This window comes from Sorghum bicolor, unplaced genomic scaffold (assembly GCF_000003195.3).
Source record: "Sorghum bicolor cultivar BTx623 unplaced genomic scaffold, Sorghum_bicolor_NCBIv3 super_18, whole genome shotgun sequence".
Taxonomy (NCBI): Eukaryota; Viridiplantae; Streptophyta; class Magnoliopsida; order Poales; family Poaceae; genus Sorghum; species Sorghum bicolor.
Window position 1 is genome coordinate 243,310 of NW_018396398.1, and position 72,089 is coordinate 315,398.

Below are 72,089 nucleotides of genomic sequence, written 5' to 3' on the forward strand. Positions count from 1 at the left end.
AATGCACCAAAGTCTAAGAAACCATTTTGGAAGCACCTGTTGGTACTCCTAGGTGAAGAGGCTCAAGTGGAGGCTCGGTTCGGCCTGTTTAGAGATATTGCTAATCTTGATGCAAGATAGGTGCACGATTTGCATGGAACATACCATATGCTCTGAAATCAATTTGGACGCACTAGATGGAACTTCTAGATGACATGTGTCATATGGAATCTCACTTTAGTCCGTTTAGAGACAGTGTTAATTTCATTGCAAGATAGGTGCACGGTTTGCACCTAATGCACCATAGGATAAGAAACCAATTTGGACGCACCCGATGGTACTCCTAGGTAAATGGCTCAAGTAAAAGCTCAGTTTGGTCTATTTGGAGATAGTGCTAATCTTGATGCAAGATAGTTGCACAGTTTGCATAGAACGTATGTTAAGAAATCAATTTAGACGCACCCAATGGAACTCCTAGATGACTTGTGTCATATGGTATCTCGCTTCAGTTTGTTTGGAGACAATGTTAGTTTCAGTGAAAGATAGGTGCTTAGTTTGTGCCTAATGCATCATATTCTAAGAAACCAAATTTGACGCACCTGTTTGTACTCCTAGATGAAGAGGCTCAAGTGGAAGCTCGGTTCGGTCTGTTTAGAGATAGTGCTAATCTTGATGCAAGATAGGTGCACGGTTTGCATGGAACATACCATATGCTTGGAAATTAATTTGGATGCACCCGATGGAACTCCTTGATGACGTGTGTCATATAGAATCTTGCTTTAGTCTATTTAGAAATAGTGTTCGTTTCGGTGCAAGATATGTGCATGGTTTGCGCCTAATGCACCATACTCTAAGAAACCATTTTGGAAGCACGTGTTGGTACTTCGATGAAGAGGCTCAAGTGGAAGCTCGGTTTGATCTGTTTGGAGATAGTGCTAATCTTGATGCAAGATAGGTGCATGATTTGCAAGGAACATACCATATGCTTAGAAATCAATTTGGACGCACCCAATGGAACTCCTAGATTACGTGTGTCATATGGAATCTTGCTTCAGTCCGTTTGTAGAGACTGTAAGTTTTAGTGCAAGATAGGTGCACAGTTTGCGCCTAATGCACCATAGTCTAAGAAACCATTTTGGACACACTATTTGGTACTCCTGGGTGAAGAGGCTCAAGTGGAAGCTTGGTTCGGTTAGTTTGGAGACAGTGCTAATCCTTATGCAAGGTAGGTGCATGGTTTGCGTGGAACATACCATACGCTTGGAAATCAATTTGGATGCACCCGATGGAACTCCTTGATGATGTGTGTCATATGGAATCTCGCTTCGGTTCATTTGGAGAAATTGTTAGTTTCGGAGCAAGTTAGGTGCACAGTTTGCACCTAATGCACCATAGTCTAAGAAACCATTTTGGACGCACTATTTGGTACTCCTGGGTGAACAGGCTCAAGTGGAAGCTTGGTTCGGTCAGTTTGGAGATAGTGCTAAACTAAATGCAATATAGATGCATGGTCTGCGTGGAATGTACCATATGCTTAAAAATTAATTTAGACACACCCGACAGAACTCCTTGATGACGTGTGTCATATGGAATCTTGCTTTGGTGTGCTTAGAGATAGATTAGTTTCGGTGCAAGATATGTGCATGGTTTGCGCCTAATGCACCAAAGTCTAAGAAACCACTTCGGAAGCACCTGTTGGTACTCCTAGGAGAAGAGGCTCAAGTGGAGGCTCGGTTCGGCTTGTTTATAGATAGTGCTAATCTTGATGCAAGATAGGTGCGCGATTTGCATGGAACATACCAAATGCTTGGAAAACAATCTGGACGCAAATGATGGAACTCGTAGATGACGTGTGTCATACGAAATCTTGCTTCAGTCTATTTGGAGACAGTGTTAGTTCGATGCAAGATAGGTGCAAGGTTTGCACATAACGCAGCATAGGCTAAGAAACCATTTTCGACGCACCTGTTTGTACTCCTAGATGAAGAGGCTCAAGTGGAAGCTTGGTTCGGTTTGTTTGGGATAGTGCTAATCTTGATGCCAGATAGACGCACGGTCTGCATGGAACGTACCATATGCTTAGAAATTAATTTGGACACACCCGACAGAACTCTTTGATGACGTGTGTCATATGGAATCTTGCTTTGGTGTGCTTAGAGATAGATTAGTTTCGGTGCAAGATATGTGCACGGTTTGCGCCTAATGCACCAAAGTCTAAGAAACCATTTTGGAAGCACCTGTTTGTACTCCTAGGTGAAGAGGCTCAAGTGGAGGCTCGGTTCGGCCTGTTTAGAGATAGTGCAAATCTTGATGCAAGATAGGTGCACGATTTGCATGGAATATACCATATGCTCAGAAATCAATTTGGACGCACCAGATGGAACTCCTAGATGACGTGTGTCATATGGAATCTCACTTCGGTCCGTTTAGAGACAGTGTTAGTTTCGGTGCAAGATATGTAACCGGTTTGCACATAATCTTGATGTAAGATAGATACACGGTTTGCATGGAACATATGAGATGCTCAGAAATCAATTAGGACGCACCTAATATAACTCCTTGATGATGTGTGTCATATGGAATCTTGCTTCGATTCGTTTAGAGACAGTGTTAATTTTGTTAGAAGATATATGCACGGTTTACGCCTAATGCACCATAGGCTAAGGAACCATTTTAGACGCACCCGATGCTACTCGTAGTTGAAGAGGCTCAAGTGGAGGCTCGATTTCGTCTATTCGGATATAGTGCTAATCTTGATGCAAGATAGTTGCACAGTTTGCATGGAACGTACCATATGTTAAGAAATCAATTTGGACGCACCCTCCCAGATGACGTGTATCATATGGAATCTCGCTTCGGGCCGTTTGGAGACAATGTTAGTTTCGGTGGAAGATAGGTGCATAGTTTGTGCCTAATGCACCATAGTCTAAGAAACCATTTTTGACGCATCTATTTGTACTCCTAGATGAAGAGGCTCAAGTGGAAGCTCGGTTCGGTTTGTTTGGGAAAGTGCTAATCTTGATGCAATATAGGTGCACGGTTTGCATGGAACATACCATATGCTTGGAAATCAATTTGGATGCACCCGATGGAACTCCTTGATGATGTGTGTCATATGGAATCTCGCTTTGGTCTGTTTAGAAATAGTGTTTGTTTCGGTGCAAGATATGTGCATGGTTTGCGCCTAATGCACCATAGCCTAAGAATCCATTTTGGAAGCACCTGTTGGTACTTCGGTGAAGAGGCTCAACTGGAAGCTCGGTTTGATCTGTTTGGAGATAGTGCTAATCTTGATGCAAGATAGGTGCATGATTTGCAAGGAACATACCATATGCTTAGAAATCAATTTGGACGCACCCAATGGAACACATAGATCATGTGTGTTATATGGAATCTTGCTTCGGTCCATTTGTAGACATTGTAAGTTTTAATGCAAGATACGTGCAGAGTTTGCGCCTAATGCACCATAGTCTAAAAAACCATTTTGGACACACTATTTGGTACTCCTAGGTGAAGAGTCTCAAGTGGAAGTTTTATTTGGTCAGTTTGGAGATAGTGCTAATCCTTATGCAAGGTAGGTGCATGGTTTGCGTGGAACATACCATACACTTGGAAATCAATTTGGATGCACCCAATGGAACTCCTTGATGACGTGTGTCATATGGAATCTCGCTTTTGTCCATTTGGAGACATTGCTAGTTTCGGTCAAGATAGGTGCACAATTTGCACCTATTGCTCCATAGACTAAGAAACTATTTTGGACGCACTTGTTGGTACTCCTGGGTGAATGGGCTCAAGTGGATGCTCGGTTTGGTCTATTTGGAGATAGTGCTAATCTTGATGCAAGACAGGTGCGCGGTTTGCATGGAACATACCAAATGCTTGGAAATCAATCTGGACGCACATGATGGAACTCCTAGATGACGTGTGTCATACGAAATCTTGCTTCGGTCTATTTGGAGATAGTGTTAGTTTCGGTGCAAGATAGATGCACAGTTTGCACATAATGCACCATAGTCTAAGAAACCATTTTGGACGCACCCGATGGTACTCCTATGTAAAAGGCTTAAGTGAAAGCTCAGTTTGGTCTATTTGGAGATAGTGCTAATCTTGATGCAAGATAGATGCATGGTCTGCACGGAACGTACCATATGCTTAGAAATTAGTTTGGACACACCCGATAGAACTCCTTGATGACGTGTGTCATATGGAATCTCGATTTGGTGTGCTTAGAGACAGTATTAGTTTTGGTGCAAGATATGTGCATGGTTTGCGCCTAATGCACCATACTCTAAGAAACCATTTTGGAAGCACATGTTGGTACTTCGATGAAGAGGCTCAAGTGGAAGCTCGGTTTGATCTGTTTGGAGAGAGTGCTAATCTTGATGCAAGATAGGTGCATGATTTGCAAGGAACGTATCATATGCTTAGAAATCAATTTGGACGCACCCAATGGAACTCCTAGATTACGTGTGTCATATGGAATCTTGCTTCGGTCTGTTTGTAGACACTGTAAATTTTAGTGCAAGATAAGTGCACAGTTTGCGCCTAATGCACCATAGTCCAAGAAACAATTTTGGACACACTATTTGGTACTCCTGGGTGAAGAGGCTCAAGTGGAAGCTTGGTTCGGCCAGTTTGGTGATAGTGCTAATCCTTATGCAAGGTAGGTGCATGGTTTGCGTGGAACATACCATACGCTTGGAAATCAATTTGGATGCACCCGACGGAACTCCTTGATGATGTGTGTCATATGGAATCTCGCTTCGGTCCATTTGGAGAAATTGTTAGTTTCGGTGCAAGTTAGGTGCACAGTTTGCACCTAATGCACCATAGTCTAAGAAACCATTTTGGACGCACTTGTTGGTACTCCTAGGTGAAGGAGCTCATGTGGATGCTCGGTTCGGTCTGTTTGGAGATAGTGCTAATCTTGATTCAAGATAGGTGCACGGTTTGCATGGAACATACCAAATGCTTCGAAATCAATCTGGACGCACATGATGGAACTCCTAGATGACGTGTGTCATACGAAATCTTGCTTCGGTCTATTTGGAGATAGTGTTAGTTTCGGTGCAACATAGGTGCAAGGTTTGCACATAATGGAGCATAGGCTAAGAAACCATTTTGGACGCACCCGATGGTACTCCTAGGTAAAAGGCTCATGTGAAAGCTCAGTTTGGTCGATTTGGAGATAGTGCTAAACTTGATGCTAGATAGACGCACGGTCTGCATGGAACGTACCATATGCTTGGAAATTAATTTGGACACACCCGACAGAACTCCTTGATGACGTGTGTCATATGGAATCTTGCTTTGGTGTGCTTAGAGATAGAATAGTTTCGTTGCAAGATATGTGCACGGTTTGCGCCTAATGCACCAAAGTCTAAGAAACCATTTTGGAAGCACCTGTTGGTACTCCTAGGAGAAGAGGCTCAAGTGGAGGCTCGGTTCGGCCTGTTTAGAGATAGTGCTAATCTTGATGCAAGATAGGTGCACGATTTGCATGGAACATACCAAATGCTTGGAAAACAATCTGGACGCAAATGATGGAACTCGTAGATGACGTGTGTCATACGAAATCTTGCTTCAGTCTATTTGGAGACAGTGTTAGTTCGATGCAAGATAGGTGCAACGTTTGCACATAATGCAGCATAGGCAAAGAAACCATTTTGGACGCACCCGATGGTATTCCTAGGTAAAAGGCTCAAGTGAAAGCTCGGTTTGGTCTATTTGGAGATAGTGCTAATCTTGATGCAAGATAGATGCATGGTTTGCATAGAACATACCATATGCATAGAAATTTATTTGGACACACTCGATAGAACACCTTGATGACGTGTGTCATGTGGAATCTTGCTTTTGTGTGCTTAGAGATAGATTAGTTTCTGTCCAAGATATGTGCATGGTTTGCGCCTAATGCACCAAAGTCTAAGAAACCATTTTGGAAGCACCTGTTGGTACTCCTAGGTGAAGAGGCTCCAGTGGAGGCTCGGTTCGGCCTGTTTAGAGATAGTGCTAATCTTGATGCAAGATAGGTGCACGATTTGCATGGAATATACCATATGCTCAGAAATCAATTTGGACGCACCAGATGGAACTCCTAGATGACGTGTGTCACAAGGAATCTCACTTCGGTCCGTTTAGAGACAGTGTTAGTTTCGGTGCAAGATATGTAACCGGTTTGCACATAATCTTGATGTAAGATAGATACACGGTTTGCATGGAACATATGATATGCTCAGAAATCAATTAGGACGCACCTAATATAACTCCTTGATGATGTGTGTCATATGGAATCTTGGTTCAGTTCATTTAGAGACAGTGTTAGTTTTGGTAGAAGATATGTGCATGGTTTACGCCTAATGCACCATAGGCTAAGGAACCATTTTAGACGCACCCGATGGTACTCGTAGTTGAAGAGGCTCAAGTGGAGGCTCGATTTGGTCTATTCGGATATAGTGCTAATCTTGATGCAAGATAGTTGCATAGTTTGCATGGAACGTACCATATGTTAAGAAATCAATTTGGACGCACCCAATGGAACTCCTAGATGACATGTATCATATGGAATCTCACTTCGGTCCGTTTGGAGACAATGTTAGTTTCAGTGGAAGATAGGTGCATAGTTTGTGCCTAATGCACCATAGTCTAAGAAACCATTTTTGACGCACCTGTTTGTACTCCTAGATGAAGAGGCTCAAGTGGAAGCTCGGTTCGGTCTGTTTGGGATAGTGCTAATCTTGATGCAATATAGGTGCACGGTTTGCATGGAACATACCATATGCTTGGGAATCAATTTGGATGCACCCGATGGAACTCCTTGATGACGTGTGTCATATGGAATCTCGCTTTGGTCTGTTTAGAAATAGTGTTTGTGCCTAATGCACCATAGCCTATTAATCCACTTTGGAAGCACCTGTTGGTACTTCGGTGAAGAGGCTCAACTGGAAGCTAAGTTTGATCTGTTTGGAGATAGTGCTAATCTTGATGCAAGATAGGTGCATGATTTGCAAGGAACATACCATATGCTTAGAAATCAATTTGGACACACCCAATGGAACACATAGATGATGTGTGTTATATGGAATCTTGCTTCGGTCCGTTTGTAGACATTGTAAGTTTTAATGCAAGATACGTGGAGAGTTTGCGCCTAATGCACCATACTCTAGAAAACCATTTTGGACACACTATTTGGTAATCCAGGTTGAAGAGTCTCAAGTGGAAGTTTTATTTGGTCAGTTTGGAGATAGTGCTAATCCATATGCAATGTAGGTGCATGGTTTGCATGGAACATACCATATGCTTGGATATCAATTTGGATGCACCCGATGGAACTCCTCGATGACGTGTGTCATATGGAATCTCGCTTTGGTCTATTTGGAGACATTGTTAGTTTCGGTGCAAGATAGGTGCACAGTTTGCACCTATTGCTCCATAGTCAAAGAAACCATTTTGGACGCACTTGTTGGTACTCCTGGGTGAATGGGCTCAAGTGGATGCTCGGTTTGGTCTATTTGGAGATAGTGCTAATCTTGATGCAAGATAGGTGCACGGTTTGAATGGAACATACCAAATGCTTGGAAATCAATCTAGACGCACATGATGGAACTCCTAGATGACGTGTGTCATACGAAATCATGCTTCGGTCTGTTTGGAGACAGCGCTAGTTTTGGTGCAAGATAGGTGCAAGGTTTGCACATAATGCAGCATAGGCTAAGAAACCATTTTGGACGCACCCGATGGTACTCCTAGGTAAAAGGCTCAAGTGAAAGCTCGGTTTGGTCTATTTGGAGATACTGCTATATGTACCATATGCTTAGAAACTAATTTGGACACACCCGATAGAACTCCTTGATGATGTGCGTCATATGGAATCTCGCTTTGGTGTGCTTAGAGATAGTATTAGTTTCGGTGCAAGATATCTGCACAGTTTGCGCCTAATGCACCAAAGTCTAAGAAACCATTTTTTAGCACCTGTTGGTACTCCTAGGTGAAGAGGCTCAAGTGGAGGCTCGATTCGGTCTGTTTAGAGATAGTGCTAATCTTGATACAAGATAGGTGCACGATTTGCATGGAACATACCATATGCTCAGAAATCAATTTGGACGCACCAGATGTTAGAATATTTGGCAATTTCCATGTCATTTTAATTCCATAAATTAACAATATGATGATGACATATATGATGTTATTGATAAATATAAATATGACATGAATCATAATTATGACATGTAACCATGATCCATAAAGCAAATCAAATATCAAAGCATAGCATGGTATATAATTATCTGTAACAGCACCAAACATGATATAACTATCGAAACAGATAAACAGATATACTGAAACAGAAAAACAGATACTAGCGAAACAATAGAACTGTAGAACAGAGACATATACGCAGAACTTAAACATAATAGGAACAGACAACAGATATCTTCTGAAACAACTAAACAGACCTACTGAAACAGGTATGACACAACTATTGAACCAGCACGACAGAGCTACTGAAACAAACAGAGACAGAGCGACGTAAAACAGAGGGAAGATGAACAGATCATACCCTGAGACTCGCACATTCAGATTTCCAGAACTTTGTCCTTCCTCGATCGCCATGGAGTAGAGACGAAGGTGAAGACGACGAACCAATCACCGGGAAGGAGAAGACGGCGACCGGCAACACCAAGAGACCTCCGGGAAGAAGATGAACAGCAGCAATGGAGTTGGGCAGTCGCGTAGACGCTCCCCAAAAACCTAATTGCCGATCCCCCGTGCAAGGTCTCGAACGGCAAGGGCTCCGGAGGCACCTGCCCTCTCGCTCCTCCGTGCGCGCGAAGTTACGAGATGGGGATTCCTACTTTGCAACGGAACTGTGATCTGTATGTTCTCTCTCTTGTACCAAGGAGATGAGTCTTCTATTTATCCTTGTGGCTGGAGAGGAGAGGAGGGGAAGAGACTCCCCTGCTGGCGGCTGAGGAGACGGGCATCTGAAGGGTTTTCACGCGGAGTTGAAACTCCCTCAATTAATTATCGAAACACCCGCAGATAATGAGTTGAAACTCCCACATAATTGAGTTGAAACTCCCGTACCATCAGCCAGCCACTCCAACCCTTGGACTTGCTTCTATTTGGTACAATGTATATATTGTCCATAATTACACACCATAGAGTTTATTGATTTATTAAATCCAAATGGGTCTAACCCATAATAAATCCAACACCAGATCGAACTACTAGATGACATGTATTATATGGAATCTCACTTCGGTCCGTTTAGAGATAGTGTTAGTTTCCATGCAAGATAGGTGCACGGTTTGCACCTAATGCACCATAGGATAAGAAACCATTTTGGACGCACCCGATGGTACTCCTCGGTGAAGAGGCTCAAGTGGAAGCTCGATTTGATCTGTTTGGAGATAGTGCTAATCTTGATGCAAGATAGGTGCATCATTGGCTAGGAACATACCATATGCTTAGAAATCAATTTGGACGCACCCAACGGAACTCCTAGATGACGTGTGTCATATGAAATCTTGCTTCGGTCCGTTTGTAGACATTATAAGTTTTAGTGCTAGATAGGTGCATAGTTTGCGCCTAATGCACCATAGTCTAAGAAACTATTTGGACGCACTATTTGGTACTCTTGGGTGAAGAGGCTCAAGTGGAAGTTTGGTTTGGTCAGTTTGGAGATAGTGATAATCCTTATGCAAGGTAGGTGCATGGTTTGCATGGAACATACCATATGCTTGGAAATCAGTTTGGATGCCCCCGATGGAACTCCTTGATTACATGTGTCATGTGGAATCTCGATTCGGTCCATTTGGAGACATTGTTAGTTCCGGTGCAAGATAGGTGCACAGTTTGCACCTAATGCACCATAGTCTAAGAAACCATTTTGGTCACACTTGTTGGTACTCCTAGGTGAAGGGGCTCAAGTGGATGCTCGGTTCGGTCTGTTTGGAGATAGTGCTAATCTTGATGCAAGATAGGTGCACGGTTTGCATGGAACATACCAAATGCATGCAAATCAATCTAGACGCACATGATGGAACTCCTATATGACGTGTGTCATACGAAATCTTGCTTCGGTCTGTTTGGAGACTGTGTTAGTTTCGGTACAGGATAGGTGCAAGGTTTGCACATAATGCAGCATAGGCTAAGAAACCATTTTGGACGCACCTGATGGTACTCCTAGGTAAAACGCTAGAGTGAAAGCTCGGTTTGGTCTATTTGGAGACAGTGCTAATCTTGATGCAAGATAGATGCACGGTCTGCATGGACCGTACCATATGCTTAGAAATTAATTTGGACACACCCGATAGAACTCCTTCATGACGTGTGTCATATGGAATCTCGCTTTGGTGTGCTTAGAGACAGTATTAGTTTTGGTGCAAGATATGTGCACAGTTTGCGCCTAATGCACCAAAGTCTAAGAAACAATTTTGGAAGCACCTATTGGTACTCCTAGGTGAAGAGGCTCAAGTGGAGGCTCGGTTCGATCTGTTTAGAGATAGTGCTAATTTTGATGCAAGATAGGTGCACGATTTGCATGGAATATACCACATGCTTAGAAATCAATATGGACGCACCAGATGGAACTCCTAGATGACATGTGTAATATGGAATCTCACTTCGGTCCGTTTAGAGACTGCTAGTTTCGGAGCAAGATAAGAAACTATAGGATAAGAAACTAGTTTGGACGCACCCAATGGTACTCCTAGGTCAAAAGGGCTCAAGTGAAAGCTCGGTTTGGTTTGTTTGGAGATAGTGCTTATCTTGATGCAAGATAAATGCACCGTTTGCATAGAAATCAATTAGGACGCTTCTGATATAACTCCTTGATGATGTGTGTCATATGGAATCTTGCTTCGGTTCGTTTAGAGACAGTGTTAGTTTTGGTAGAAGATATGTGCACGGTTTACGCCTAATGCACCATAGTCTAAGAAACCATTTTTGACGCACCTCATGGTACTCGTAGTTGAAGAGGCTCAAGTGGAGGCTTGATTTGGTCTGTTTGGATATAGTGCTAATCTTGATGCAAGATAGTTGCACAGTTTGCATGAAACGTACCATATGTTAAGAAATCAATTTGGACGCACCCAATGGAACTCCTAGATGATGAGTGTCATATGGAATCTCGCTTCGGTCTGATTGGAGACAATGTTAGTTTTGGTGCAAGATAGCTGCATAGTTTGTGCCCAATGCACCATAGTCTAAGAAACCATTTTTGACACACCTATTTGTACTCCTAGATGAAGAGGCTCAAGTGAAAGATCGGTTTTGTCTATTTGGAGATAGTGCTAATCTTGATGCAAGATAGATGCACGGTCTTAGTTTGGACACACCCAATGAACTCCTTGATGACGTGTGTCATATGGAATCTCGCATTGGTGTGCTTAGAGACAGTATTAGTTTCAGTGCAAGATATATGCACGGTGTGTCATACGAAATCTTGCTTCGGTCTGTTTGGAGACAGTGTTAGTTTCGGTGCAAGATAAGTGCAAGGTTTGCACATAATGTAGCATAGGCTAAGAATACATTTTGGACACACCCGATGGTACTCCAAGGTAAAAGACTCAAGTGAAAGCTCAGTTTGGTCTATTTGGAGATAGTACTAATCTTGATGCAAGATAGATGCACGATCTGCATGGAACGTACCATATGCTGAGAAATTAATTTGGACACACCCGATAGAAGTCCTTGATGACGTGTGTCATATGGAATCTTGCTTTGGTGTGCTTAGAGACAGTATTAGTTTCGGTGCAAAATATGTGCACGGTTTGCACCTAATGCACCAAAGTCTAAGAAACCATTTTGGAAGCACCTGTTGGTACTCCTATGGGAAGAGGCTCAAGTGGAGGCTCGGTTCGGTCTGTTTAGAGATAGTGCTAATCTTGATGCAAGATAGGTGCACGATTTGCATGGAACATACTATATGCTCAAAAATCAATTTGGACACAGCAGATGGAACACCTAGATGACATGTGTCATACAAAATCTCACTTCGATCCGTTTAGAGATAGTGTTAGTTTCAGTGCAATATAGGTAACCGGTTTGCACCTAATGCACCATAGGATAAGAAACCATTTCGGACGCACCCGATGGTACTCCTAGGTCAAGGGGCTCAAGTGAAAGCTCGGTTTGGTCTGCTTGGAGATAGTGCTAATCTTGATGCAAGATAGATGCACAGTTTGCATGGAACATACGATATGCTCAGAAATCAATTAGGACGCACCTGATATAACTCCTTGATGATGTGTGTCATATGGAATCTTGTTTCGGTTCGTTTAGAGACAGTGTTAGTTTTGGTAGAAGATATATGCACGGTTTACGCCTAATGCACCATAGGCTAAGAAACCATTTTAGACGCACCCGATGGTACTCGTAGTTAAAGAGGCTCAAGTGGAGGCTCGATTTGGTCCGTTCTGATATAATGCTAATCTTGATGCAAGATAGTTTCACATTTTGTATAGAACGTACCATATATTAAGAAATCAATTTGGACGCACCCAATGGAACTCATAGATGATGTGTGTCATATGGAATCTCACTTCGGTCTATTTGGAGATAACGTTAGTTTCGGTACAAGATAGGTGCATGGTTTGTGCCTAATGCACCATAGTCTAAGAAACCATTTTTGACGCACCTGTTTGTACTCCTAGATGAAGAGGCTCAAATGGAAGCTTGGTTCGGTCTGTTTGGAGATAGTGCTAATCTTGATGCAAGATAGGTGCACGGTTTGCATGAAACATACCCTATGCTTGGAAATCAATTTGGATGCACCCGATGGAACTCCTCGATGACGTGTGTCATATTGAATCTTGCTCTGGTCTATTTAGAAGCAGTGTTAGTTTCGGTGCAAGATATGTGCATGGTTTCCACCTAATGCACCGTAGTCTAGGAAACCATTTTGGAAGCACTTGTTGGTACTTCGGTGAATAGGCTCAAGTGGAAGCTCGGTTTGATCTATTTGGAGATAGTGCTAATCTTGATGCAAGATAGGTGCATGATTTGCAAGGAACATACCATATGCATAGAAATCAATTTGGACGCACCCAATGGAACTCCTAGATGACGTGTGTCATATGGAATTTTCCTTCGGTCCGTTTGTAGACATTGTAAGTTTTAGTGCAAGATAGGTGCACAGTTTGCGCCTAATGCACCATAGTCTAAGAAACAATTTTGGATGCACTATTTGGTATACCTGGGTGAAGAGGCTCAAGTGGAAGCTTGGTTCGGTCAGTTTAGAGATAGTGCTAATCTTGATGCAAGATAGGTGCACGGTTTGAATGGAACAACCAAATGCTTGGAAAACAATCTGGACGCACATGATGGAACTCCTAGATGACGTGTGTCATACGAAATCTTGCTTCGGTCTGTTTGGAGACAGTGTTAGTTTTGGTGCAAGATAGGTGCAAGGTTTGCACAAAATGCAGCATAGGCTAAGAAACCTTTTTGGACGCACCCGATGGTACTCCTAGGTAAAAGGCTCAAGTGAAATCTCGATTTGGTCTATTTGGAGATAGTGCTAATCTTGATGCAAGATAGATGCACGGTCTGCATGGAACGTACCATATGCTTAGAAATTAATATGGACACACCCGATAGTACTCCTTGATGACGTGTGTCCTATGGAATTTCGCTTTGGTATGTTTAGAGACAGTATTAGTTTCGGTGCAAGATATGTGCATGGTTTGCGCCTAATGCATTAAAGTCTAAGAAACCATTTTGGAAGCACCTGTTGGTACTCGTAGGTGAAGAGGCTCAAGTGGTGGCTCGGTTCGGTCTGTTTAGAGATAGTGCTAATCTAGATGCAAGATAGGTGCACGATTTGCATGGAACCATATGCTCAGAAATCAATTTGGACGCACTAGATGGAACTGCGAGATGACATGTGTCATATGGAATCTCACTTTGGTCTGTTTAGAGACAGTGTTAGTTTCAGTGCAAGATAGGTGCACGGTTTGCACCTAATGCGCCATAGGATAAGAAACCATTTTGGACGCACCCGATGGTACTCCTAGGTCAAGGGGCTCAAGTGATACTCGGTTTGGTCTGTTTGGAGATAGTGCTAATCTTGATGCAAGATAGATGCACAATTTGCATGGAACATACGATATGCTCAGAAATCAATTAGGACGCACCTGATATAACTCCTTGATGTGTGTCATATGGAATCTTGCTTGGGTTCGTTTAGAGACAGTGTTAGTTTTGGTAGAAGATATGTGCACGGTTTACGCCTAATGCACCATAGGCTAAGAAACCATTTTAGATGCACTCGATGGTACTCATAGTTGAAGAGGCTCAAGTGGAGGCTCGATTTGGTCTGTTTGGATATAGTGCTAATCTTGATACAAGATAGTTGCATAGTTTGCATGGAACATACCATATGTTACGAAATCAATTTGGACGCACCCTATGGACCTCCTAGATGATGTGTGTTATATGGAATCTCGCTTCAGTCTGTTTGGAGACAATGTTAGTTTTGATGCAAGATAGGTGCATAGTTTGTGCCTACTGCACCATAGTCTAAGAAACCATTTTTTACACACCTGTTTATACTCCTAGATGAAGAGGCTCACGGGGAAGCTCGGTTCGGTTTGTTTGGAGATTGTGCTAATCTTGATGCAAGATTGGTGCACGGTTTGCATGAAACATACCATATGCTTGGAAATCAAATTGGATGCACCCGATGAAAATCCTTGATGATGTGTGTCATATGGAATCTCACTTTGGTCTGTTTAGAAAAAGTTTTAGTTTCGATGCAAGATATGCGCATGGTTTGCGCCTAATGGACCATAGTCTAAGAAACCATTTTGGAAGCACTTGTTGGTAGTTCGGTGAATAGGCTCAAGTGGAAGCTCGGTTTGATCTGTTTGGATATGCTGCTAATCTTGATGCAAGATAGGTGCATGATTTGCAAGAAACATACCATTTGCATAGAAATCAATTTGGACGCACCCGATGAAACTCCTAGATGACGTGTGTCATATGGAATCTTGCTTCGGTCCGTTCGTAGACATTGTAAGTTTTAGTGCAAGATAGGTGCAAGTTTGCGCGTAATGCACCATAGTCTAAGAAACAATTTTGGACGCACTATTTGGTACTCCTGGGTGAAGAGGCTCAAGTGGAAGCTTGGTTCGATCAGTTTGGAGATAGTGCTAATCCTTATGCAAGGTAGGTGCATGGTTTGCATGGAACATACCGTATGCTTGGAAATCAATTTGGATGCACCCGATGGAACTCCTTGATGACGTGTGTCATATGGAATCTTGCTTCGGTCCATTTGGAGACATTGTTAGTATCGGTGCAAGATAGGTGCACAGTTTGCACCTAATGCACCATAGTCTAAGAAACCGTTTTGGACGCACTTGTTGGTAATCCTAGGTGAAGGGGCTCAAGTGGATGTTCGGTTCGGTCTGTTTGGAGATAGTGCTAATCTTGATGCAAGATAGGTGCACGGTTTGGATGGAACAACCAAATGCTTGGAAAACAATCTGGACGCACATGATGGAACTCCTAGATGACGTGTGTCATACGAAATCTTGCTTTGGTATGTTTGGAGACAGTGTTAGTTTTGGTGCAAGATAGGTGCACGGTTTGCACCTAATGCGCCATAGGATAAGAAACCATTTTGGACGCACCCGACGGTACTCCTAGGTCAAGGGGCTCAAGTGAAAGCTCGATTTGGTCTGTTTGGAGATAGTGCTAATCTTGATGCAAGATCGATGCACAGTTTGCATGAAACATACGATATGCTCAGAAATCAATTAGGACGCACCTGATATAACTCCTTGATGATGTGTGTCATATGGAATCTTGCTTCGGTTTGTTTAGAGATAGTGTTAGTTTTGGTAGAAGATATGTGCACGGTTTACGCCTAATGCACCATAGGCTAAGAAACCATTTTAGATGCACCCGATGGTACTCGTAGTTGAAGAGGCTCAAGTGGAGGCTCGATTTGTTCTGTTCGGATATAATGCTAATCTTGATACAAGATAGTTTCACTGTTTGCATGGAACATACCATATGTTAAGAAATCAATTTGGACGCACACAATGGAACTCCTAGATGTCGTGTGTTACATGGAATCTCGCTTCAGTCTGTTTGGAGACAATGTTAGTTTCGATGCAAGATAGGTGCATAGTTTGTGCCTACAGCACCATAGTCTATGAAACCATTTTTGACACACCTGTTTCTACTCCTAGATGAAGAGGCTCAAGTAGAAGCCCGGTTCGGTTTGTTTGGAGATAGTGCTAATCTTGATGCAAGATTGGTGCACGTTTTGCATGGAACATACCATATGCTTGGAAATCAATTTGGATGCACCCGATGGAACTCCTTGATGACATGTGTCATAATGCACCATAGGCTAAGAAACCATTTTAGCCGCACCCGATGGTACTCGTAGTTGAAGAGGCTCAAGTGGAGGCTTGATTTGGTCTGTTTGGATATAGTGCTAATCTTGATGCAAGATACTTGCACAGTTTGCATAGAACGTACCATATGTTAAGAAATCAATTTGGACGCACCCAATGGAACTCCTAGATGACGTGTGTCATTTGGAATCTCGCTTCGGACTGTTTGGAGACAATGTTAGTTTCCGTGCAAGATAGGTGCATAGTTTGTGCCTAATGCACCATAGTCTAAGAAACCATTTTTGACGCACCTGTTTGTACTCCTAGATGAAGAGGCTCAAGTGGAAGCTCGGTCCGGTCTGTTTGGAGATAGTGCTAATCTTGATGCAAGATAAGTACACGGTTTGCATGGAAGATACCATATGCTTAGAAATCAATTAGGACGCACCTGATATAACTCCTTGATGATGTGTGTCATATGGAATCTTGCTTCGGTTCCTTTAGAAATAGTGTTAGTTTTGGTGCAAGATATGCACCATAGGCTAAGAAACCATTTTAGATGCATCCGATGGTACTCGTAGTTGAAGAGGCTCAAGTGGAGGCTCGATTTGGTCTATTCGGATATAGTGCTAATCTTGGTGCAAGATAGTTGCACAGTTTGCATGGAACGTACCATATGTTAAGAAATTAATTTGGACGCACCCAAAGGAACTCCTAGATGACGTGTGTCATATGGAATCTCGCTTCGGTCTGTTTGGAGACAATGTTAGTTTCGGTGCAAGATAGCTGCATAGTTTGTGCCTAATGCACCATAGTCTAAGAAACCATTTTGGAAGCACCTGATGGAACTCCTAGATGACGTGTGTCATTTGGAATCTCGCTTCGGTCTGTTTGGAGACAATGTTAGTTTCGGTGCAAGATAGGTGCATAGTTTGTGCCTAATACACCATAGTCTAATAAACCATTTTTGACGCAACTGTTTGTACTCCTAGATGAAGAGCTCAAGTGGACACTCGGTTCGGTCTGTTTGGAGATAATGCTAATCTTGATGCAAGATTGGTGCATGGATTGCATAGAACATACCATATGCTTGGAAATGAATTTGGATGCACCCGATGGAACTCCTAGATGACGTGTGTCATATGGAATCTCGCTTTGGTCTGTTTAGAAACAGAGTTAGTTTCGGTGCAAGATATGTGCATGGTTTGCTCCTAATGCACCATAGTCTAACAAACCATTTTGGAAGCTCGGTTTGATCTGTTTGGAGATAGTGCTAATCTTGATGCAAGATAGATGCACGGTCTGCATGAAACGTACCATACGCTTAGAAATTAATTTGGACACAACCGATAGAACTCCTTGATGACGTGTGTCATATGGAATCTCGCTTGGGTGTGCTTAGAGATAGTATTAGTTTCGATGCAAGATACGTGCACGGTTTGCGCCTAATGCACCATAGTCTAAGAAACCATTTTAGACGCACTTGTTGGTACTCCTAGGTGAAGGGGCTCAAGTGGATGCTCGGTTCGGTCTGTTTGGAGATAGTGCTAATCTTGATGCAAGATAGGTGCACGGTTTGCATGGAACATACCAAATTGCTTGGAAATCAATCTAGAGGCACATGATGGAACTCCTAGATGACGTGTGTCATACGAAATCTTGCTTCAGTTTGTTAGGAGACAGTGTTAGTTTCGGTGCAAGATAGGTGCAAGGTTTGCACATAATGCAGCATAGGCTAAGAAACCATTTCGGACGCACCCGATGGTACTCCTAGGTAAAAGGCTCAAGTGAAAGCTCGGTTTGGTCTATTTGGAGATAGTGCTAATCTTGATGCATGATAGATGCACGGTTTACATGGAACGTACCATATGCTTAGAAATTAATTTCGACACAGCCGATAGAACTCCTTGATGACGTGTGTCATATGGAATCTTGCTTTGGTGTGCTTAGAGACAATATTAGTTTCGGTGCAAGATATGTGCACAGTTTGCGCCTAATGCACCAAAGTCTAAGAAACCATTTTGGAAGCACCTGTTGGTACTCCTAGGTGAGGCTCAAGTGGAGGCTCGGTTCGGTCTGTTTAGAGATAGTGCTAATCTTGATGCAAGATAGGTGCACAATTTGCATGGAACATACCATATGCTCAGAAATCAATTTGAACGCACCAGAAGGAACTCCTAGATGACATGTGTCATATGGAATCTCATTTCGGTCCGTTTAGAAACAGTATTAGTTTCGGTGCAAGATTGGTAACCGGTTTGCACCTAATGCACCATAGGATAAGTAACCATTTTGGATACACCCGGTGGTACTCCTAGTTCAAGGGGCTCAATTGAAAGCTCGGTTCGGTCTGTTTGGAGATAGTGCTAATCTTGATGCAAGATAGATGTATGGTTTGCATGGAACATACGATATGCTCAGAAATCAATTAGGATGCACCTGATATAACTCCTTGATGTTGTGTGTCATATGGAATCTTGCTTCGGTTCGTTTAGTGACAGTGTTAGTTTTGGAAGAAGATATGTGCACGGTTTACACCTAATGCACCATAGGCTAAGAAACCATTTTACACGCACCTGATGGTACTCGTAGTTGAAGAGGCTCAAGTGGAGGCTCGATTTGGTTTGTTCGGATATAGTGCTAATCTTGATGCAAGATAGTTGCTCAGTTTGCATGCAACGTACCATATGTTAAGAAATCAATTTGGAAGCACCCAATGGAACTCCTAGATGAAGTGTGTCATAGAATCTCGCTTCGGTCTGTTTGGTGACAATGTTAGTTTCGGTGCAAGATAGGTGCATAGTTTGTGCCTAATGCACCATAGTCTAAGAAACCATTTTTGATGCACCTGTTTGTACTCCTAGATGAAGAGGCTCAAGTGGAAGCTCGGTTCGGTCCATTTGGAGATAGTGCTAATCTTGATGCAAGATAGGTGCACGGTTTGCATGGAACATACCACATATTTGGAAATCAATTTGGATGCACCTGATGGAATTCCTTGATGACGTGTGTCATATGGAATCTTGCTTTGGCCTGTTTAAAAATAGTGTTAGTTTCGGTGCAAGATATGCGCATGGTTTGCGCCTAATGCACCATAGTCTAAGAAACCATTTCGGAAGCACGTGTTGGTACTTCGGTGAAGAGGCTGAAGTAGAAGCTTGGTTTGATCTATTTGGAGATAGTGCTAATTTTGATGCAAGATAGGTGCATGATCTACAAGGAACATACCATATGCTTAGAAATCAATTTGGACGCACCCAATGGAACTCCTAGATGACGTGTGTCATATGGAATCTTGCTTCGGTCCGTTTGTAGACATTGTAAGTTTTAGTGCAAGATAGGTGCACAGTTTGCGCCTAATGCACCATAGTCTAAGAAACCATTATGGACGCACTATTTGGTACTCCTGGGTGAAGAGGCTCAAGTGGAAGCTTGGTTCGGTCAGTTTAGAGATAGTGTTAATCCTTATGCAAGTTAGGTGCATGGTTTGCATGGAACATACCATATACTTGGAAATCAATTTGGATGCACCCGATGGAACTCCTTGATGACGTGTGTCATATGGAATCTCGCTTTGGTCTGTTTAGAAATAGTGTTAGTTTCGGTGCAAGATATGTGCATGGTTTGCGCCTAATGCACCATAGTCTAAGAAACCATTTTGGAAGCACCTGTTGGTACTTCGGTGAAGAGGCTCAAATGGAAGCTTGGTTTGATCTATTTGGAGATAGTGCTAATCTTGATGCAAGATAGGTGCATGATCTACAAGGAACATACCATATGCTTAGAAATCAATTTTAATGCACCTAAATGAACTCCTAGATGACTTGTGTCATATGGAATCTTGCTTCGGTCTGTTTGTAGACATTGTAAGTTTTAGGGCAAGATAGGTGCACAGTTTGCGCCTAATGCACCATAGTCTAAGAAACCATTATGGACGCACTATTTGGTACTCCTCGGTGAAGAGGCTCAAGTGGAAGCTTGGTTCGGTCAGTTTAGAGATAGTGTTAATCGCTATGCAAGGTAGGTGCATGGTTTGCATGGAACATACCATATGCTCTGAAATCAATTTGGATGCACCCGATGGAACTCCTTGATGACATGTGTCATTTGGAATCTCTCTTCGATCCATTTGTCGACATTGTTAGTTTCGGTGTAAGATAGGTGCACAGTTTGCGCCTAATGCACCATAGTCTAAGAAACCATTTTGGATGCACTTGTTGGTACACTTCGGTGAAGAGGCTCAAGTGGATGCTCGGTTCGGTCTGTTTGGAGTTAGTGCTAATCTTGACGCAAGATAGGTGCATGATCTTCAAGGAATATACCATATGCTTATAAATCAATTTGGACGCACCCAATGGAACTCCTAGATGATGTGTGTCGAATGGAATCTTGCTTCGGTCCATTTGTAGACATTGTAAGTTTCAGTGCAAGATAGGTGCACAGTTTGCGCCTAATGCACCATAGTCTAAGAAACCATTATGGACGTAGTATTTGGTACTCCTAGGAGAAGAGGCTCAAGTGGAAGCTTGGTTCAGATAGTTTGGAGATAGTGCTAATCCTTATGCAAGGTAGGTGCATGGTTTGCATGGAACATACCATATGCTTTAAAATCAATTTGGATGCACCCAATGGAACTCCTTGATGACGTGTGTCATTTGGAATCTCGCTTCGATCCATTTGGAGACATTGTTAGTTTTGGTGCAAGATAGGTGCACAGTTTGCACCTAATGTACCATAGTCTAAGAAACCATTTTGGACGCACTTGTTGGTACTCCTAGGTGAAGGGGCTCAAGTGGATGCTCGGTTCGGTCTGTTTGGAGATAGTGCTAATCTTGATGCAAGATAGGTGCACGGTTTGCATGGAACATACCAAATTGCTTGGAAATCAATCTGGACGCACATGATGGAACTCCTAGATGGCGTGTGCATACGAAATCTTGCTTTGGTTTGTTTGGTGACAGTGTTAGTTTCGGTGCAAGATAGGTGCAAGGTTTGCACATAATGCAGCATAGGCTAAGAAACCATTTCAGACGAACCCGATGGTACTCCTAGTTAAAAGGCTCAAGTGAAAGCTCGGTTTGGTCTATTTGGAGATAGTGCTAATCTTGATGCAAGATAGATGCACGGTCTACATGGAACGTACCATATGCTTAGAAATTAATTTCGACACACCCGATAGAACTCCTTGATGACGTGTGTCATATGAAATCTCGCTTTGGTGTGCTTAGAGACAGTATTAGTTTCGGTGCAAGATATGTGCACGGTTTGCGCCTAATCCACCAAAGTCTAAGAAACCATTGTGGAAGCACCTGTTGGTACTCCTAGGTGAAGAGGCTCAAGTGGAGGCTCGGTTCGGTCTGTTTAGAGATATTGCTAATCTTGATGCAAGATAGGTGCACGATTTGCATGGAACATACCATATGCTCAGAAATCCATTTGGACACACCAGATGGAACTCCTAGATGGGTGTCATATGGAATCTCACTTCTGTCCGTTTAGAGATAGTGTTAGTTTTGGTGCAAGATAGGTAACCGGTTTGCACCTATTGCACCATAGGATAAGAAACCATTTTGGACGCCCCCGATGGTACTCCTAGGTCAATGGGCTCAAGTGACAGCTCGGTTTGGTCTGTTTGGAGATAGTGCTAATCTTGATGTAAGATAGATGCACGGTTTGCATAGAACATATGATATGCTCAGAAATCAATTAGGACGCACCTGATATAACTCCTTGATGACGTGTGTCATATGGAATCTTGCTTCGGTTCATTTAGAGACTGTGTTAGTTTACGCCTAATGCACCATAGGCTCAGAAACCATTTTAGACGCCCCCGATGGTACTCGTAGTTGAAGAGGATGAAGTGGAGGCGATTTGGTCTGTTCGGATATAGTGCTAATCTTGATGCAAGATAGTTGCACAGTTTGCATGGAATGTACCATTTGTTAATAAATCAATTTGGACACAACCAATGAACTCCTAGATGACGTGTGTCGTATGGAATCTCGCTTCGGTCTGTTTGGAGACAATGTTAGTTTTGGTGCAAGATAGGTGCATAGTTTGTGCCTAATGCACCATAGTCTAAGAAACGATTTTTGATGCACCTGTTTGTACACCTAGATGAAGAGGCTCAAGTGGAAGCTCGGTTCGGTCTGTTTAGAGACAGTGCTAATCTTGATGCAAGATAGGTGCATGATTTGCAAGGAACATACCATATGCTTGGAAATCAATTTGGACGCACCCAATGGAACTCCTAGATGACGTGTGTCATATGGAATCTTGCTTCGTTTCATTTGTAGACATTGTATGTTTTAGTGTAGGATAGGTGCACAGTTTGCGTCTAATGCACCATAGTGTAAGAAACCATTTTGGACGCACTATTTGGTACTCTTGGTTGAAGAGGCTCAAGTGGAAGCTTGGTTTGGTCAGTTTGGAGATAGTGCTAATCCTTATGCAAGGTAGGTGCATGGTTTGCATGGAACATACCATATGCTTGGAAATCAATTTGGATGCACCCGATGGAACTCCTTGATGACTTGTGCTATATGGAAACTCGCTTCGGTCCACTTGAAGACATTGTTAGTTTCGGTGCAAGATAAGTGCCCAGTTTGCACCTAGTGCACCATAGTCTAAGAAACCATTTTGGACGCACTTGTTGGTACTCCTAGGTGAAGGGGCTCAACTGGATGCTCGGTTTGGTTTATTTGGAGATAGTGCTAATCTTGATGCAAGATAGGTGCAAGGTTTCCATGGAACATACCAAATGCTTGGAAATCAATCTGGACGCACATGATGGAACTCCTAGATGACGTGTGTCATACGAAATCTTGCTTCGGTCTATTTGGAGACAGTGTTAGTTTTGGTGCAAGATAGGTGCAAGGTTTGCACATAATGCAGCATAGGCTAAGAAACCATTTTGGACGCACCCGATGGTACTCCTAGGTAAAAGGCTCAAGTGAAAGCTCAGTTTGGTCTATTTGGAGACAGTGCAAATCTTGATGCAAGATAGATGCACGGTCTACATGGAACGCACCATATGCTTAGAAATTAATTTGGACACACCTGATAGAACTCCTTGATGACGTGTGTCATATGGAATCTTGCTTTGGTGTGCTTAGAGACAGTATTAGTTTCGGTGCAAGATATGTGCACGGTTTGCGCCTAATGCACCAAAGTCTAAGAAACCATTTTGGAAGCACCTATTGGTACTCGTAGGTGAAGAGGCTCAAGTGGAGGCTCGGTTCGGTCTGTTTAGAGATAGTGCTAATCTTGATGCAAGATAGGTGCACAATTTGCATGGAACATACCATATGCTTAGAAATCAATTTGGACGCACCAGATGGAACGCCTAGATGACATGTGTCATATGGAATCTCACTTTGGTCTGTTTAGAGACAGTGTTAGTTTCGGTGCAAGATAGGTGCACGGTTTGCACCTAATGCACCATAGGATAAGAAACCATTTCGGACTCACCCGATGGTACTCCTAGGTCAAGGGGCTCAAGTGACAGCTCGGTTTGGTCTATTTGGAGATAGTGCTAATCTTGATGCAAGATAGATGCACGGTTTGCATGGAACATATGATATGCTCAGAAATCAATTAGGACGCACCTGATATAACTCCTTGATGATGTGTGTCATATGGAATCTTGCTTCGGTTCGTTTAGAGACAGTGTTAGTTTTGGTAGAAGATATGTGCACGGTTTACGCCTAATGCACCATAGGATAAGAAACCATCTTAGACACACCCGATGGTACTCATAGTTGAAGAGGCTTGTCGAGGGTATCAATAAGAAGTACCCTCACCGATGCGCGTAACAAGACTATCCGTACGCAGGATGAGGCCCTTGGCTCGAAGCTCTGGCCATGCGTATACGCAGCCTTCGACGTCCACAACCTCGAAGACGGAAATAGCGTCGAGCGAATCGATCAGGGGTCGAGCGCTAGCTGCCGTCGAATACGGAAACGGGCTCACACGAACCGGGAGGCGTCGAGCGCAAGGACGCCGCCCGCCGCCTGACGCGCGCACGCGAGCCGGGGCATTAAATGCGCCTGACGCTTCCCCACCTAACACACAGGTCACGGGAGGCGTGATAGGGAACAGGCATCTGTCCCATCGTTCTTTTTGCAGCCTTCCCACCAAACGACCCAGGGCGTGTCAGGACACAGGAAACAAGGATGGAACGTCTAATCGGGACCCCCTCGAGACATCCAAGGTCAGCGCTCCAGACATCGGCACATTACACGATGTCCGACCCTCGACCGAACAGGGTTCCATCCTGGGGACGAGTTGGGCGTCGACTGATAACACCACAACCACCCCGCCGGATCTGCCGCCATACCGTACAAGTGTGCGACCGTTGAACCAACACAAGACGGCGCGCAGAGCAGAATGCAGGGGCACGTGTAATCATCACCAGGCTATCAAGACGGGACGGCTCGAGGCCATGCCGGTACGGAAGCCTCGAGTAGGTCAGCGCCCCATGCTGCTATCGACTCCTATTCTGACGCCTATACATGTACCCTGGGTCTCTCCTTGGAGCTATAAAAGGAGGGACACAGGAATGGAACAAGGGGCGACACCATACGCAGTAGAGCTCACACACTCCATACCACGATTGTATTCACCCCTGTACAAGCACTTAGGTGCAAGATAATACAGACTTTCCCCCCTGCTGGACGTAGGGCCTTCTCTTGCCCGAACCAGGATATATCTTTGCCCGAACCATCTGGGAAAGGGAGCACACATACAAATTTACTCGTTGGTGTGACCCCCCGTGGGGAAAACACCGACAGTTGGCGCGCCAGGTAGGGGTCCTGCGTGTTTTTCATCGGTTTCCCACTCCTTTCCAGATGGCAGCTCTTGCCTCGCCGATTCCGCGCTCCACGGTGATTTGGTTTGGGAGTCTCGAGTTCATGTCTACGGGCTCCGGCTACGACATGATCTTGCTCTCAGTCAAAGGACCGGGAGGAGCCCGCGTTGCACCAGCCCGGTTGAGGGCCCCGAGACGCCCTCGCCACCACGCCTCCCCGCCCAAGAAGAGGCGCGGACAGCACCACCGTCGCCCCTCTGCCTCATCACGACCGACAACTCGTGCGAGGCAGGAGGTGGGCCGCGAGCCAGCAACACCATGTGCCGGAACCGCAGGCACGACGGCTCAACATCGCACGACGACGGGAGGGGACGCGTCTGGCGCGCCCTCCCCCACCGCTACTAAGCTACTTCCACACGGGTTGTTCACTCCAAGAAGGGCACTGCCATTCGGATTGGACAACGCCGCGGCGTCGCTCGCCAGAGCAATATGCCCAAATGCTCAGACGTACGTGGAGAGACTAATGGTCCTCCCACGTGACTCTGAGACACTACGGCCGACGTCCGAACTGCCGGATTTCTCCTAGGTGCGAGGCCTCCGCCGCCTAGGCCCTGGGCGATACACGATCACCTCACTCAGGCAACGGCTGCTGGAGGAGGGACGTGGATGCTTCTACGCCGCCGAGCCGGACTCTGACTCCGAGACTGATAGCTACGACCCTACGAGGGAATGCTATCACGTCGACGGGGCAGTAGAAACTACCGACGAGACACAGGATGCTGCAGCGGGCGGTGGAGCCCCTGCAGCACGGGAAGACCCCAGGACGCCTTTGAACGACGGACAAGTCGACCCCCCACCACAGGAAGACAAAGCTGCGCAGCTTGCATAGCTACGAGAGCTCAAGATGAAGCTCGACAAAGACCGTGAGTGCCTCGTCCTGCTTGAGCAAATCCTTGAGCAAGACCTGCCGTACCCGCCGGGCGGAAGTGTCCGCAGACGTGCTCGAGAGGTACATCGACAAATCGTCGGAGACGCAGAGCCAGAGCAGCCCGTCAGCCATTTCCCTCGAGCGGGCCAGAATGTAGTGGCGGCAACGATGCTACTGCGCAACATGCCAGAACCATCGAACTCCCAGGCTCGGCGCATTCGAGACGAGGTACAGACTCTGCTCCAGGTGGCGGCAGTTCAACAAGACGAAAGCTCAGCTTCTCGACGACGAGGAGCTGCCACTGAAAAGCGCGACGAGCCGCCTCAAAATGAAAAGGAGGTGTCAGTCCATCAACAGCCTCCTCCTCGAGGCAGAAAGACCGCTCTCGTTCTCCCCATCGACATTCAGCGTCGACACGACGCGCGGCATGACATCGAAGAGAATCGACGCAGCAGGCATGGAGACGCGGAAGAGCGCGGTTACAGCGCACATCGCGGTGGGAGGTACGACAGCGACGAAGACCGGGTGGCCCCCGAGCCACCGGGCCCACGAGTGTTCAGCAGGGCGATTCGCAGCACGCCCCTGCCCAGTCCATTCCGACCCCCGACCAGCATCGCAAAGTACAATGGAGAGACCAAACCAGAATTTTGGCTGGCCGATTTTAGGCTGGCCTGTCAGCTAGGTGGCGCTCGAGGCGATGATCGAGCCATCATCAGACAGCTACCCCTCTTCCTCTCCGACACCACCCGTCGATGGCTCGAGGAACTTCCAGCAAATCAGATTCACGACTGGGTCGATTTGGTTAAAGTTTTCGAGGGTAATTTCAAAGGGACCTACATACGGCCCGAGAACTCATGGGACCTCAGCAAATGCAAGTAGAAGTCAGGAGAAACTCTTCAAGAGTATGCTCGACGCTTCTCGAAGCAGCGCACTGAGCTGCCACACATCCCTGACCATGACGTTATCCTGGCTTTTGTCTCTGGTACCACCAGTCGAGACTTAGTGCGGGAACTGGGCCGAAATCGCCCTCAGACCGTCGATGAGCTGATGGACGTAGTAGCAAACTACGCAGCAGGGGAGGAGGCAGTCGGCGCCTTCTTCAGCTGTGAAGGAGGGAAAGGCAAGTGGCCCGTCGATGAAGAGGGAACCCCCAGTCGAGGGCTCAAGAAGAACAAGAAAAAGCAGAAAGTGCGGCAGTACAATCAGGAGAACTTCGACGACGATCTCGTCGCTGCCATGGAGCGGAAGAAGCCTCGAGGCCCCCCAGATGGGGGTATTTTCGACAAGATGCTCGAAGAGCCATGCCCTTACCATAAGGGAGGCGCCAACCACAAGCTCAAGGACTGTCGTATGCTGAAAAGGCATTTCGACGGTCTAGGGTTCAAAAGGGATGAGCGTGACGACTCGAAGAAGGAGAAAGGTGGCGACAAAGAGGGCAACAAAGACGACGACGGCTTCCCCGCCGTCCACGACTGCTACATGATCTATGGAGGGCCTTCGACATAGTTGACCACGAGGCAGCGCAAAAGGGAGCGCCGTGAGGTCTTCGCGGCAAGAATGGCGGTACCCCAGTACCTCAGCTGGTCAAGCACCCCCATCACCTTCGACCGAGAGGACCACCCCGACAAGGTAGTCGCCCCAGGCGTCTACCCGCTCGTCGTCGACCCTATCATCATCAACACCCGGCTCTCCAAGGTACTAATGGACGGAGGCAGCAGCCTCAACATCATCTACCTCGAGACCCTCGACCTCCTTGGTATCGATAGGGGACGGCTCCAGCCAAGTGCCGGCGGTTTCCATGGCGTCGTGCCAGGAAAAAAGGCGCTGCCAGTAGGTCGGATCGACCTGCCGGTCTGCTTCGGCACGGCGGCCAACTTCAGGAAGGAGACCCTCACCTTTGAGGTGGTCGGGTTCCGTGGCACGTACCACGCCATCATCGGGCGCCCGGGCTACGCCAAGTTCATGGCCATACCCAACTACACCTACTTGAAGCTGAAGATGCCCGGACCAAAAGGCGTCATCACCGTCAGCTCCTCCTTCGAGCACGCTTACGAGTGCGACGTCGAGTGCGTCGAGTATGGGGAAGCGGTTGAGAACTCAACCGAGCTCATCGCAAAGCTCGAGGCCCTGGCCGCTGAAGCTCCGGAGCCCAAGTGCCACGCGGGCAACTTCGAGCCAGCAGAGGGAACCAAGAAGATCCCACTCGACCCCGACAACTCCGACGGCAAGGTGCTGACGATCAGCACCGACCTCGACCCCAAATAGGAAGCCGTGCTCGTCGACTTTCTCCGTGCGAACGCCGACATGTTTGCATGGAGTCCCTCGGACATGCCAGGCATACCGAGGGAAGTCGCCGAGCACTCCTTGGAGATTCGAGCCGGTTCCAAGCCAGTGAAGCAGCGGTTGTGCCGATTCGACGAGGAGAAGCGCAAGATCATTGGCGAGGAAATCCACAAGCTTTTGACGGCCGGATTCATCAAGGAGGTTCATCATCCCGACTGGTTAGCAAACCCTGTACTAGTTAAGAAAAAGAATGGGAAAATGAGGATGTGTGTCGATTATACAAGTCTAAATAAAGCATGTTCGAAAGTTCCTTTTCCATTACCACGTATTGATCAGATTGTCGATTCTACTGCGGGATGTGAAACCCTTTCTTTCCATGATGCATATTCTGGTTACCATCAAATAAAAATGAAAGAGTCCGACCAGCTCGCAACCTCTTTCATCACACCTTTTGGGATGTATTGCTATGTAACCATGCCGTTTGGGCTTCGAAACGCGGGAGCCACGTACCAGCGCTGCATGCTCCACGTATTTGGCGAACACATAGGGTCGACGGTCGATGCCTATGTCGACGACATTGTCGTCAAATCGAAACGGCGAGGGGACCTGATCCAGGACCTCGAGATCGCTTTTAGCTGCTTACGCACCAACCAGATCAAGCTCAATCCCGAGAAATGCGTCTTCGGCGTGCCTCGAGGCATGCTCTTAGGTTACATTGTTTCCCAGCGCGGCATAGAGGCCAACCCTGAGAAAGTCTCGGCCATCACAAGAATGGGGCCGATCCGAGACATCAAGGGTGTGCAAAGAGTCACGGGATGCCTGGCAGCTCTGAGCCGTTTCATCTCGAGACTAGGAGAAAAGGCGTTACCACTGTACCGACTTCTGAAGAAGGTCGAGCATTTTTCTTGGACCCCCGAGGCCGAGAAAGCTCTCGAAAAGCTGAAGAAAACGCTGACATCAGCACCAGTCCTGGTCCCACCTCATCCTGTGGAACCACTGCTCCTTTACGTCGCGTCGACGACCCAGGTCGTCAGTGCAGCGGTGGCGGTCGAGAGGTAGGAGGAGGGGCATGCCCTGCCAGTCCAGAGGCCAGTCTATTTCGTCGGCGAGGTGCTTTCGGAGACCAAGGTACGTTACCCCCAAATCCAAAAGCTGATCTACGCTGTAATCCTCGCCCGCCGCAAGCTGCAGCACTACTTTCTCGGCCACCCCATCACGGTGGTCTCGTCTTTCCCCTTGGGCGAGATAATCCAGAACAAGGAGGCCACGGGAAGAATAGCTAAATGGTCGGTCGAGCTCATGAGTGAGACTCTCACTTACGCGTCTCGCAAGGCCATCAAATCGCAAGCCCTGGTGGATTTCATCGCGGAATGGACAGAATCCCACCTCCCCCACCCAGGTCCAGTCGGAGCTATGGACGATGTATTTCAATGGGTCACTCATGAAGACGGGGGCTGGGGCCGGCCTGCTGTTCATCTCGCCCTTGGGCGTCCATATGAGGTACGTCATCAGGATTCATTTTGCCGCATCCAACAATGTCGCGGAATACGAGGCCCTCGTCAACGGTCTCAAGATCGCCATCGAGCTAGGAGTCCGACGCCTCGACGTCCGAGGTGACTCCCAACTCGTCATCTACCAGGTGATGAAGACTTCAAGCTGCCACGACCCGAAAATGGAGGCGTATTGCAAAGAAGTTCGTCGACTCGAGGACAAGTTCCATGGCCTCGAGCTCGTCCATGTCGCCCGACGCTACAACGAAGCGGCCGACGAACTCGCCAAAATCGCGTCAACCCGAGGCACAGTGCCACCTGACGCGTTCTCAAGAGATCTTCACGAGCCATCCGTTGACTTGGGCTCGGGGGCTGGCGTCGATGCCACTCCTGCCCAGCCAATCGACACCGTCGATGCACTGCTGATGGCAGCAGAGGTGATGGTGGTAGAGCAGCGGCCCGGTTGACCGTTCGACTGGCGCACACCGTTCCTCGACTGCCTAACCCGCTGCGAGCTGCCAGAAGATCGATCTGAGGCCCGCCGTATCGCTCGACGGGCCAAGTCATATGTGATTTATGGCGAAGGCAATGAGCTATACCGACGAAGCCCGATGGGGTCTTGCATCGTTGCATCACCGTAGAAGAAGGCCGAAAGCTCCTCGAGGACATACACTCGGGGGCTTGCGGCCACCATGCTGCTCCACGGACCCTCGTGTGGAACGTCTTTCGACAAGGTTTCTACTGGCCAACGGCCGTGGCAGATGCCATCGAGCTTGTACGCTCATGTCATGGGTGCCAGTTCTACGCCAAACAGACGCATCTGCCCGCCCACGCTCTTCACATGTTCCCCATCACCTGGCCATTTGCGGTATGGGGGCTCGATTTAATAGGACCTCTACAAAAGGCAAAAGGGGGTTACACCCACTTGCTCGTGGCCATTGACAAATTCTCCAAATGGATCGAGGCTCGACCCATCACCAACATCCGCTCCGAACAAGCCATCCTCTTCTTCACCGACATCATACACCGATTGGGAATCCCTAACGTGATCATCGCCGACAACGGCACCCAGTTCACTGGCAAAAAGTTCTTGGACTTCTGCGATCAGCATCGCATCCGTGTGAACTGGTCCGCGGTGGCTCACCCTCGAACTAACGGCCAGGTCGAGCGTGCCAACGGCATGATCTTGCAAGGGCTCAAACCAAGGATCTACAATCGCCTGAAGAAATTCGGCAAGAAGTGGGTCGAGGAACTTTCCTCGGTCTTATGGAGTTTGAGGACGACGCCAAGCCGGGCCACCAAATACACCCCGTTCTTCATGGTCTATGGCTCTGAGGCCGTGCTCCCAACGGACCTTGAGTATGGATCTCCTCGACTCAAGGCATACAACGAGCAGTCGAATAAGGAAGCTCAAGAGAATGCTGTCGACCAGCTTGAGGAGGCTCGAGACATGGCCCTCCTCAACTCTGCCAGATACCAGCAGAAGCTTTGACGCTACCACGACAAGCACGTACGAAAGAGGGACTTAAACATGGGTGACCTTGTCCTACAACGACGGCAGAGCAATCAAGGACGCCACAAGCTGACCCCGCCATGGGAAGGCCCATACGTGGTGGCCGAGGTCTTGAAGCCAGGAACGTACAAGTTAGCGAACGAGAAGGGGGCGGTCTTCACCAACGCATGGAACATCGAACAGCTACGTCGATTCTACCACTAGAAGTTCACAACTTGCGTTCCTACGCACATTTTGTACCAAGACTCTGTAAACGAATGCATGAATAAATGAAGTCTTTCCCTCGAGCAACTTCTTTTTGTACCAAGGATTTACAAGTCATAATCTCGACGTTAGAAGGGGGCGCCAACTATGACCCATCATAGTCAACACCCCCTCGGGGGCTACTAGGGGGACGACCCCCCCAAGCATCAAAAAAGCCAAGAAATTTCCTCTTCTTACTTAGTAAACCTTGCACGATTCGAGTAGCTAAGGCGCCTCGAGCCCCTCAAAGGCCGAGGGACAACGAGCCTGAGAACTCCTACGCCCCCGGGCTACGGAAACTCTACTCACTTCCTTACCCTTGAGGTGATCGAGGTTGTTTTTGACGAAAGATCGAACAAGGAATACAAACGTAGGCGCAAAGAGAAATAAAAGAACCTCGAGCGGAAAGACAAATAAACATTTAGCAATTACAAAAAGATATTGTATCATTTAAAAGGCATATTGACAAAGTATTATACAAGGGGCCTCAGGCACCCTGCGCAGGCTCGCAGGCCTCAGTCCATGGCACGATCCTCACCACCCCCGCCTGCGCCCGAGCCAGTCTCAGGAGGAAGCACCTCAGGCTCAAAAAGCTTAGCCAGCCTTTTCCCAGGAGCCTCCGCGTCGTCGATCAAGGCGTGGAGCCTCTCTTCGTTCTCCGCGTCGGTCTTGGAGATGTCGGTGACGAAGCCGTGGGACACCACCTCCATGTCATAGGGGAAGCCCGAGCAGACAACTGCCATCGCCCGCTTCACCCTGATGTGGAGGACGTCCCGCACTCGATCTCTCAGCGTCGCGCCTAAGTAGCACAGCTGGTCGACCAGTGCGTCGCCTCGAGCTCCCTCCCTCGACTCGTCCATTGGCTCGACCTCCCAAGAGGTCGAGAGGTCGCCTATCGCCGTCCGCACACGACGGTTCAAAGCAACCTCCGCCTCGAGCTGGGCCTTAGCATTACGGGCCTCGACTTGGGCGGCTAGGAGTTCGTCCTTAAGCCCTGCAAACGCCAATACAAGAAACTTTAGGAAAAACCGAGCACACCTCGAAAAAGAAATCCGACAAAGGAAACATACCGCGGACACTCTCCTCCAGGGCCGTGTTTTCGCCAACTAATCTGGTGTTGACCCTCTCGATCTCTCTGTTGGAACGGGCCAGCTCGGTGTTGGCGACGCGGAGATCCTCGATCACCTTGCCAGCCTGAGCAATGGCCCCACTCTTCTCCAACAGTTCTCCCTTCAGACGTTCGACGTCGTCAGAGAGCCTGCGGGATTGAGCCCGCTGCGCCTCGAGATCTTCGAGGGCCTTCTTCTTGGCTTCCTCCGCGGCGCTCCTGGCGATCTCGCCGTTCACATGCTCCACCTTCATCTTCTGGAAGGACTCTCGGAGGGAGTCCAGGTCGGTCTTGAGAAGGCCCGTCTCCTTGTCCAGGTGCGCAATAACGTTCTTGTAGGACAGGGCCTCCTCCCAGGCTCTGGATGCGGCCTCCTCGACCGTCAGAGCCCGCTCCCATAGCAGCGTCGTCTCCTCCTCTGCCTTCTTCGAGGCCTCTCGAGCCTCTACCTAGGCAGCCTCCCTCGCCTTCTTCTCCTCCTCAAGCGCTATGAGGTCTTTATAAGCCTTGAGAAGTTTCTCCTGCGACTCGAGGAGTTGATCCTTGAGGACGGGGAGTTGCTCCCAGCCGCCTCTTGTGGCGTGAATGAAACTGGACTTGATGCGGGAGGTCTCTTTCATATCCTGCGAACCAAGGGTCGAACGATTAGAGCACAAAACCGAAAGGTTCCATGATGATTGAAGATCGAAAAACACTTACGAAATAAGCCGGCCCGAGCCCGTTGTTGATGACGTCTGCCAGGAGCCCCACCACATGCTTCATCCAAAGGCGGAGCTCCTCGACGTGTTCCCACTTCTCCGCCTCCTTCCTGTCATCCAGGAAGGTGTTCGGCTCGGACGGGTCGGTGGAAGCCCGGATGCGGATCCGATCGGGGCACCAGTGCTCCATCTCCCGGTCGGCCCGTGCCTTGACGCCGTGGATGAGGTCCTCGACGGTCTCGAGGGAGCCCCCGTGGTGCAGGAACAGGTCGACGAGGCATGGAAACCACCCGTTGTCGTCCACCGTCTTCCAGGTACCGTCCTTGGTTCCCGACGTCCCAATCTCATCCTCCTCTGAGGGAAAGCGGTCCTCCCACGCCCGACGCTCCCGGAGGAACCCTGGAGCAATCCCGTCCATGCCGTAGATCGTCCTCTTGATCTCGGACTCAGGGTCGGTGGGGGTGCGCATCATACAGGCGAGCGCCACCACTCCGTCCGCTCGCCCCGGCTCTGCCCGGATCGCGGCAGGCGCCCCCGGGAGGAGCCACGCTGGGGTTGGAGGGCCGTACACCGGCAAATTTTCCTCCTGCTCGCCGGGCTCCTGCGGCGTCGGTGGTACCGGTTGAGCCAGACCTTGAGGCGGGGGCTCGAGCGGCCCTTCCTCTTGACCCCCCTGCTGCTCTTGCTGTTGCTGCCCCTCCAACTTTTGCTGCTGCTGCTGTTGCTGCCCCTCGAGCATTTGCTGCTCCTGCTGCTGCTGCTGCCCCTCGAGCGCCTGCTGCGGCTGCGGCTGCTCCTCCTGAGGCTGCCGTGTTGCCCCACACTCCCTCTCCTCCTCCTCCTTCTCCTTCTCCCTTTGCCCTTCAAGGGCTCGAAGGCCAGCGGGCCAGGGAGTCCGTCCCGCGACGTGGGACGTCGACGCTTCCTCCTCCATAGGGCGGGCACCCCCAGGCGCTTCGTTACCATCAGACGTATCGCTGATGGTGATGGGTTCCCCCTCGACCCCCAATCGAGGATGCTCGGGGGCTCCCTCTGGCACTTGCGTCTGGGGCGCCTCGCCACGCGTCGGCGGCGACGGGGTAGGCTCGGGACGAGGCGGAGCACTCTCAACGCCGGCTGGAGGTTGGGAGTCGGAGGAGCCTGCAAGACAAAGAATGAAGGACGGTGACTACGATGGCTAGCGCTAGAACGTCACAAATCCCAAAAGTAAACCACAAACCTGGCTCCTTAGAGGCAGCTCCCGCTTTGAGCCTCTTTGCCATGGACGGCTGGGCCTGCTCGAGGGTCCGCTTTAGCCTGAGAAAAGAAAGGGATGAGCGTCAGAGAAGATCGGCAAATGAGAAAGTACGTAGGGGCAGGAAGACAAAAGCCACAATGTCGAAAAAGCTTACCCCACAGGGAGAACGGCTCAACTTCCGCCACCCCGACCGGTGGGCCTCGAGCCACCCCGCGTCAGGGCTCCAGGCCCCTCGAGGTCGGGCGCTAGCTTTGGCGCGGCAGTTCCCACCTGGCGGGCACCGGGACTGGCGCTTCTGCGGCCGGCCTCTCCTTTCTCGGAGGCCGCGGCGCGACCGCGAGTCAGTGGCCCCATCGCCTGGGCACGGGAGGAGGGCGCGGGGCGACATGACTGGCCGCAGGCACGGGAGGGGTGTCAGCGCAAGGGCGGTGGGATCCGCCTGAAGCCCCCTTCGGAGCTTCCGTCCGAGGAGCGTCGACATCACCTCGAGGTGGACCCTCGAGGATCCGATCAAGGCGAGACGCCATCCCGTCGGAATCGTCGCTGTCCTCGTCAACGTCATCATCTTCGCTGGGGGATTCTTCCTCAGGCTCCCCCCTCTGCCTGGATTTAGCTCGACGCGCATCTAATGCTTGGCGGTCGAGGTTTTTCTTTTTCTCCCCCTTCTTCTTAGAGTCCTTGGCGGACTTCAATTTCTCGGCGGACCGGCGCCGCGCGTCGCGATCAACTTCGTCCTCCCTTACCCGGGGCCTCGAGGATCGGACGTCGATCCGCCCCTGCCAGAATAAAGGTGGACTTAGAAAAAAAAGGAGGAAAAGGTACCCAGAATCAAGGCTGCACGCGAAGAAGAAAACATACCAGATCGACTGAGCCTTCGTCGGGCCTCATAGGGAAGCCGTTGACGTGCTGCGACTTAAAGTCGCCGGCAATGGCCGCCCTGACCCGGGCAGCGACCTCATCGTCCGCCAGAGCCACGTTGGACATCCGGTAAGCCTCGAGATCCCGGGACGAGACGCACGACCTCATCTCGTCCATCCTCAACGGCCCAGACATCAGGGGAAGGACCCTTCGACGATGGACGGCCGAGAGGACGAGAGCGGCGGACAGGCCCTCCAGGCGCAGCTTCTTCATGGCATCGAGGAGGGGGTCGAGCCACGACTGGTGCTCCTGGACGACGCCGTAGTCCAGTTGTCCGGGCGCTCCGTGATCAGACGGCCCGTGTAGGCGGGAAAGAGACCGTCGTCGTTCCTCAGGTAGAACCACTGGGAGTCCCACCCACCGGGATGTACTCGCGTGGCCTTTCCGTCTTCTTCGTCTTCAACACCAGGTTGAGGCACGTGGCCCACACGTGCTTCCTCACGCCAGTGGTTCCGGTGGCGGCGTTGAAAAGCTCGCCCCTATAGAGGTGGAGCCATAGATCCCAATGGGGCATCATCCCAAGATAGCCCTCACACACCGCGGCGAAGACCGCCGCGATGGTGATGGCGTTCGGGGAGAAATGCTGGAGCTCCACCCCGTTGTGGAAGCAGAGGGCCCGCATGAAGCGGCTCGAGGGAGCGCCCAGGCCGTGGCGGTGGAACTTGGCGAACGACACCACGTAGCCCTCGGGCGGCTGGAGCTCCCTGTGACTCGCCGGCGGCGCGATCCACTCTGGCGACGACTGCGAGGTGCGGCGGCGTAAGAGACCCTCACTCTCAAGCTCTAGCAACCGGCGCTCCGTCATCGACGACGGGCGCCAGTCGTCGGCGGTGACGAGGGTCACAGGCATCTTGGTCGGGAGGACGGTGGATCCGCTACCGCTCGAGGGGGTACACGCGCGCGTAAAGCAGCGAGAGAGCAAAGGCAACGAGAAGACGAAGGCTAGAAGGTGGAAGGAGGAAGAAAGAACGGCGGCGGCGCCACGGCGTATCTATAGGCAGCAGTTCGCCAACGGATAGATCCGATAAATGAGGTAACTCCCCCCATAAATGCGCCGTCTAACGGTCCTTTCTCTCCTCACAGATCGGACGCTCCGAATTCCACGCCAATACAGTGTCGTAACGTCACCCACCTCAAAAGGCGCGCCCAACGGGTAGAAAGGCGAACCGTCACGGCCACTTCCTTCCCTTGTAAGCCAAGGGGCGCACCCGCGAGAGTCTCGTGAGGTCGATGGCTGGCCCGCCGAAAGGGTTCGACAGCCGATCTCGAGCACCAGAGTCAGGGATCCCCAGCGAGCGGTCAAAGATCGAGGCCCGCCTCGAAGACTCGCTGGCGATGTCCAAGGTAGGGTCGAGACAGTCGAGAGGAATTCCCCCGACGGGAGGCATCGAGCCGTTGGACTCTATCGAATGAGACCGGTATCCCCGACCACGTCGACCCTACTTTATGAGAACGCCTCCGGGCTACAGCTGACCCCCTCGAAAGGGGCACATGTTCTCACTTGGGCTACCCGCTAGGAACTCAATCTGGGGTAGAAGACGCTCGCTCTATCGAGAGTACGTCGAAACCTCCTCGTAAGACAAAGCCGATCAAAACCTTCCACCACTGGTGTCGATAGCATTTCTGCAAACTAGGCAATATAACCCTCAAAGGAGTCAAAAACTCCTTCAAGGGCTTGGGGGCTACCCCCGCAGGGTCGCTCGCGCGCCCCCACGGAAGCTCGACCCGAGGATACAAGCCTCCACTCGAGCGCCAGCACTCGAACGGAGACTCGGGGGCTACTGTCGAGGGTATCAATAAGGGGTACCCTCACCGATGCGCGTAACAAGACTATCCGTACGCAGGATGAGGCCCTCGGCTCGAAGCTCTAGCCATGCGTATACGCAGCCTTCGACGTCCACAACCTCGAAGACGGAAATAGCGTCGAGCGAATCGATCAGGGGTCGAGCGCTAGCTGCCGTCGAATACGGAAACGGGCTCACACGAACCGGGAGGCATCGAGCGCAAGGACGCCGCCCGCCGCCTGACGCGCGCACGGGAGCCGGGGCATTAAATGTGCCTGACGCTTCCCCACCTAACACACAGGTCACGGGAGGCGTGATAGGGAACAGGCATCTGTCCCATCGTTCTTTTTGTAGCCTTCCCACCAAACGACCCAGGGCGTGTCAGGACGCAGGAAACAAGGATGGAACGTCTAATCGGGACCCCCTCGAGACATCCAAGGTCAGCGCTCCGGACATCGGCACATTACACGGCGTCCGACCCTCGACCGAACAGGGTTCCATCCTGGGGACGAGTTGGGCGTCGACTGATAACACCACAACCACCCCGCCGGATCTGCCGCCATACCGTACAAGCGTGCGACCGTTGAACCAACACAAGACGGCGCGCAGAGCAGAATGCAGGGGCACGCGTAATCATCACCAGGCTATCAAGACGGGACGGCTCGAGGCCATGCCGGTACGGAAGCCTCGAGTAGTCAGCGCCCCATGCTGCTATCGACTCCTATTCTGACGCCTATACATGTACCCTGGGTCTCTCCTTGGAGCTATAAAAGGAGGGACACAAGAATGGAACAAGGGGCGACACCATACGCAGTAGAGCTCACACACTCCATACCACGATTGTATTCACCCCTGTACAAGCACTTAGGTGCAAGATAATACAGACTCCCCCCCCCGCTGGACGTAGGGCCTTCTCTTGCCCGAACCAGGATAAATCTTTGTGTCTTCTTGCATCACCATCTGGGAAAGGGAGCACGCATACAAATTTACTCGTTGGTGTGACCCCCCATGGGGAAAACACCGACAAGGCTCAAGTGGAGGCTCGATTTGGTCTGTTCGGATATAGTGCTAATCTTGATGCAAGATAGTTGCACAGTTTGCATGGAACATACCATATGTTAAGAAATTAATTTGGACGCACCCAATGGAACTCCTAGATGACGTGTCATATGGAATCTCGCTTCGGTCTGTTTGGAGACAATGTTAGTTTTGGTGCAAGATAGGTGCATAGTTTGTGCCTAATGCACCATAGTTGAAGAAACCATTTTTGATGCCCCTGTTTGTACTCCTAGATGAAGAGGCTCAAGTGGAAGCTCGATTCGGTTTGTTTGGAGCTAGTGCTAATCTTGATGCAAGATAGGTGCACAGTTTGCATGGAACATACCATATTCTTGGAAATCAATTTGGATGCACCCGATGGAACTCCTTGATGACGTGTGTCATATGGAGTCTCGCTTTGGTCCGTTTAGAAATAGTGTTCGTTTTGGTGCAAGATATGTGCATGGTTTGCGCCTAATGCACCATAGTCTAAGAAACCATTTTGGAAGCACCTGTTGGTACTTCGGTGAAGAGGCTCAAGTGGAAGCTTGGTTTGATCTGTTTGGATATAGTGCTAATCTTGAAGCAAGATAGGTGCATGATTTGCATGGAACATACCATATGCTTAGAAATTAATTTGGACGCACCCAATGGAACTCCTAGATGACGTGTGTCATATGGAATCTTGCTTTGGTCCATTTGTAGACATTGTAAGTTTTAGTGCAAGAGAGGTGCACAGTTTGCGTCTAATGCACCATAGTCTAAGAAACCATTTTGGACGCACTATTTGGTACTCCTGGGTGAAGAGGCTCAAGTGAAAGCTTGGTTCGCTCTGTTTGGAGATAGTTCTAATGCATGGTTTACATGGAACATGCCATATGCTTGGAAATCAATTTGGATGCACCCGATGGAACTCCTTGATGACGTGTGTCATATGGAATCGCGCTTCGGTCCATTTGGACACATTGTAAGATTCGGTGCAAGATAGGTTCACCGTTTGCACCTAATGCACCATAGTCTAAGAAACCATTTTGGACGCACTATTTGGTACTCCTGGGTGAAGAGGCTCAATTGGAAGCTTGGTTCAGTTAGTTTGGAGATAGTGCTAATCCTTATGCAAGGTAGGTGCATGGTTTGCATGGAACATACTATATGCTTGGAAATCAATTTGGATGCACCCGATGGAACTCCTTGATGATGTGTGTCATATGGAACCTCGCTTCGGTCCATTTGGAGACATTGTTAGTTTTGGTGCAAGATAGGTGCACAGTTTGCACCTAATGCACCATAGTCTAAGACACCATTTTGGATGCACTTGTTGGTACTCCTAGGTGACGGGGCTCAGTTGAATGCCCGGTTCGGTCTATTTAGAGATAGATCTAATCTTGATGCAAAATAGGTGCACGGTTTGCATGGAACATACCAAATGCTTGAAAATCAATCTGGATGGACATGATGGAACTCCTAGATGACGTGTGTCAAACGAAATCTTGCTTCGGTCTGTTTGGAGACTGTTAGTTTCGGTGTAAGATAGGTGCAAGGTTTGCACATAATGCAGTATAGGCTAAGAAACCATTTTGGAACTCCTAGGTAAAAGGCTCAAATAAAACTCGGTTTGGTCTATTTGCAGATAGTGCTAATCTTGATGCAAGATAGATGCACGGTCTGCATGGAACGTACCATATGCTTAGAAATTAATTTAGACACACCCGATAGAACTCCTTGATGACGTGTGTCATATGAAATCTATCTTTGGTGTGCTTAGAGACAGTATTAGTTTCGGTGCAAGATATGTGCACGGTTTGTGCCTAATGCACCAAAGTCTAAGAAACCAATTTGGAAGTACCTGTTTGTAATCCTAGGTGAAGAGGCTCAAGTGGAGGCTCGGTTCGGTCTATTTAGAGATAGTGCTAATGTTGATGCAAAATAGGTGCACGATTTGCATGGAACATACCATATGCTCAGAAATCAATTTGGATGCACTAGATGGAACTCCTAGATGACATGTGTCATATGGAATCTCACTTCAGTCCGTTTAGAGATAGTGTTAGTTTCGGGGCAAGATAGGTGCACGGTTTGCACCTAATGCACCATAGGATAAGAAACCATTTTGTAGATAGTGCTAATCTTGATGCAAGATAGATGCACAATTTGGATGGAACATATGATATGATCAGAAATCAAATAGGATGCACCTGATATAACTCCTTGATGATGTGTGTCATATGGAATCTTGCTTTGGTTCGTTTAGAGACAGTGTTAGTTTTGTTAGAAGATATGTGCACGGTTTACACCTAATGCACCAAAGGCTAAGAAACTATTTTAGACGCACCCGATTCGTAGTTGAAGAGGCTCAAGTGGAGGCTCAATTTGGTTTGTTCTGATATAGTGCTAATCTTGATGCAAGATAGATGCATGGTCTGCATGGAACGTACCATATGTTAAGAAATCAATTTGGATGCACCCAATGGAACTCCAAGATGATGTGTGTCATATGGAATCTCGCTTTGGTCTGTTTGGAGACAATGTTAGTTTCGGTGTAAGATAGGTGCATAGATTGTGCCTAATGCACCATAGTCTAAGAAACCATTTTTGACGCACCTGTTTGTACTCCTAGATGAGAGGCTCAAGTGGAAGCTTGGTTCGGTCTGTTTTGAGATAGTGCTAATCTTGATGCAAGATAGGTGCACGGTTTGCATGGAACAAACCATATGCTTGGAAATCAATTTGGATGCACCTGATGGAACTTCTTGATAACGTGTGTTATATGAAATCTCGCTTTGGTCTGTGTTTAGAAACAGTGTTAGTTTTGGTGCAAGATATGTGCATGGTTTGCGCCTAATGCACAATAGTCTAAGAAACCATTTTGGAAGCACCTATTGGTAGTTCGGTGAAGAGGCTCAAGTGGAAGCTCTGTTTGATCTGTTTGGAGATAGTGCTAATCTTGATGCAAGATAGGTGCATGATTTGCAAGGAACATACCATATGCTTAGAAATCAATTTGGACGCACCCAATGGAACTCCTAGATAACGTGTCATATGGAATCTTGCTTCGGTCCATTTGTAGACATTGTAAGTTTTAGTGCAATATAGGTGCACAGTTTGCGCCTAATGCACCATAGTCTAAGAAACCATTTTGGATGCACTATTAGGTACTCTTGGGTGAAGAGGCTCAAGTGGAAGCTTGGTTCGGCCAGTTTGGAGATAGTGCTAATGCTTATGCAAGGTAGGTGCATGGATTGCATGGAACATACCATATGCTTGGAAATCAAGTTGGATGTACCCGATGAAACTCCTTGATGACGTGTGACATATGGGATCTCGCTTTGGTCCATTTAGAGACTTTGTTACTTTCAGTGCAAGATAGGTGCACAGTTTGCACCTAATGCACCATAGTCTAAGAAACCCGTTTTGGACACACTTGTTGGTACTCTTAGGTGAAGGGGCTCAAGTGGATGCTTAGTTCGATCTGTTTGGAGATAGTGCTAATCTTGATGCAAGATAGGTGCACGGTTTGCATGGAACATACCAAATGCTTGGAAATCAATGCACATGATGGAACTCCTAGATGATGTGTGTCATACGAAATCTTGCTTCGATCTGTTTGGAGACAATTTTTGTTTCAGTGCAAGATAGGTGCAAGGTTTGCACATAATGCAGCATAGGCTAAGAAACCATTTTGGACGCACCCGATGGTACTCCTAGGTAAAAGGCTCAAGTGAAAGCTCGGTTTGGTCTATTTGGAGATAGTGCTAATCTTGATGCAAGATAGATGCATGGTCTGCATGGAACGTACCATATGCTTAGAAATCAATTTGGACACACCCGATAGAACTCCTTGATGACGTGTGTCATATGGATTCTCACTTTGGTGTGCTTAGAGACAGTATTAGTTTCGGTATGCGCCTAATGCACCAAAGTCTACGAAACCATTTTGGAAGCATCTCTTGGTACTCCTAGGTGAAGAGGATCAAGTGGAGGCTCGGTTCGGTCTGTTTAGAGATAGTGCTAATCTTGAAGCAAGATAGGTGCACGATTTGCATGGAACATACCATATGCTTAGAAATCAATTTGGACGCACAAGATGGAACTCCTAGATGACATGTGTCATATGGAATCTCACTTCGGTCCGTTTAGAGACAGTGTTAGATTCGGTGCAAGATAGGTGCTCGGTTTGCACCTAATGCACCATAGGATATGAAACCATTTTGGACGCATCCGATGGTACTCCTAGGTCAAGGGGCTCAAGTGAAAGCTCGGTTTGGTCTATTTGGAGATAGTGCTAATCTTGATGCAAGATAGATGCACATTTTGCATGGAACATATGATATGCTCAGAAATCAATTAGGACGCACCTAATATAACTCCTTGACGATGAGTGTCATATGGAATCTTGATTCGATTCGTTTAGAGACAATGTTTGTTTTGGTAGGAGATATGTGCACAGTTTACTCCTAATGCACGATAGGCTAGGAAACCATTTTAGACGCATCCGATGGTACTCGTAGTTGAAGAGGCTCAAGTGGAGGCTCGATTTGGTCTGTTCGGATATGGTGCTAATCTTGATGCAAGATAGTTGCACAGTATGCATAGAACATACCACATTGTTAAGAAATTAATTTGGACGCACACAATGGAACTCCTAGATGACGTGTGTCATATGGAATCTTGCTTCGGTCAGTTTGGAGACAATGTTAGTTTCGGTGCAAGATAGGTGCATAGTTTGTGCCTAATGCACCACAGTCTAAGAAACCATTTTTGACGCACCTGTTTATACTCCAAGATGAAGAGGCTCAAGTGGAAGCTCGGTTCATTTTGTTTGGAGATAGTGTTAATCCTTATGCAAGGTAGGTGCATGGTTTGCATGGAACATACCATATGCTTGGAAATCAATTTGGTTGCACCCGATGGAACTCCTTGATGACGTGTCTCATATGGAATCTCGCTTTGGTCTGTTTAGAAATAGTGTTAGTTTCGGTGTAAGATATCTGTATGGTTTGCGCCTAGTGCAGCATAGTCTAAGAAACCATTTTGGAAGCACATGTTGGTACTTCGGTGAAGAGGCTCAAGTGGAAGCTCGGTTTGATCTATTTTGGAGATAGTTGTAATCTTGATGCAAGATAGGTGCATGATTTGCAAGGAACATACCATAAGCTTAGAAATCAATTTGGACGCACCCAATGCAACTCCTAGATGACGTGTGTCATATGGAATCTTGCTTCGGTCCGTTTGTATACATTGTAAGTTTTAGTGCAAGATAGGTGCACAGTTTGCCCCTAATGCACCATAGTCTAAGAAACCATTTTGGATGCACTATTTGGGACTCCTGGATGAAGAGGCTCAAGTGGAAGCTTGGTTTGGTCAGTTTGGAGATAGTGCTAATCCTTATGCAATGTAGGTGCTTGGTTTGCATGGAACATACAATATGCTTGGAAATCAATTTGGATGCACCCGATGGAACTCCTTAATGACGTGTGCCATATAGAATCTCGCTTCGGTCCATTTGGAGACATTGTTAGTTTCTGTGCAAGATAGGTGCACGATTTGCATGGAACATACCAAATGCTTGGAAATCAATCTGGACGCACTTGATGGATCTCCTAGATGACATGTGTGATATGAAATCTTGCTTCGGTCTATTTGGAGACAGTGCTAGTTTCGGTGCAAGATAAGTGCAAGGTTTGCACATAATGCAGCATAGGCTAAGAAACCATTTTGGAGCACCCGATGGTACCCCTAGGTAAAAGGCTCAAGTGAAAGCTCGGTTTGGTCTATTTGGATATAGTGCTAATCTTGATGCAAGATAGATGCACGGTCTGCATGGAACGTACCATATGTTTAGAAATTAATTTGGACACAGCTGATAGAACTCCATGATGACATGTGTCATATGGAATCTCACTTTGGTGTGCTTAGAGACAGTATTTGTTTCGGTGCAAGATATGTGCATGGTTTGCGCCTAAAGCACCAAAGTCTAAGAAACCATTTTGGAAGCACCTGTTGGTACTCCTAGGTAAAGAGGCTCAAGTGGAGGCTTAGTTCGGTCTGTTTAGAGATAGTGCTAATCTTGATGCAAGATAGGTGCACGATTTGCGTGGAACATACCATACGCTCAGAAATCAATTTGGACGCACCAGGTGGAACTCCTAGATGACATGTGTCATATGGAATCTCACTTCGGTCTGTTTAGACACAGTGTTAGTTTCGGTGCAAGATAGGTGCACGGTTTGCACCTAATGCACCGTAGGATGAGAAACCATTTTGGATGCACCCGATGGTACTCTTAGGTCAACAGGCTCAAGTGAAAGCTCGGTTTGGTCAGTTTGGAGATAGTGCTAATCTTGATGCAAGATAGATGCACGGTTTGCATGGAACATACGATATGCTCAGAAATCAATTAGGACGCACCTGATATAACTCCTTGATGATGTGTGTCATATGGAATCTTGCTTTGGTTCGTTTAGAGACATTGTTAGTTTTGGTAGAAGATATGTGCACGGTTTATGCCAAATGCACCATAGCCTAAGAAACCATTTTAGACGCATCCGATGGTACTCGTAGTTGAAGAGGCTCAAGTGGAGGCTCAATTTGGTCTGTTCGGATATAGTGCTAATCTTGATGCAAGATAGTTGCACAGTTTGCATAGAACGTACCATATGTTAAGAAATCAATTTGGACGCACCTAATGGAACTCCTAGATTACGTGTGTCATATAGAATCTCGCTTCGGTCTGTTTGGAGACAATGTTAGTTTCGGTGCAAGATAGGTGCATAGTTTGTGCCCAATGCACCACTGTCTAAGAAACCATTTTTGACGCACCTATTTGTACTCCTAGATGAAGAGGCTCAAGTGGAAGCTCGGTTCGTTTTGTTTGGAGATAGTGCTAATCTTGATGAAAGATAGGTGCACGGTTTGCATGAAAGATACCATATGCTTGGAAATCAGTTTGGATGCACCCGATGGAAATCCTTGATGACGTGTGTCATATGGAATCTCGCTTTGGTCAGTTTAGAAACAGTGTTAGTTTCGGTGCAAGATATGTGCAAGGTTTTCGCCTAATGCACCATAGTCTAAGAAACGATTTTGGAAGCACCTGTTGGTACTTCGGTGAAGAGGCTCAAGTGAAAGCTCGGTTTGATCTGTTTGGAGATAGTGCCAATCTTGATACAAGATAGGTGCATGATTTGCAAGGAACATACCATATGCTTAGAAATCAATTTGGGCGCACCCAATGGAACTCATAGATGACGTGTGTCATATAGAATCTTGCTTCAGTCTATATGTAGACATTGTATGTTTTAGTGCAATATAGGTGCACAGTTTGCGCCTAATGCACCATAGTCTAAGAAACCATTTTGGACACACTATTTGGTACTCCTGGGTGAAGAGGCTCAAGTGGAAGCTTGGTTCGGTCAGTTTGGAGATAGTGCTAATCCTTATGCGAGGTAGGTGCATGGTTTGCATGGAACATACCATATGCTTGGAAATCAATTTGGATGCACCTGATGGAACTCCTTGATGACCTGTGTCATATGGAATCTCGCTTCGGTCCATTTGGAGACATTGTTAGTTTCGGTGCAAGATGGGTGCACAGTTTGCACCTAATGCTGCATAATCTACGAAACCATTTTGGACGCACTTGTTGGTACTCCTAGGTGAAGGACCTCAAATGGATGCTCGGTTCGGTCTGTTTGGAGATAGTGCTAATCTTGATGCAAGATAGGTGCACGGTTTGCAGAACATACCAAATGCTTGGAAATCAATCTAGACGCACATGATGGAACTCCTAGATGACGTGTGTCATACCAAATCTTGCTTCGGTATGATTGGAGACAGTGTTAGTTTCGGTGCAAGATGGGTGCAAGGTTTGCACATAATGCAGCATAGGCTAAGAAACCATTTTGAACGCACCCAACGGTACTCCTAGGTAAAAGGCTCAAATGAAAGCTCGGTTTGGTCTATTTGGAGATAGTGCTAATCTTGACCCAAGATAGATGCACGGTCTGCATGGAACGTACCATATGCTTAGAAATTAATTTGGACACACCCGATAGAACTCCTTGATGACGTGTGTCATATGAAATCTCGCTTTGGTGTGCTTAGAGACAGTATTAGTTTCGGTGCAAGATATGTGCACGGTTTGCGCCTAATGCACCAATGTCTAAGAAACCATTTTGGAAGCACATGTTGGTACTCCTAGGTGAAGAGGCTCAAGTGGAGGCTCGGTTCGGTCTGTTTAGAGATAGTGCTAATCTTGGTAGAAGATAGGTGAACAATTTGCATGGAACATACCATATTCTCAGAAATCAATTTGGACGCACCAGATGGAACTCTTAGACGACATGTGTCATATGGAATCTCGCTTCGGTCCGTTTAGAGACAGTGTTAGTTTTGGTGTAAGATAGGTAACAGGTTTGCACCTAATGCACCATAGGAAAGAAACCATTTTGGACGCACTCGATGGTACTCCTAGGTCAAGGGGCTCAAGTGAAAGCTCGGTTTGGTCTGTTTGGAGATAGTGCTAATCTTGATGAAAGATAGATGCACGGTTTGCATGGAACATACGATATGCTCAGAAATCAATTAGGACACACCTGATATAACTCCTTGATGATGTGTGTCATATGGAATCTTGCTTCAGTTCGTTTAGAGACAGTATTAGTTTTGGCAGAAGATATGTGCACGGTTTACGCCTAATGCACCATAGGCGAAGAAACCATTTTAGACACACCCAATGGTACTCGTAGTTGAAGAGGCTCAAGTGGAGGCTCGATTTGGTCTGTTCGGATATAGTGCTAATCTTGATGCAAGATAGTTGCACAGTTTGCATGGAACGTATCATTTGTTATGAAATCAATATGGACGCACCCAATGGAACTCCTAGATGACGTGTGTCATATGGAATCTTACTTCAGTCTGTTTGGAGACAATGTTAGTTTCGGTGCTAGATAGGTGCATAGATTGTGCCTAATACACCATAGTCTAAGAAATCATTTTTGACGCACCTGTTTGTACTCCTAGATGAAGAGGCTCAAGTGGAAGCTCGGCTCGGTCTGTTTAGAGATAGTGCTAATCTTGATGCAAGATCGGTGCACGGTTTGCATGGAACATACCATATGCTTGGAAATCAATTTGAATGCACCCGATGGAACTCCTTGATGACGTGTGTCATATGAAATCTCGCTTTGGTGTGCTTAGTGACAGTATTAGTTTCGGTGCAAGATATGTGCACGGTTTGCGCCTAATGCACCAAAGTCTAAGAAACCATTTTGGAAGCATCTATTGGTACTCCTAGGTGAAGAGGCTCAAGTGGAGGCTCTGTTCGGTCTCTTTAAAGATAGTGCTAATCTTGATGCAAGATAGATGCACGGTCTGCATGGAACATACCAAATGCTTGGAAAATAATCTGGACACACATGATGGAACTCATAGATGACGTGTGTCATACAAAATCTTGCTTCGGTCTGTTTGGAGACAGTGTTAGTTTTGGTGCAAGATAGATGCAAGGTTTGCACATAATGCAACATAGGCTAAGAAACCATTTTGGACGCACCCGATGGAACTCCTAGGTAAAAGGCTCAAGTGAAAGCTCAGTTTGGGCTATTTGGAGATAGTGCTAATCTTGATGCAAGATAGATGCACGGTCTGCATGGAACATATGATATGCTTAGAAATCAATTAGGACGCACCTGATATAACACCTTGATGATGTGTTTCATATGGAAAATTGCTTCAGTTTGTTTAAAGACAATGTTAGTTTTGGTAGAAGATATGTGCAGGGTTTACGCCTAATGCACCATAGGCTAAGAAACCATTTTAGACGCACCCGATGGTAGTCGTAATGTAAGAGGCTCAAGTGGAGGCTCGATTTGGTCTGTTCACATATAGTGTTAATCTTGATGCAAGATAGTTGCACAGTTTGCATGGAATGTACCATATGTTAAGAAATCAATTTAGACGCACCCAATAGAACTCCTAGATGACGTGTGTCATATGGAATCTCACTTTGGACTCTTTGAAGACAATGTTAGTTTTGGTGCAAGATAGGTGCATAGTTTGTGCCTAATGCACCGTAGTCTAAGAAACCATTTTTGATGCACCTGTTTGTACTCCTAGATGAAGGGGCTCAAGTGGAAGCTCGGTTCGGTGTGTTTGGAGATAGTGCTAATCTTGATGCAAGATCGGTGCACGGTTTGCATAGAACATACCATATGCTTGGAAATCAATTTGAATGCACCCGATGGAACTCCTTGATGACGTGTGTCATATGGAATCTCACTTTGGTCTGTTTGAAGACAATGTTAGTTTCGGTGAAAGATAGGTGCATAGTTTGTGCCTAATGCACCATAGTATAAAAAACCATTTTGACGCACCTATTTGTACTCCTAGATGAAGAGGCTCAAGTGGAAGCTCGGTTCGGTCTGTTTGGAGATAGTGCTAATCTTAATGCAAGATAGGTGCACGGTTTGCATGGAACATACCATATGCTTGGGAATCAATTTGGATGCACCCGATGGAACTCCTTGATGACGTGTGTCATTTGGAATCTTGCTTTGGTGTGTTTAGAAACAGTGTTAGTTTTGGTGCAAGATAGGTGCAAGGTTTGCACATAATGTAGCATAGGCTAAGAAACAATTTTGGACGCACCCGATGGTACTCCTAGGTAAAAGGCTCAAGTGAAAGCTCGGTTTGGTCTATTTGGAGATAGTGCTAATATTGATGCAAGATAGATACACGATCTGCATGGAACGTACCATATGCTTGGAAATTAATTTGGACACACCCGATATAACTCCTTGATGACGTGTGTCATATGGTATCTCGCTTTGGTGTGCTTAGCGACAGTATTAGTTTCGGTGCAAGATATGTGCATGGTTTGCGCCTAATGCACCAAAGTCTAAGAAACCATTTTGGAAGCATCTATTGGTACTCCTAGGTGAAGAGGCTCAAGTGCAGGCTCGGTTCGGTCTCTTTAGAGATAGTGCTAATCTTGATGCAAGATAGATGCACGGTCTGCATGGAAAGTACCATATGCTTAGAAATTAATTTGGACACACCCAATAGAACTCCTTGATGACGTGTGTCATATGGAATCTCAATTTGGTGTGCTTAGAGACAGTAATAGTTTCGGTGCAAGATATGTGCACGGTTTGTGCCCAATGCAACAAAGTCTAAGAAACCATTTTGGAAGCACCTGTTGGTACTCCTAGGTGAAGAGGCTCAAGTGGAGGCTCAGTTCAGTCTGTTTGGAGATAGTGCTAATCTTGATGCAAGATAGGTGCACGGTTTGCATGGAACATACCAAATGCTTGGAAAATAATCTGGACGCACATGATGGAACTCCTGGATGACGTGTGTCATACAAAATCTTGCTTCGGTCTGTTTGGAGACAGTGTTAGTTTTGGTGCAAGATAGGTGCAAGGTTTGCACATAATGCAGCATAGGCTAAGAAACCATTTTGGACGCACCCGATGGTACTCCTAGGTAAAAGGCTCAATTGAAAGCTCGGTTTGGGCTATTTGGAGATAGTGCTAATCTTGATGCAAGATAGATGCACGGTCTGCATGGAACATACGATATGCTTAGAAATCAATTAGGACGCACCTGATATAACACCTTGATGATGTGTTTCATATGGAATATTGCTTCAGTTTATTTAAAGACAGTGTTAGTTTTGGTAGAAGATATGTGCAGGGTTTACGCCTAATGCACCATAGGCTAAGAAACCATTTTATACGCTCCCGATGGTAGTCGTAATGTAAGAGGCTCAAGTGGAGGCTCGATTTGGTCTGTTCACATATAGTGTTAATCTTGATGCAAGATAGTTGCACAGTTTGCATGGAACGTACCATATGTTAAGAAATCAATTTGGACGTACCCAATGGAACTCCTATATGACGTGTGTCATATAGAATCTCGCTTCGGTCTGTTTGGAGACAGTGTTAGTTTCGGTGTAAGATAGGTGCATAGTTTGTGCCCAATGCACCATGGTCTAAGAAACCATTTTTGACGCACCTGTTTGTAGTCCGAGATGAAGACGCTCAAGTGGAAGTTCGGTTCGGTCTATTTGGAGGTAATGCTAATCTTGATGAAAGATAGGTGCACAGTTTGCATGAAACATACCATATGCTTAGAAATCAATTTGGACGCACCCAAAGGAACTCCTAGATGATGTGTGTCATATGGAATCTTGCTTCAGTCTATATGTAGACATTGTATGTTTTAGTGCACGATAGGTGCACAGTTTGCGCCTAATCCACCATAGTCTAAGAAACCATTTTGGACGCACTATTTGGTACTCCTGGGTGAAGAGGCTCAAGTGGAAGCTTGGTTCGGTCAGTTTGGAGATAGTGCTGATCCTTATGCAAGGTAGGTGCATGGTTTGCACGGAACATACCATATGCTTGGAAATCAATTTGGATGCACCTGATGGAACTCCTTGATGACCTGTATCATATGGAATCCGCTTCGGTCCATTTGGAGACATTGTTAGTTTTGGTGCAAGATGGGTGCACAGTTTGCACCTAATGCACCATAGTCTAAGAAACCATTTTGGACGCACTTGTTGGTACTCCTAGGTGAAGGAGCTCAAATGGATGCTCGGTTCAGTCTATTTGGAGATAGTCCTAATCTTGATGCAAGATAGGTGCACGGTTTGCATGGAACATGAAAGGATCAAGATGTCATAGAACCGACCAAATTATAAGAGTTCAAGTGTAGAAACGATCGACAAGCAATCAAGTTTCCAAACTTGAGCCCATATAATCCCGGTAGTCAATTGAAATCATGAAGGACTTCAAACCAACTTGCAACAAACCAAGATCGTAATAATTCAGCACAACACAGCGATTGTTACCAAGTCATACATTGCCGTCGAAGCGGCACCACATCAGAGTATTAAGTTATTACAACACTTGTTTGAAGTAGCGGAAGCAAAATAGTTACACACACACTTTCCAAATTTAGTTCTTAAGTTCGAGTTACTGCCAGAGTCTATGCCATCCTTCCAAAAGCATCAAGTACGAGGTTGTTAGAGAACCGTGCCCAACGGTTAGTCCTCATCCCCAGCGGGATGGAGACAGGTCTTGCAGAAGCCGTCATAAAAGATATCATCTGCAACAGGTGGGAATAAACCCTGAGTACGAGAATGTACTCAGCTAGACTTGCCCGTCTAGTAAAACATAAAAGACACCAAGGATCATGCAAGGCTACTATATAAAAGTAGAGCTGGTTGAATCGACATTTTGCCAAAAGCCTTTATTAAGACTAACCCAATGTAAGAGCATCATATTTATTTATCATCAGCCTACCACTAGATTAGCACTTGTACTACAACACATCACTTGATTATTACAAACAATAATAACCATATCAAATTCATCATATGTTCTACTTTGCTATCATCATTATCATGAACCAAGTTTATTAGTGAATGCTACGTTGCCGCTGCTCTGTCAAGTTCTCACTAACCGGGAGAGACGGCGATTCGAATCGAATTCCTATCCAGCTGGAGGGTTATTCCTAGCACTCACCCAAGCATCCCCCGTCGGAGAGCCAACGGGTCACCTTTGGTACGACTCAGGAATCGCAGCTCCGATCAGCGCCGCACTCCCAGGGCTACCACTCTGGGAGGTCAGGAATTTTAACTCACCTGCCTTTGGGCTTACGCCAAAGGCCCCCCGCACGCCGCACTTCCTCCGGTAGTGCGCACTTTATACTTGCCGGTCTTCCGGCCTGAGTCATACTACTCGGCTTCGCGGTCGGAACGAGTTATCCGGCCAACTAAGTGTTAGGCATGCGTTCAACATGACAAGAGGACGTACAACGATCGGTCCTTAGCTGCCACAGATGGAGTTACTACAAACTTGCAAAACTCCGCCTGGCTTAAGTCAAATTAATCAGGTTCCAGCCACGATAACACATATAGACCATCGCGATCTGACCCAACCCTATATCGCGCAGGTGACAGGAAATCACCCGACTTCTACCGATTAAGCATGGCTAAGCTGCTACTCGATCCTAACTCTACAACCAAGGTAGGGTAAAGTATCTGGACAAGGATGGAGTAAAAATGCAGCAAAGGTTTCATCACAACTCCTATACTTAATGCACCAATAGATATAACATATTAAATAAACTTTCAAAAGTAAACGGGAGGCTTAGAATGCTCCGGGGCTTGCCTTTCACGAACGAAGCTGGCTCGTGATTTGGGCACTCAAATCTCCTTCGGGCTCCTCGAGTCCAACTTGCTGGACCTCCACTTCCGGGTTGCCCTCCTGACCTTCGGGATTCGCTTGCAGATCGAAGGAGACTGCCGCGTCCGATGCACCAATTGCATGCTCGGTGAATGAGAAGGTATGCACACAAAAGAATGAATGCTTGACAACATAAGTAAGTCACTGGACACTCATTTACGGAGCAAAAGTTATAACAAGTTCGCACAAGTTAACAAGTTAACTTAGCCCAAAACGTATCATGATAGCCTATAACAGCAAGCATCAACAGCAGGATGAGCTTAGTAAACAGATCATAACTATTACCACAAAGATCCAACAAACATGGGTGAGGACATTCTGGAAGGCTTATGAAATTGTCTACAAATCATCTTTAAACATCACAGCAAGATTCATACATTAAACCAGTCATTTAAACAAAGTTCCAGGTTCTGTCCCAGAAAAACAGAGAGCACCTATTTCTGGAACCCAACTTGGAACAGCCATAACTTTTAAACTACTGGACACAAAGACTCCAAATTTAAACCACAGCTAGTTCAATAAGTTTACAACAACTTTGATTTAGACAAGTTGCCCAGAAAACCAAATTATCATTAAGCAAAAGTTAAATTGCTCCCTTGCTGTCCAGAACAGCCTTTAACCCTATAATTAAATATTTGATGACATAACCAAAGCACAAACCAGGCCAACCACATGGCTTATGAACACAAGCCTATCACAAGGTTACTAGAACATCAGATGACCACCCCCAAACATTTACTTAACCAGGCATTTATTAATTAATTCTAGAAAGGGGCATAATTACAAGATACTAGTTAAATTGCTCAGAAAAATCTACAAACATTACAGGAGCATAAGTATAACATCAAAGCATCACCATAAAAATTTCAGAGCCATTGCACATACCAAATTAATGATATACCTTTAACATGTAACTAGGTGCTTATTTCATAAATTGGAAAACATGACTTATATGGTGCCAAACAACAGATTTCAAATTATTTACATATGAGGAATACCATAAACATGTTTACTACCAAAGTAGAGCACCAACATAAGCACCAATTATTTTATATAATTTAACCAAGGAAACAAACCAAATTTCAATCATAAATTACATATCACAGCTACATTGTTCCAAAAATCATGAAATATTTATCAAAGCACTCTAGTATCACACAGAGACTACCATAAAATTTTTAGAGCAAACTAAGCAGTATAACAAGAGATATGAATTTATCCAAGAATAACAAGATTAAATCCTTAATAAATATTTTCCTAGAAAACATGGTTCATTTTATATTTTTATTAAAAACTAGCCATCTCCAGGAAAACCACAAAATTTGTTTCACAATTTTTAGATCTCAGAAACAGGAGATATGATTTTTGCAAGAAAGCCAAAAATCTGGATTTTGAATAAAAGAAAAGGAGGGAAGTGAGGTGACACTGACAGTGGACCCCGGCTGTCAGGTTCTTCTCCCTCACGGCCGAGGCGACTCTCGCTGGCGATTTCTCCGCGACGGCGAGGTCTCCGGCCAAACCAAGGGCACCAACGTGATCCCCGGACTCTAGCGACTCGATTGACCCCCTTTTTCCCACGGCGGAGCCACCGGACAATGGCTCCGTCGACGACGATGGCGGCTCGGCGGAGGTGCTCGGCGTTACGCTGGAGTCCTCAGGCCGGTAGAGCGTGACCTAAGACCTTCTACAGCACCAGCGAACTACGGCGAAGCTTCCTAGGTACGCGGCTTGGCTTGAAACCTCGTGGAACACGCTGGCCACGAGAGCACCCATCTCCGGCGGAAACACGGTGGCGCTGCGCATCGTGTCCGGCGACGGAGAGTTCGGTAGAGCGTCCACCAAGTGGCGCAAACGCAAGCTAGGAACCTAAGCAACCTCTAGGACCTAACCAGAGACGACGAGAGGCTTCACAGGGCTCGGCATTGAGCTCGCCAGAAAAGATGGTCACGGCGACCCGATTTGGGGGAAGAAGGAAATGGCGGCTCACCGGTGGGTTTCGCGGCGAGTTAGGGGGTGGGAAGTGAAGAGCGGCTCACAGCGGAGCTATGGGTGGAGTTTGGTGGACTGACACACAGCGAGGAGCGCGCACGAGCTCGCGATGGTGAGCTCGCTGCGGGCGCTCTTCTGGCGAGAGAGGCGAGGCAGAGAGGAAGTGGACGCGTCCACTCCGCTCGAGGCGACGCCGTGGACGTCATGCACGTGCTGGAAGCTGACAAGCAGGGCCAGGAACGATGTACGGACGACAAATGTCGCCGTTGCTCTGCCGCCGGTCGGCCACGTCGGTGAGCTCCATTCCGATTCAGACAAAACGATGGCCGACTGACAGAGCTACTTTGACAACGATTCACTCCCAAACCAAAGCGAATTAGAACATGATGTAGTTGACAAAGTTGGAGTAGTAGCCGAGATCTACAACTTTGTCAACTGGAGCAAAAGCCAGATCGGCCTGGATCGAGAGGTATGAAGTTTTCAAAATCGATCGAGCAAACTGGTTTCGTTCCAGGACTTAGAAAATTTCCTAAGTGTTGGAAACAGCCCCAATTTTGCCTTGTGGGTCACTTTTGAGCTATTTGTGTTCATTTTCATGAGATGGCCATAAAACAACTTTTGTTCCTTATAAAAGTTTCTACAACTTTTCTGTAGAAAGTTTTGACATGCAAACATTTTATGAAACACTTTTTAAAAGCCTAAGGAAAAGAGGTTTTTAGGGCCTATTTACATAAGTATGACTTAAGTGATTATTTTGGAGAAGTGATCAACATGAACATTGTTCCCAAAGTTAAGTTAAGCATAGATAAACTAATTACCAAGGCATAGAGCACAAACACAAGCATGGTTCACTCAAACATAAGCATAGGAAGCCTATTTAAGCAATTTAAATCACATTTTGCATAGAATGACATGGCTCAAGATAGATGATGATCATGATATGCTTTGAGTAGATGATGATGATGCTCATGCTATGCACATGATTAATGCAACCATAACACTGGGGTGTTACACAAGATGCCCAAGAGGGGGGGGTGAATTGAGCTTCTCTAAAAATTTAAGCAACCAATAAGCTTCAATTCAACCCCTTGTGCCTAGTGTGACCTAGAGAGCTACCGGATAAGAAGTTTTGCAACCTAGTTCCAATCCTATTCTAGCAAGGCAATTCTAAGAATGTAAAGACACAAAGTAAATGCTAGAAAGTAAAGGAGTAGTGGAAGAAAGTGCTCGGCGATATTTTGCCGAGGTATCGGAGAGTCACCACTCTCCACTAGTCCTCGTTGGAGCACCCGCGCAAGGGTCTTGCTCCCCCTTGGTCCGTGCAAGGACCAAGTGCTCTCTATGGGCTGATTCTTCGACACTCCGTCGCGGTGAATCGCCCAAAACCGCTCACAAGCTTGACACGAGCCACCCACAAGAACTCCGAGCGGTCTTCGTGCCTCCAATCACCACCGAACCGTCTAGGTGATGGTGATCACCAAGAGTAACAAGCAAAGAACTCTCACTTGACCGAAACAAGGCTCTAGAGAGTGGTGGATGCACACTTGACTCTTGGAAATCACTAGAGAAGGATTCTCTCAAGAAATCACTCATAACTCAATCCTCTCTAGACTCTTGCTACTCTCTTGCTCCACAACAAGTTTCTCAGATGTTCAAATGGGCAAGAGAGCTCTCATGGACGAGGTGGAGGAGTATAAATACTACCCACGAAGTCCAAAGGTCAGCCAACCGTTTTCCACTGAAAACGGGGTCACCGGACGCACTTTATGTTGCACCGGACGCTCTGCACCGAGTGACCGGTGCTCCATAACGGCTAACTGTACCTTCGTCTGACAGGTCACCGGACGCTAACTCTTAGCGTCCGGTGGCACCGTCCGGTGCTCCAGGGAGTTTTACATACTCCCTGCGCATGGGACCGGACACTACCCGGTGCGTCCGGTGCTAGCGTCCGGTGCTCGGGGAAGGTTTACAACCTCCCTGGGTATGGGACCGGACGCTGCCCGGTGAGTCTGGTGCCAGCGTCCGGTGCCTAACCCTAAGCACCGAGAACTTCCAACGGCTAGGGACCTCACCGGACGCACTCACAGAGCGTCCGGTGCCCCCTTGTGCATCCTACTTCGTCGAAACGTGATCGCTCCAAAACGAAGTTGGTTCCTCTCAATCTAAGGACTATCTCTGAGCTGCCTAGTGCTAGGTTTGCCAAGTGTGCACCACACCTAAAGCCTTGCCTAAGTCAAGCTACTAGATCAAAGCCCCTCTTAATAGTATGGTCAAAGGAAATCAAAGTCCTAAACTATTCTAAGTGCCCTTCTTCACCATATGGCACTTAGACCTAGTCTAGTCTTGACGATGTCCACCCATCCTTTGAAAACTGAAAACAATTTCCACTATTAAGTAGGCATGTACGTCCCTGTCCATCGAATACCTATTACCATGACCTTACCCATGACTTTGCCTCTGCAAAACACACGTTAGTCATAGTAAACAACATTGTCATTAATCACCAAAATCACTAGGGGCCTAGATGCTCTTTCAATCTCCCCCTTTTTGGTGATTGATGACAATAACCTCAAGTTTGAAAAAAAGTTGAGGTTTTCAAATGACTTCGTTTCAATAAGCATGGTACAATAAGAATTAGGCATGCTTATCTCAACCAAGTCTAACATCCTGCATCCAAATATGTGAGTGGTATACAACAGGATATAAACACAAGGCTCATAGAACATCAGAGTAAAATGTGGATGCAAAGGTAATCTGAGCCAAAACACATGACATAATGATATCTCAAATAAGCACAAGACATGTCTCACAACCATAGTGTATCTCACACAAATGCAATGCATAAAGATAAACATGATGCATGGAGTAGCACACAAGAGTATATCAAAATAAGACTAACACCCCCTCTCTCTAGCCTCTAACTCCCCCTAACTCTTATACTCACTACTCTCTCCCCCTTTGGCATCAAGCGCCAAAAAAAACCTAAGAAGACGGAGGAGGCGGCGGAGCAGTGGAGTCCCTCGGCACGGCCTCAAAGCGAGCTGCATCGTCTGAACCGTCGGCCGTCGAGGCTGAGGAGGTGGAGTGACCCTCTGAAGCTGCACGAGCTGGCGAAGCGGTCTGGGTCTGCTCTGGAAGTGCTGAAGCTGTCACTGGCTGTGCGGGCTGCTCGAGTCCTACTGACGAAGCGGGCACAGACTCGGTCGCTGTAGCGGAAATCTCTGGCATAGTAGAAGAGGGTGCTAGCTGCTCAGACGATGCTACTGATGACAACAGAAGCTCTGTAGTGGTGACTGGCGCTGTAAGGGCTGCAGGAGCCTGCAGAGGTGGAGGCGTAGGGTCACCAGTCAGAGCACTGTAAGTGAAGCTGAGGTGCGGGTCTGTCGACGAGTCCAACACTAGCGGAGACGCTGACGCTGACTGTGGAGTGAATCCAGAGCGGAGAGGTGTAAACTGCGGTACCTGCTCAAAGCCAGAGGAGATAGCACCCTGGGAGACCTGGTGCTGAGGCGTCGAAAACGGCTGACTCTGAGCAGGAAGCTGTAACGGCTGCTGAGACTGACTCTGAGTCTGTGGTGCTGGAGTGGGTGGCCTGACAGACAAAGTGCCTGGGAGCTGTATCTGCAGAATCTGAATCCCTGAGGCAGCCATAAGAGCGGCCATCATCACTGTCTGCTGGGCCTGGAACGCAAGCTGCTGCTCCTGAAAGGTCAGAAACTGTCGCCGGAGCTCATCCTGCCTAGCCTGCACGGCTGCATTGATGGCAGCCTGGACCCTGTCTCTCCTCGCCTGCTCCTCAGCTGCCTGCCGCGGATCGGCCCTCATCCCCTCTAGAATGGCAAGCAGAGCAGGGTCTAAAGCACTGGAGGAGCCTCCTGCCTTGTGGTCATGTGCCCTCGGTGGAAGGTCTGACACTGGAGGATGATAGTCATCGTCCGAGCTATCCGAAGCGAAGTCAAAACCTCCCTCAGCCTCAGCATCTGCAAAAGCCCCAATGGCTATGTCCTGCTGCTCCTCGGTCTCTGGTACTGCTGCTGTACTGCGAGTGCCCCTAGGAGAAGGTGGGGGCACCGGTCCACATGGTGCACGAGGAGGTGGAGTGGCTCTGAGGTGGTGATGAGCTCTCAACATCTGACTGGGGTCGTAGTGGGGAAAGACAGTGTCGGAGTCAGTCAGCTCTCTCTACAGGTGAGCTAGAAGGGGTACAGGCCTAGCACGAAGAATAAGCAAGGTGATCCAGTGTGCATACGGGAACTGACGCCATCCCCTGAAGCTCTCTGAGATAGTGTCCTCAATCTCTGAGACTATCAGATCCCATAGGTCAAAAGGAGTCTTCGAGATGAGGTGCGCGACTAGCCACTTCTGTATCCTGGTGAAGCCATCTCTGTAGCCTGTCCTGGGGAGAAGAGTCTTCCTCAACACAAAGTCGAGGATCCTGGCTGGGCGTGTCAAGTCTCCCACTGTCCGACTAGAGCCCTCTCCGAACGGCGGACGGAAACAAGGAGCCACAAAGTCAACCAGTGGTATCTCACCACCGTGAGGACGTCGAGGGGGCTCGAAGTCTCCGTAGCAAAGATGGTGAATCCTAGTGGAGTAAGCTCTCAAACCGAGTACCTCTCTAGCCCTTTGTGTTGTGACCCTGTAGTCTGAGCCTGCCAGTGCGTAGTGGATATAGGTGTGATCCGGAGAAACCCACACTTACGCGTAGGACTCTCGAACCCACTGCTCACCATAAGTACAAGGGAGAGCTAGCAACTCTGGGAGGCCGTGGAGGTAAGTGAAGTACTGACGAATATCTGCACCAACCACGTTCCCTAGAATCTCAAGGTCAATAACTCGGTGCTCCCTGAACTGAGACTGCGAACGAACCAGTGCCTCGTAGATGTCCTCCTGGACCACTGTGTAAAACCGAGAACCGGCTCGTGGATCCCTAGCAGCTGGAAACCAGGAGGGAAATGGAATGAACCGCAGCTGCTGGATCTCCCTAGCTGAAACCTGTGTGAGGTCCCTGTGTATCCTGACGGGTCCCTGGCGAGGAGCTGGTGTGCCTCTAGCAGGTGTAGCACGAGCAGCAGAGGTAGACTGGCCCTGCGTACCAGTCCGAGGAGTGGCCTGGGTACAGGCATGAGTCGACCTCCTGAGAGGCTGCTCCTGCTGCTGTCCCTCTGTCGGACCCTCTGTCTCTGTATCCGGGTCGTCCTGTGCTAGATCTCTGACAGTAATCCTGACCCGCTGACCCCCTATCATAACGGTGCCTGGAGGGGATCCATGGAGAGCCTCTGCCTAAAGAACTCCACGCCTCTGCTGTGGCGTGAGATCATCCTCAAGCCTCAGTGCACCTGAGCCACCACCCCTCTCAGCTGCCTCAGCTGCTGCTGCAACTGCCTCTGCCACCTCTGCCTCTCTGTCGCTGGCCTTGCGCTTCTTGGTGGCTAACTTCTTGCATTTGCCCTTCTCTGCCGCTGACAGGCGACGGGGAGGATCATTACCACCATCACCTCCTGGAGAGCCTCTTGAGCCAGCTGCCGGACCACTGACGTTCTTGGTACGAGCCATCACAAGAACGACCGACTGAGGAAACTGCCGACAGCTAGCCTACTGATAAAGGAGATCGACGCTCTGCAGATAAAAGACAAGATAGGGCATACATAAGCAAACATAATAGCTAGAGATGAGAAAGCCCTATAGACCGCAAGAAACGATAAGGAACGGGCGCGAACGGCTTACGATCGGGCGACGAGACGCGTTCCGGAATAGATATAGCGATCGAAGACTGCCGGAGAACACTAATCGACTCCTCAAGGTGCTGCACTGAAGGAACAGAGAAAATCAGGGTGAAAAACCTCGTTTTAATCCTTTGGCACATAGAATCAAGCACCTTGGGGGCAGGGTTCAAACAACCTCCTCCAAACCCTAACTAAGCTGTAGAAGGGAACCACGGCGCGAGGAGAGGGAAAGAAGCTCGTCGAGGAAGAGATCTGGCCGCCGGGAAGGAGAAAAAACGTCGTCGGAGGAAAGAGATTCAACGGCGGCGGCGCTCTCGGCGAGGGGCCTAGGGCACGGGCGCAGGCGGCGTCGGGGAAAAGAGAAAAAACTTCCCGAGACTTACCCCCGGGTGTGGGTTATAAGTGCCCGTCACGGGGTCACCGGACGCACTTAAAGTGGCACCGGACGCGTTCGGTGACCACCGGACTCATGCGCAGAGAGGTATGCAAAACGGCATATCATCGGACGATGGCCACTGGACGCTGGCCTTAGCGTCCGGTGCTCTGGAGCACGCCAGGTGAGCACCGGACGCACCTCACCGGACGCTACAGGGACACTATTCCTGCGTCCGGTGAGTCTAGTCTGGCACACTCACCGCACCGGACGCACCGAGACAGCGTCCGGTGCATCGTCCGGTGCTCCTCTGAGTCCTTTTTTTGACTTAGCACTACGTCCGACTTTGACCCAACCAAGTTTCATCTTCAATAACACACAAAATAAACACCAAATGGAACTGGTATGAGTGACCTCTCTTAAACCCTCAAATTTTCACAAATATGTAGCCATAGGCTTAGTAGTTTTTATGAAAATAATTCGAGAAAACACCAAGGAGCATCATATGGCCATAAAGCTAGGGGTTTGTAAAATAATGAGCTTTGAATGCTCCCCCTATCTATGGACGAACATAGCAGATGCTCAAAGAATAACCAAAAAGAAACGGTCAACTAACAAGCATGCATATGATATGACTTGTAATGCAATACTTGAAAGTAAACTAATGCTTGTCAAGTTTGATCCAAGGTTAAGCTTTTTCACACACTCAAGGGGGTTATCTTAACCATGTTAGACAAGCCCTACATGCAAGTTGTATTTTAGTTTTAGTATGCATGATATGCAAAGCAAAAACTATTTACAAATTTCAACACACAACTTTATCTTTTAGTGAAGTTAGAGAGATCAAGCACATTAAGTTCATTTCTCAACATACAAAACCTAGCTTCATCTAGGGGTTTTGTGAAGATATCCGCCAATTGATTTTCCGTTCCCACATTCTCTAGAGATATGTCACCTTTAGCAACATGATCCCTAAGAGTGGTGGCGGATGTCAATATGTTTTGTGTGGGTGTGTTGAACCGGGTTATTTGCAAGTTTTACGGCACTTTCGTTATCACACAACAAAGGTACTTTGTCTAGTACTACTTCATAGTCTAGCAAGGTTTGTTTCATGTAGAGTATTTATGCACAACAAGCACCGGCGGCTATGTATTCCACCTCGGCCGTTGACAAGGCAACACTATTTTGTTTCTTTGACATCCAAGAGACAAGTGATCTACCTAGGAAATGGCACCCTCCGGATGTGCTTTTTCTATCAATCCGGCACCCGGCATAATCCGAATCGGAATAGCCTACAAGTTGGAATCTTGCACCTTTGGGATACCACAAACCTAGGCAAGGCGTGTATTTTAGATACCTAAGAATTCTCTTGATGGCAATCAAGTGAGATTCCATAGGCATTGCTTGATATCTAGCACACATACGCACACTAAACATGATATCGGGCCTAGATGCGGTGAGGTAGAGTAGACTTCCTATCATGGAGCGATAGAGAGTCTTGTCAATTGGGTTACCTCCCTCATCCAAGTCGAGATGCCCATTTGATGCCATGGGAGTCTTGATTGGCTTGCAATCCATCATCTTGAACCTCTTGAGAAGATCTTGTGTGTACTTCTCTTGAGAGATGAAAACTCCTTCCTTCATTTGCTTGACTTGAAATCCTAGGAAGAAGGATAGCTTGCCAATCATGGACATCTCAAACTCCTTGGACATCAAATCACCAAATTCCTTGCAAAAGTCTTCATTAGTAGAGCCAAAAATAATATCATCAACATAAACTTGGCAAATGAAGATTTCCCCATTCATTTTCTTGGTGAAGAGTGTTGTGTCAACTTTCCCAATCTTGAAGCCCTTCTCAATGAGGAAATCCCTAAGCCTCTCATACCAATCTCTAGGAGCTTGCTTTACACCATAGAGAGCCTTGGACAACCGGTAGACATGCTTGGGGTACCTAGGGTCTTCAAAACCGGGGGGTTGCTCAACATAGACAAGCTCATTAATATAGCCATTCAAAAAAGCACTTTTCACATCCATTTGAAATAACTTGATATCATGACTAGATGCATATGCAAGTAGGATACGGATTGCTTCAAGTCTTGCCACCGGTGCAAAGGTTTCACCGAAGTCAAGACCTTCCACTTGTGAAAAGCCTTTTGCCACGAGCCTTGCCTTGTTGCGCACCACTTTGCCTTGATCATCCTTCTTGTTCCGAAAGACCCACTTTGTTCCAATCACTCTTGTATCTTTGGGTCACTCTTCAAGTGTCCACACTTGGTTGCGAGAGAAGTTGTTCAACTCCTCTTGCATGGCCATGATCTAATCCGCATCACAAAGAGCTTCCTCTATAGTCTTTGGTTCATCTTCAAGAGACACAAAGGCGTGATGTTCAATAAATAAAGCATGTCTAGAACGAGTAGTTGCACCACGTGATGGACTCCCGATGATGAGATCTTGAGAGTGATCTTGGAGGAGATGTGATGTTCTTCTTGGCGCCACTTGAGGGGTTGGTTGGGGAGCATCAACATCTTGTGCTTGTGTCACCGCTTGCTCATGAGTGACTTGAGTGTCTTCATGAGCATCTCTCACATCCTTGTCTTCATCTTGTGGTACATGTGAGGTGGATAGTGGCTCAATAACTTGCACATCATCATCATCTTCTTTTGGCTTGATGTCTCCCACCGGCATGTTCTTCATGGCATCCCTCAATGGTTCACCACCTACATCATCAAGATTATCACTTGCTCCTTAGGAGCCATTAGTTTCATCAAATTCAACATCAAATGTTTCTTCAACCATGTTTGTGGCATGGTTAAAGACCCTATATGCCTTGGACTTTGATGAATAGCCAACCAAGTAGCCTATGTCACATCTTCTTTGGAACTTTCCCAAGTGTTGGCGCTTTTTGTAGATGTAGCATTTGCACCCAAACACTCTAAAGAATGAGACATCGTGCTTCTTCCCATTTAGCAACTCATATGGTGTCTTCTCTAGGAACTTGTGAGGAAAGAGCCGGTTTGAAGCATAGCATGCGGTGTTGATTGCCTCGGCCCACATTTTCTCCGAAGTGTTGTACTCGTCTAGCATTGTTCTTGCCAAGGTGATCAATGTCCGGTTCTTTCTTTCTACAACCCCATTTTGTTGTGGTGTGTATGTTGAGGAGAACTCATGTTTGATTCCCACTTCATCACAATACTCTTCAATGTTGGTGTTGTCAAACTCTTTGCCATTGTCACTTCTAATTTTCTTGATCTTGACATCAAATTGATTTTGGGCATTCTTTGCAAACTTCTTGAATATTGATGCAACTTCAGCCTTGTCTTGCAAGAAGAATGTCCAAGTGTACCGAGAGAAATCATCCACTATGACTAAGCAATATTTGTTGCCTCCAAGACTAGCATATGTGGTTGGTCCAAATAAATCCATGTGAAGTAGCTCAAGCACTCTTGAAGTAGAGAGATAGGCCTTGGTTGGATGAGTGTTTGCAACTTGCTTGCCGGCTTGACATGCACTACAAAGCTTGTCCTTCTCAAAGGTCACATCCTTCAAGCCTCTAATCAATTCTTTCTTCATCAACTTCTTGAGTGTACCCATTCCAACATGTGCTAACCTTCTATGCCACAACCACCCAAGTGAAGTCTTGGTGAATAAACAAGTCTTGACATCAACTTCATCGGATGAGAAATCAACTACATATAAGTTGTTGTGTCGGAAGCCTTTGAATATCACTTCATTGTCATCTTCCTCGGTTACATTCACTTCCTTCTTCTTGAATAGGCATTCAAATCCAATATCAGAAAGTTGTCCAACCGAGAGCAAGTTAAAACTCAAAGATTGCACATAGAGCACATATGGAGTTATCATTTGATATAGCAACCTTCCATAGTCCCTTGACCTTGCCTTTTGAATTGTCACCAAATGTGATCTTTTCTTGGTTGTCAACATCTTCATCTAGAGAGGTGAACATCCGAGGATCTCCGGTCATATGTTGAGTGCAACCACTATCAATTACACAATGTGATCCACCGGTCTTGTAGTTCACCTACACAACAAGAGACCAAGCTTGAGATTTAGGGACCCACATTTGCTTAGGGCCCTTGACCTTCTCTACTAATTGCTTTGGCACCCAAATCTTCTTTGGCCTTTGCTTGTTAGGCGGCCCCATGAAGCTAACATTGACCTTGCCACTCTTGTCTTTCCTTACAATGTAGTAAGCATTGAAGGCAAATGGTCTTGCATGCTTGGGGAAGGGTGGTGGTAGTGGTGCCTTACACTCATGAGCAAAGTGTCCTTCTTGACCACACTCAAAGCATCTCTTTGGCTTTGGCTTGCTTGGTTGATCATGAGTGACTAGAGACTTGATGAGCTTTGTTTGATGAGCCTTGTAGCCAATCCCACTCTTATCCATCTTCATGACGGTGTTCATGAAAAGCTCACTTTGAAGGTCCTTTTGTGAACTTTGCTAACCCCATGGTTAGATGTTCCTTCTCTTTCTGGAGCTTGTTGTTTTCTTGAGTTAGCTTCTTGATGATTGGGTCATTGTTGCTAGCTAACTCATCCAAGATGAATGTCTCATCTTCTTCTTGCTTGTCATACATCAAACCAAGCTTGAGATATTGGTTTTCTTCCTTGAGTAACTTGTTCTCATAAGCAAGCTTCTTGTCTTGATCTAGTGTCTCAATCACAATGGTCTTGTGCTTGGCTTGCTCTTGCAACTCTTTCTTGAGCATGACAATTTCATCCTTGAGTTTGATAGTGTCCTCATAACTCTCGGCCACTACCACTTTCTTGCCCTTGCAATCAACACATTTGTTTGTGCTCTCCACAAGTAAGTCATCACAAGATGTGGCTACATCAATCTTAGCAACATGGTTAGTAGCAACATGTGTTTCATCAATTGCAAGTTCATAAGCAATTTCAAGGTTGTCATAGTTGGCTTTTAGAGATGTTAGCTCTTCTTTCATTGCTCTATATCTAGTGATAAGCTCATCATGAACACTCTCAAGTTTATCATGTTTTTCTTTGAGCTCTTTTAAAGAGAGTTTGAGCTCCTTGAGCTTAGTGGTCATGATCTCATTTTGGTCTCTAAGCTCATCACTAGATTTAAGCTTTGCTAGATGTGTTTCATTTTCAAGTTCAAGCTTTTCATTTTCACTTCTAGATTTTCTTATGACTTTTGTGTACTTGTTTAGCAATTTTACAAGCTCATCATAAGAAGGTGATTCATATTCACTATCACTTTCACTACTCTCATCCTCACTTTGTACCTTCCGGTCACCCTTAGCCATGAGGCATAGGTGTGTAGAGGATGTAGATGGTGGTGAAGATGATGGTGATGGAGCATCAATGGCAATGGCGGCAACCTTCTCATCATCACTCTCATCGCCGGAAGAGTCACCACTTGAGCTCTCAATGTCGGTGAACTAATCACCAACAATGCAGGCCTTGCCATTCTTCTTCTTGTAGTGCTCCTTCTTCTTGCCACCTCTCTTCTTATATGGCTTCTTTTCATTCTTCTCATCATCACTTGAGTCATCTTGCTCTTTGTTCTTTTTCTTGTATTTGTCCTTCTTGGGCTTTGGACATTGATGAGCAAGATGCCCAAGCTCACCACTATTGTAGCAATCCATCTCGGAGATGGGCTTTCTCTTGCTACTTGTGAAGAACTTCTTCTTCTTGGAGTCAAAGTTGACTCCATTCTTGTTGAGCTTCTTCAACATCTTTGTGATTCTTCTCACCATGAGGGCAATAGATGCATCATCATCACTTGAAGTTGATGACTCAACTTCAATCTTCTTGGCCTTGCCCTTGTGAGAAGCTTTGAGGGCCAAGTCCTTCTTCTCCTTCTTGGCCGATGAGGAGCCATCTTGGGGGTTCATGTGCATGTACATCTCATGAGCATTGATCTTCCCCAATATGGCGGTTGGTGTAGCGGTGGAAAGATCGCCTTGATGAAGCACCGTTACTATGTGCCCATATTTCTCAATGGGAAGCACACATAGTATCTTCCTTGCTACATCCGCCGCACTCATTTGGGTGAGCCCAAGTCCATTTAGCTCCTCTACAATGACATTCAAGCGAAAATACATTTCATTAGCATTTTCTTTTGGAAGCATCTCAAATGTATTAAGCTTGTTCATCACTTCCTCGCGTTCACTCTTTGATCCCTCATGGAGCGCACAAAGTTCCTTCCAAAGGGCATTGGCGGTTTTGTGGCTCCGAACGTGGTTGAACACCTCTTTGCAAAGGCCTCTAAAAATGTGGTTTTTGGCCTTCGCATTCCACTTCTCGTTTTCTTGCTCTTGTGGAGTAAGAGCGGTGTCTTTTGCCAGAGGGGTAAACCCTTCGGTCGTGGCTTTTAGGCACTTTACATCGCATGCCTCAAGGTATGACTGCATCCGTATTTTTCAATACGGGAAGTCATCCCCATCGAACATGGGTGGCGGTCCATCCCCGTTAGATATTCTTTCTCTAGGCGGTGAAGCCTAAATAATGAGCACTAGGCTCCGATACCAATGGAAAGGATCAAGATGCCCAAGAGGGGAGTGAATTGGGCTTCTCTAAAAATTTAAGCAACTTATAAGCTTCAATTCAACCCCTTGTGCCTAGTGTGACCTAGAGAGCTACCGGATAAAAAGTTTTGCAACCTAGTTCCAATCCTATTCTAGCAAGGCAATTCTAAGAATGTAAAGACACAAAGTAAATGCTAGAAAGTAAAGGAGTAGTGGAAGAAAGTGCTCAGCGATGTTTTGCCGAGGTATCAGAGAGTCGCCACTCTCCACTAGTCCTCGTTGGAGCACCCGCGCAAGGGTCTTGCTCCCCCTTGGTCCACGCAAGGACCAAGTGCTCTCTATGGGTTGATTCTTTGACACTCCGTCACGGTGAATCGCCCAAAACCGCTCACAAGCTTGACACGAGCCACCCACAAGAACTCCGAGCGGTCTTCGTGCCTCCAATCACCACCGAACCATCTAGGTGATGGCGATCACCAAGAGTAACAAGCAAAGAACTCTCACTTCACCCAAACAAGGCTCTAGAGAGTGGTGGATGCACACTTGACTCTTGGAAATCACTAGAGAAGGATTCTCTCAAGAAATCACTCAGAACTCAATCCTCTCTAGGCTCTTGCTACTCTCTTGCTCCACAACAAGTTTCTCAGATGTTCAAATGGGCAAGAGAGCTCTCATGGACGAGGTGGAGGAGTATAAATACTACCCACGAAGTCCAAAGGTCAGCCAACCGTTTTCCACTGAAAACGGGGTCACCGGACGCTCTTTATGTTGCACCGGACACTCTGCGCCGAGCGACCGGTGCTCCATAACGGCTAACTGTACCTACGTCTGACAGGTCACCGGACCGGTGGCACCGTCCGGTGCTCCGGGGAGTTTTACATACTCCCTGTGCATGGGACCGGACGCTACCCGGTGCGTCCGGTGCTAGCGTCCGGTGCTCAGGGAAGGTTTACAACCTCCCTGGGTATGGGACCGGACGCTGCCCGGTGAGTCCGGTGCCAGCGTCCGGTGCCTAACCCTAAGCACCGAGAACTTCCAACGGCTAGGGACCTCACCGGACGCACTCACAGAGCGTCCGGTGCAGCGTCCGGTGCCCCCTTGGGCATCCTAACTTCGTCGAAACGTGATCGCTCCAAAACGAAGTTGGTTCCTCTCGATCTAAGGACTATCTCTGAGCTGCCTAGTGCTAGGTTTGCCAAGTGTGCACCACACCTAAACCTAAAGCCTTGCCTAAGTCAAGCTACTAGATCAAAGCCCCTCTTAATAGTACGGTCAAAGGAAAACAAAGTCCTAAACTACTCTAAGTGCCCTTCTTCACCATATGGCACTTAGACCTAGTCTAGACTTGACGATGTCCACCCATCCTTTGAAAACCGAAAACAATTTCCACTATTAAGTAGGCATGTACGTCCCTGTCCATCGAGTACCTATTACCATGACCTTACCCATGACTTTGCCTCTGCAAAACACACGTTAGTCATAGTAAACAACATTGTCATTAATCACCGAAATCACTAGGGGCCTAGATGCTCTTTCAGAACATACCATATACTTAGAAATCAATCTAGACGCACATGATGGAACTCCTAGATGACGTGTGTCATACGAAATCTTGCTTCGGTATGATTGGAGACAATGTTAGCTTCAGTGCAAGATAGGTGCAAGGTTTGGACATAATGCAGCATAGGCTAAGAAACCATTTTAAACGCACTCAATGGTACTCCTAGGTAAAAGGCTCAAGTGAAAGCTCGGTTTGGTCTATTTGGAGATAGTGCTAACCTTGATGCAAGATTGATGCACGGTCTGCATGGAACGTACCATATGCTTAGAAATTAATTTGGACACACCCGATAAAACTCCTTGATGACGTGTGTCATATGGAATCTCACTTTGGTGTGCTTAGTGACAGTATTAGTTTCGGTGCAAGATATGTGCACGGTTTGCGCCTAATGCACCAATGTCTAAGAAAACATTTTGGAAGCACCTGTTGGTACTCCTAGGTGAAGAGGCTCAAGTGGAGCCTCGGTTTAGTCTGTTTAGAGATAGTGCTAATCTTGATGCAAGATAGGTGCACGATTTGCATGTAACATAACCATATGCTTGGAAATCAATTTGGACGCACCAGATGGAACTCCTAGATGGCATGTGTCATATGGAATCTCACTTCGGTCCGTTTAGAGACAGTGTTAGTTTCGGTGCAAGATAGGTAACCGGTTTGCACCTAATGCAGCATAGGCTAAGAAACTACTTTGGACGCACCCGATGGTACTCCTAGGTAAAATGCTCAAATGAAACCTCGGTTTGGTCTATTTGGAGATAGTGCTAATCTTGATGCAAGATAGATGCACAGTCTGCATGGAACGTACCATTTGCTTAGAAATTAATTTGGACACACCCGATAGAACTCCTTGATGACGTGTGTCATATGGAGTCTTGCTTTGGTGTGCTTAGAGACAGTATCATTTCGGTGCAAGATATGTGCATGGTTTGCGCCTAATGCACCAAAGACTAAGAAGCCATTTTTGAAGCACCTGTTGGTACTCCTAGGTGAAGAGGCTCAAGTGGAGGCTCGGTTCGGTCTATTTAGAGATAATGATAATCTTGGTAGAAGATAGGTGAACAATTTGTATGGAACATACCATATGCTCAGAAATCAATTTGGACGCACCAGATGGAACTCCTAGATGACATGTGTCATATGGAATCTCGCTTCGGTCCGTTTAGAGACAGTGTTAGTTTTGGTGTAAGATAGGTAACAGGTTTGCACCTAATGCACCATATGATAAGAAACCATTTTGGACGCACTCGATGGTACTCCTAGGTCAAGGGGCTCAAGTGAAATCTCGGTTTGGTCTGTTTGGATATAGTGCTAATCTTGATGCAAGATAGATGCACGGTTTGCATAGAACATACCATATGCTTGGAAATCAATTTGAATGCACCCGATGGCACTCCTTGATGACGTGTGTCATATGGAATCTCGCTTTGGTGTGCTTAGCGACAATATTAGTTTCGGTGCAAGATATGTGCACGGTTTGCGCCAAATGCACCAAAGTCTAAGAAACCATTTTGGAAGCACAAGTTGGTACTCCTAGGTGAAGAGGCACAAGTGGAGGCTCGGTTCAGTCTGTTTGGAGATAGTGCTAATCTTGATGCAAGATAGGTGCACGGTTTGCATGGAACATACCAAATGCTTGGAAAATAATATGGACGCACATGATGGAACTCCTAGATGACGTGTGTCATACAAAATCTTGCTTCGGTCTATTTGGAGACAATGTTAGTTTTGGTGCAAGATAGGTGCAAGGTTTGCACATAATGCAGCATAGGCTAAGAAACCATTTTGGACGCACCCGATGGTACTCCTAGGTAAAAGGCTGAAGTGAAAGCTCAGTTTGGGCTATTTGGAGATAGTGCTAATCTTGATGCAAGATAGATGCACGGTCTGCATGGAACATACGATATGCTTAGAAATCAATTAGGACGCACATGATTTAACACCTTGATGATGTGTTTCACATGGAATATTGCTTCGGTTTGATTAAAGACTGTGTTAGTTTTGGTAGAAGATATGTGCAGGGTTTACGCCTAATGCACCATAGGCTAAGAAACCATTTTAGACGCACCCGATGGTAGTTGTAATGTAAGAGGCTCAAGTGGAGGCTCGATTTGGTCTGTTCACATATAGTGTTAACCTTGATGCAAGATAGTTGCACAGTTTGCATGGAACGTACCATATGTTAAGAAATCAATTTAGACGCACCCAATAGAACACCTAGATGACGTGTGTCATATGGAATCTCACTTTGGTCTGTTTGAAGACAATGTTAGTTTCGGTGTAAGATAGGTGCATAGTTTGTGCCTAATGCACCGTAGTCTAAGAAACCATTTTTTACGCACCTGTTTGTACTCCTAGATGAAGAGGCTCAAGTGGAAGCTCGGTTCGGTCTGTTTGGAGATAGTGCTAATCTTGATGCAAGATAGGTGCACGGTTTGCATGGAACATTCCATATGCTTGGAAATCAATTTGAATGCACCCAATGGAACTCCTTGATGACGTGTGTCATATGGAATCTCACTTTGGTCTGTTTGAAGACAATGTTAGTTTCGGTGCAAGATAGGTGCATAGTTTGTGTCTAATGCACCATACTCTAAAAAACCATTTTTGACACACCTATTTGTACTCCTATATGAAGAGGCTCCAGTGGAAGCTCGGTTTGGTCTATTTGGTGATAGTGCTAATCTTGATGCAAGATAGGTGCACGGTTTGCATGGAACATACCATATGCTTGGAAATCAATTTGGATGCACCCGATGGAACTCCTTGATGACGTGTGTCATATGGAATCTTGCTTTGGTGTGTTTAGAAATAGTGTTAGTTTTGGTGCAAGATAGGTGCAAGGTTTGTACATAATGCAGCATAGGCTAAGAAACAATTTTGGACGCACCCGATGGTACTCCTAGGTAAAAGGCTCAAGTGAAAGCTCAATTTGGTCTATTTGGACATAGTGCTAATCGTGATGCAAGATAGATGCACAGTCTGCATGGAACGTACCATATGCTTAGAAATTAATTTGGACACACCCAATAGAACTCCTTGATGACGTGTGTCATATGGAATCTCGCTTTGGTGTGCTTAGAGACAGTATTAGTTTCGGTGCATGATATGTGCACGGTTTGCGCCAAATGCACCAAAGTCTAAGAAACCATTTTGGAAGCACCTGTTGGTACTCTTAGGTGAAGAGGCTCAAGTGGAGGCTCGGTTCAGTCTGTTTGGAGATAGTGCTAATCTTGATGCAAGATAGGTGTACGGTTTGCATGGAAACATACCAAATGCTTGGAAAATAATCTGGA